The sequence below is a fragment of the Triturus cristatus genome, chromosome 1_1 (genome assembly GCF_964204655.1).
Source record: "Triturus cristatus chromosome 1_1, aTriCri1.1, whole genome shotgun sequence".
Lineage (NCBI taxonomy): Eukaryota > Metazoa > Chordata > Amphibia > Caudata > Salamandridae > Triturus > Triturus cristatus.
The window spans coordinates 347597093-347669181 of record NC_140579.1 but is presented as its reverse complement, the minus strand read 5'-3'; the positions used below and the strand labels follow the sequence as shown (position 1 = coordinate 347669181).

General features: G+C 47.5%; 1 protein-coding gene across 1 annotated transcript; it reads right to left on the bottom strand.

Annotated features, from left to right (window-relative positions):
- Positions 1 to 34965: 34965 nt before the first annotated feature.
- INKA2 (inka box actin regulator 2) lies at positions 34966 to 66822 on the bottom strand. The gene is made up of 2 exons (XM_085599653.1): positions 66784 to 66822; positions 34966 to 36192 (listed from the first exon to the last, which is right to left on the bottom strand). The coding sequence occupies exon 2, from the start codon at positions 36184 to 36186 to the stop codon at positions 35149 to 35151; it is 1038 nt and encodes a 345-aa protein (XP_085455779.1). The 5' UTR covers positions 36187 to 36192; positions 66784 to 66822; the 3' UTR covers positions 34966 to 35148.
- Between the last annotated feature and the right edge of the window lie 5267 nt (positions 66823 to 72089).

Sequence of the window (72089 nt, the reverse complement as noted above, 5' to 3'; positions counted from 1 at the left end):
AAACTATAAGCTCCAGAATGCAACATGTTATTGGCTAAAAAGCCAGAATTAGCTGACGGTGTCATTTATGGCATGGGAGACTCTGCAGCAGCTAGCGTATCACATTAGTTGTTGCAATTTACTGAAAATCAGACGGTGTGTCAAGTTGGAAACCAGTGGTCAAAATTCTTCTAGTTATAAATATGGCCTGTGATGTGCACAGCTCATTTCCATCCCCTGTAGACATGAAAGTGAAAGTATGTAAACCAGAGATGTCCCAAAACCCTGCTTAACTCACCACATAAAGGGATGCACCAGAACCCGCAGAACCAAAGTTAAGCACCCGAGAGATGTATGCCCCAGTTGAGCGACTGACAATGATAGAACGGTAGCTCCGTGGGTAATTGCACTTTCAACCCAGGCATGTGTGCAACTGAATCTTGCTGATTCGACTCTGCCTATTACTTTTGTATAGTTAAAAAGAAATATAGGCTGAGTTCATTAGTGCACATTTGTTGATAACAGCGCCAAGAGGCTGCACAATCGTGGTGGGGAGCGCTATACAAAAAGCCCATTTATATTACTAAAAACTAAGTCCAGACAGATTGTTGGCTCCTCACTGGGCGACAACATGGGACTCAGTAGGGCCAAGTGTCAAGCAGTCAGTTAACCATCGCACACATGCTGGACTTAGAGGTCAATGTATTTCTGTACAAAGCTGCGGTAAACGTTATGAGCTGTGCATTGGTGTCTAAATAGCTGTTGTTATTAGTAACTGTAGGAGAGTGGCATCGACTGCATAGTTGCCCCCAACTTTTTGCTGATATTTTGACTGTTTTATGACTCTAGCCAGGCTGTGGCCCTGTTATCCAGGACCCCAGCCTATCTGCTTCTTCTCTAAACTGATGTGAGTACCCTAGGTACAACCCAATTGGATACTGAGGATACCCTGTCAGCCCTTGTAGATGGTACCCTAGGTACCCAGGGCATGGGTCCCTCAGAGGCCTACCAGGGCTGCAGCACTTATTGTGCCACCCTGGGACAGCCATACCAAATGACACCACCAGACCACTACTGTAGTCTGGGTAAGGTGGTGCTTGCACCCCCTTACAGGGATACAGGTACCCTGTATCCCACCTATGTACAACACACGTATTCTCATTGGTCACCCATCAAGCAGGCCTTGCTAATCCTACAAGGCAGGGTGCTGAGATATTTGTGAGGGGGGACCCCAACCTGAGTAGGGCCCCTCTGCAACCCTCGTAAAAATCATTGCTGGGTTGTTTGTAGTGTAGCCATACCATATACTCTTAACCACATTATAAGTATATCGCGATAGCGTGATAACTTGAGAATGGCTACACAGAACCATATTGTGTTTGGTGTCAAACATGTAGGAATCATATCCCCAGTCCGGCCATGGGCATGAGGGCATGATTCCCCCCTGCTAGAGGGGCGATATGGGAAAAGCGGCAGAATTTAGACACCAATTTAAAAGTGCACACGTATCACAAAATGGATGCTACTCGCCACCCACACGACTCTGGCTGCCTGTTGCTGGGCAAAGCCCCAGCCTCGACAGCTGGACAATAGGGATCCTGTTGCAGGGAGGTGCCAGCACCTTCCCAGACATGCTATGTGGATTGGAACTGGGTGGGTGCACCATAGGATGCCTTTCAGAGTTGCACGTAGGCTGCTACAGCGCCTACATTCTGCATACACCGCCTGGAACCGGTTCAGGGGCATCCTGCCCCTCGCCCAGGCAGGAAACACACAAAGGGGAGAGGGTGTAGCTACCCTTTCCCGTTTCAACTCTCATTGGTGGGCTCTGATCTGGACCCTCCCCTAATCTCCTGGATAAAGGTGAATACTGTGTCCCCAGAGCCTCAGATTAATCTTGGACTTCACAGACCTGACCTTCGACGAGCTGCTACCCAGCTGACTGAAGAAATCTCCCTTGGGGTAAAGGAGTTACCCCCCTGCTTGGCAGGCACCTAAAACACTGCAAGTGACCCAGTTGGAATTTTGCTGCTCCTTCGGACATCGACAACTCCTCTCAACCTTGAGGTGGGTTTCCTAGCATCCCAGAAGCCAGTGAGCGTGCCCAGCAAGTCTGAGCAACCGTGGACCGCGTGGGTGCCGAGATCCCCAATACCGCAGGACACCGGCCACCTCTTGCGTAGCACACACCTCTCAGCAGCAACTGTGCCAAAGATCAGCGCCCTAGCCCACTCCTGTGGCCCGTGGGCACCCTTTTACGCACTCCAAATTGCTGCCTCCTGTGGTCCCTTTTCTCTCGACTTGTGGGCCCCAGCAGAGGTCAATCTTTACTTTTTAGAGTTCCCCTGTTTGCTCCAGGCCTGCTCTACAGTCTCCTCGAAGGAGACCTCGCTCAGACCTCGTGGGTCTGCACCAGTAGCTGATTTGTTTATCTTGCATGAGTTGCGGTTGCCATGGCTTAGTGGATCCAATCCGGACACTAACACCACAGCGAGCCTCATCCTTCGTTGGACAGTCGCCCTCCAGAAGCTGGCCTTCCTTGAAGCCTCCCGGAGCCCGTGGCTGCAGATCCAAGCTACACCTTTTCCACTTGAAGCACCCGACATTAAAGGGCTCTTTTTCTTGAGCTCCCTGGTCACTGTGCCGTGACCCAGACTCTGTCCCCTCTGCTTTCAGGTTCTCCTCTACAAGATCTACAACTTCATTCTTCACGGCATCATCAACACTTTTGGCTAGCAGCAGTTTTGTACATTTTCCCATTGAAAATCAGCCCGCGACCCGACATCGAAAACGACCTATGCACCCGGCTTCCCTGGGGCAGGTAACAGTGGTACCTCGGTACTCTCGTGGTAGTGGGCTCCTCAAAAGCTTAACTCTAAGTTTTTAACTTTGAACTCCTGCTAGAAGTGTCTTTAATCTGTTTAAATCAAACCGCGACATTCTCCATAGGCTTTAATAGAGATCCCGATAGCAGCTATTACCACTGCACGAGCCTCCCATGGGTCCCCTTCCTGATCACCTGGGGTGGATTCTCAAGGGGCCAGCGATCCTAAATGTCCTAGGAATTGTCTGTAGAATTGTCGTGGTTCTTATACCACTTTTTTAATATATGGTTTGGTCCACCCCTGGGGCCCTGTGATTCCAGTGCTATTTATTGTATCTATAAATGCTTGTTTGAATTGTAACTTTACCTCTAGCCTCATAAAGAGACTTGTGGGATTCTGTCTAGAATAAATACATATATTTTATATATATACCTGTGTGGACTACTCTTTCATTTGGTCTTTCAAGAGGTTATCTATGGTAAAACAATAAGCTTAACACTCCTTCAAGACTTAGCCTGAAGGCTGCTCTCCACAGCTACCACTAGGATAGCTTTCTTTAAAGGTTGTCTTTAACCTATCACCTTACGAGTCGAATTGGACTGGTGCAAGGTGGCCACTATAACTAGTGACCAGCATATGCCAGGCCAACTTCTCACATCGGTGTGCAGCGGTTGGATTCAAGCTTGCCATTGTTTTACCAGATAACAAATTGAATTTCTAAAGTGAAAGCCACTTGGTACTAAAGGTACATATAAATTCAAGCTTAGAATATAATAAGTTCTACTGAACTTAGGAGTTGTGTGTAGAGGCTTTAGCACACCTTGACTACAACTCAAGAAAGGGTTCAGTAGGCCACACCTAGTGTAGGTAGATACACCAGTACCACTACACTAGAAATGTCTTTAAGTTCAGGTGCCAATAAGGCTCTGGAAGCACCCCATAGGGTCCCAGTCGACAAATATGATAATCTCTCCTTTGCTGAGCTTAGGGAGATGTGCACCACTAGGCAACTTAAGACAAACAAAGGTGCCAATACTCAACGTCTCAGGGAAATCCTGCTCTAAGCAGACTTTAGTTTCTGATGGGGTAGACAGGTTGGGCCGGCAACCCCCAGAAGATGACACCCCAGGGTTGTACTCTGATGAGGACCAGGAAGAGGAAGATGAACTTGACCTGGATGAACAAAACCATTCACAACATGGAGATGATGGCCCCAGAGGCACTCTCTCCATCCGTAAATGGAGAATGGTGGATCCAAACAGAAGGAACAGATCCCCCCAGAGGGGTCCAACCATTCTGAGAGATCCAAAGGGACCTCTGCCTCTTCTCAGAGAAGAGAATCCTCCAGAGAGAGGAAATGCAGACTGATTCAGTTTGAGCAGGCTAAACTTCAGCTCAGGAGAGAACAGTTAGCATTGGATAGGGAGTCCCTGGATCTTCAGAAAGCTTCAAGAAAATGGGCTCTAGAGACCCCTGGTGGCAGTAATAATACCCCTAGAGTTAGAGAGAAAGCACCTGACAATAGGAACCTGCATAAGATTGTGCCCCCCTATCAGTCAGGGGATGATATCCATAAATGGGTCACTGCACTTGAGAGGGCCTGTAACGTTCAGAGGGTCCCAGTAGAGCAGTGGGCAGCAATCTTATGGCTCTCCTTGCAGACAAAGGTAGAGACAAGCTCCTCTCTGTTAGAGAAGAGGATGCAGATGATTATTATATCTTGAGAGATGCTTTGATAGATGGATTTGGCTTAACCACTGATCAGTACAGACTAAAGTTCAGAGACACCCAGAAAGCACAGAATCAAGATTGGGTAGAATTTGTAGATTGTGCTACTAAGGCACTGGAAGGTTGGTTAACTGGCAGTAAATGATTACCAAGGATTGTACAATCTCATAATGAGGGAGCAGATCCTTAATAATTGTCATAATCAGCTCTTACATCAGCACCTGGTGGACTCAGATCTGACCTCTCCCCAAGAATTGGGAAAGAAGGCAGACAAATGGGTCAGAACCAGGATTAAGCAGAAGGTCCATCCCTTGGGGGGTGCAACTAAAAAGGAAGATGCCAAGAACTCTGAGAAGGGTGAGGAAAAGGGAAAAGACCAGCAGTCCTCAACAGGCCCCCAAAAAGCAGCATCTGATAATACCCAGTCCAACAAGGCTAAGCAGCCAAGGAAGCCATGGTGTAAAGTCTGTAAACAGAAAACCCATTGGACTTCAGATTGTAATAAGGCCAAAGACTCCACAAGTACCACGCCTGCCCCTAAGGCACCTGTTCCCCCTAGTCCAGCTATAGGTGGTGGTACACAGAACAAGGGCATAGTAGGGTTGAACCTGGGATCTGGAGAGGATTCTGGCCTAGTCAGAAATTCTACTCAGGCTGTCTTAGTTTGTGATGGGGACCTGTCCCTATTTGTGAGTCCCAGTGGTCTGGGCAAATACAAGCAACTGCCTAAAATAAATGGAAGGGAGTCATTAGCTTACAGGGACACAGGAGCCAGTGTCCCCATGGTGACTAAGGACCTTGTGGACCCTAGCCAGATCATACTTGGGGAAACTTACCAAGTGACCAATGCAAGCAACGTTAGTACTAACCATGCTCTAGCAGTTGTGAACTTCTCTTGGGGAGGGGTAACTGGCCTAAAGAAGGTTGTGGTGAGTGCAGACCTACCTGTTGAATGTTTGCTAGGGAAGGATTTGGAGGCCTCAGCATGGGCTGAGGTGGAGCTAACTACCCATGCAGCAATGTTGGGTATACCAGCAGAAGTATTTGCCCTGACAAGGTCAAAAGCAAAGCTGACAGGAACTGAACAGGCCTTGGATCCTGGAAGAATGGACCAAGGACCTTCCAAGAGGAGGAGTAGCAGGGGTGAGGCAGAGCCTTCCCCCCAGGAACAGTCTGTAGAGACTCTTTTAGCAGAAGAGGATCTATCCCCTGAAGAAGGAACTGCCCCAGATGAACTGGAACCTGATCAGGTTGAGTTCTTGGGGGCAGGGGGACCTTCTAGGGCAGACTTGAGCCTGGAGCAGCAGAGCTGCCCCACTCTTGAACCCCTCAGATAGCAAACTGCTGCTGAGGCTGCAGGGAATGCCAGCGGGACACATAAAATATATTGGGATGATGGGCTCCTATATTCTGAGGGTCGAGATCCCAAGCCTGGTGCAGCCAGGAGGTTGGTCATACCTCAGAAGTTTAGGGGTTTCCTACTCACACTGGCCCATGATATTCCCTTAGCAGGACACCTAGGCCAAAACAAGACTTGGGACAGAATTGTCCCTCACTTTCATTGGCCACAGATGAGTGAGGACTGTAAGAGCTTTTGCAGCTCTTGCATTACCTGTCAAGCCAGTGGCAAGGCAGGCAAGTCCACAAAGGCCCCCCTGATACCATTGCTTGTGGTGGGGGTGCCCTTTGAACGGGTGGGGATTGATATAGTTGGTCCCCTGGACCCACCAACAGCATCTGGGCACAGATTCATTCTGGTGGTAGTGGATCATGCCACCAGATACCCAGAAGCTATTCCCCTTAGGACCATCGCAGCACCTGTGGTGGCAAGGGCCCTCCCGGGAATCTTTTCCAGGGTGGGTTTTCCTAAGGAGGTATTGTCTGACAGAGGTACAAACTTTATGAGTAGCTACCTCAAGGCAATGTGGAAGGAGTGTGGTGTAAACTATAGGTTCACCACCCCTTACCATCCTCAATGCAATGGTCTTGTTGAGAGATTCAACAAGACCTTAAAGGGAATGATTAAAGGGCTCCCAGAAAAGCTTAGGCGAAAATGGGATGTTCTTCTGCCCTGCCTACTCTTTGCATACAGGGAGGTGCAAAGAGTAGGCAAAAGGGGGTTGGTTATAGCCCCTTTGAACTTTTGTTTGGCCATCCTGTTAGAGGGCCACTCTGACTAGTGAAGGAGGGATGGGAGCAACCTCTCAAACCCCATAAACAGGATATTGTGGACTATGTACTTGGTCTCCGCTCCCGGATGGCTGAGTACATGAAGAAGGCAACTAAAAACCTGGAGGCAAGTCAGGAATTACAGAAAGCCTGGCATGACCAAAAGGCTGTGCTGGTGGTGTACCAGCCAGGACAGAAGGTATGGGTGCTGGAGCCAGTGGCCACAGCAGCTCTCCAAGATAAATGGAGTGGACCCCATACCATTTTGGGAAAGAAGGGAGAGGTCACCTATTTGGTGGACCTTGGCACTCCCAGAAGTCCCCACAGGGTACTTCATGTTAATAGACTGAAAGCATATGTGGACAGGACTGACATGGGCTTGCTCATGGCAACAGATGAGGGACAGGAGGAAGAGAGTGACCCTCTCCCAGACCTGCTCTCTCACAACCCTGACAATGTGTCAGTTGATGGAGTAGCCTTGACAGGCAGCCTCACTGACCAGCAGCAATCAGACTGTAGACAAGTTCTTCAGTCTTACAGACTACAGTCATGAAGTGGACACTGGGGACAGTCTTGCCTGTCAAGAATAAAATCTACAGGCAACCTGACCATGTCAGGGACTCCATAAGGACAGAAGTTCAAAAGATGTTGGAATTGCGAGTGATTGAGCCCTCAGAGAGCCCTTGGGCTAGACCAGAAGTCCTTTCTACCAAATCCTCACACCCAGGATGGTAAGAGAGAGATGAGGTTCTGTGTTGACTACAGGGGACTCAATGCAGTCACTAAGACTGATGCTCACCCAATTCCCAGAGCAGATGAGCTCATAGATAGATTGGCCTCAGCCAAGTATCTGAGCACATTTGATCTGACAGCTGGCTACTGGCAGATAAGGTTAGCTGAGTCTGCAAAAGCCAACACTGCATTTTCTCCCCCTGGTGGGCATTATCAATTTGTTGTAATGCCCTTTGGTTTGAAAAATGCACCTGCCACTTTTCAAAGGTTGGTGAACCAAGTCCTCTCAGGCCTGGAAGACTTTAGTGCAGCATATCTAGATGATATTGCTGTCTTCTGGATCACCTGATCCACCTGAGTAAAGTTTTAGAAGCCCTGCAAAAGGCAGGACTCACTATCAAGGCTACTAAGTGCCAGATAGGGCAGAGTCAGGTTGTGTACCTGGGTCACCTTGTAGGTGGAGGCCAGGTTCAACCACTTCAGAGCAAAATCCAGACCAACATGGACTGGGTTGCTCCAACCACTCAGACTCAGGTCCGAGCTTTCTTGGGCCTGACTGGTTATTATAGAAGGATTGTAAAGGGATATGGATCCATTGTGACCCCCTTGAATGACCTAACCTCTAAGAAGATGCCCAAGAAGGTTCAGTGGACTGTCAGCTGTCAGAAAGCTTTTGATGACCTAAAACAGGCTATGTGCTCTGCTCCAGTGCTCCAAAGCCCCAACTACTCCAAAGAATTCATAGTTCAAACTGATGCTTCTGAGGTGAGGGTAGGTGCTGTATTATCATAACTGAATGAAGAGGGCCAGGATCAACCAGTAGCTTTTATTAGCAGAAGGTTGACCCCCAGAGAAAAACGTTGGTCAGTTATAGAGAGGGAGGCCTTTGCTGTGGTCTGGGCCTTGAAGAAGCTGAGGCCATACTTGTTTGGCACTCACTTCATTGTTCAAACAGACCATAAGCCCCTCCTATGGCTAAAACAGATGAAGGGTGAAAACCCCAAATTACTCAGGTGGTCCATTTCCCTACAGGGGATGGACTTTACAGTGGAACATAGACCTGGGAGCAACCATGCCAATGCAGATGGCCTCTCCAGATATTTCCACTTAGAACATGAAGACTCAACTGGTCAAGGTTAGTTTAATGTCCCTGCGTTTGGGGGGGGGGGTGTTATGTAGGAGAGTGGCATCGACTGCATAGTTGCCCCCAATTTTTTGCTGATGTTTTGACTGTTTTATGACTCTAGCCAGGCTGTGGCCCTGCTATCCAGGACCCCAGCCTATCTGCTTCTTCTCTAAACTGATGTGAGTACCCTAGGTACAACCCAATTGGATACTGAGGATACCCTGTCAGCCCTTGTAGATGGTACCCTAGGTACCCAGGGCATGGGTCCCTCAGAGGCCTACTAGGGCTGCAGCACTTATTGTGCCACCCTGGGACAGCCATACCAAATGACACCACCAGACCACTACTGTAGTCTGGGTAAGGTGGTGCTTGCACCCCCTTACAGGGATACAGGTACCCTGTATCCCACCTATGTACAACACACGTATTCTCATTGGTCACCCCTCAAGCAGGCCTTGCCAATCCTACAAGGCAGGGTGCTGAGATATGTGTGAGGGGGGACCCCTACCTGAGTAGGGCCCCTCTGCAACCCTCGTAAAAATCATTGCTGGGTTGTTTGTAGTGTAGCCATACCACATACTCTTAACCACATTATAAGTATATCGCTATAGCGTGATAACTTGAGAATGGCTACACAGAACCGTATCGTGTTTGGTGTCAAACATGTAGGAATCATACCCCCAGCCCGGCCATGGGCATGAGGGCATGATTCCCCCCTGCCAGAGGGGCGATATGGGAAAAGCGGCAGAATTTAGACACCAATTTAAAAGTGCACACGTATCTCAAAATGGATGCTACTCGCCACCCACACGACTCTGGCTGCCTGTTGCTGGGCAAAGCCGCAGCCTCGGCAGCTGGACAATAGGGATCCTGTTGCAGGGAGGTGCCAGCACCTTCCCAGACAGGCTATGTGGATTGGAACTGGGTGGGTGCACCATAGGATGCCTTTCAGAGTTGCACGTAGGCTGCTACAGCGCCTACATTCTGCATACACCGCCTGGAACCGGTTCAGGGGCATCCTGCCCCTCGCCCAGGCAGGAAACACACAAAGGGGAGAGGGTGTAGCCACCCTTTCCCGCCTCAACTCTCATTGGTGGGCTCTGATCTGGCCCTCCCCTAATCTCCTGGATAAAGGTGAATACTGTCTCCCCAGGGCCTCAGATTAATCTTGGACTTCACAGACCTGACCTTCGACGAGCTGCTGCCCAGCTGACTGAAGAAATCTCCCTTGGGGTAAAGGAGTTACCCCCCTGCTTGGCTGGCACCTGAAACACTGTAAGTGACCCAGTTGGAACTTCACTGCTCCTTCGGACATCGACAACTCCTCTCAACCTTGAGGTGGGTTTCCTAGCATCCCAGAGGCCAGTGAGCGTGCCCAGCAAGTCTGAGCACGGTGGACCGCGTGGGTGCCGAGATCCCTAATCCCCCAGGTTTCCGGCCACCTCTTGCGTAGCACACGACCCTGACCAGTGGGGAAGTTGTGCTTTGGCCCAATATTGAGCCAACCTCTCAGCAGCAACTGTGCCTAAGATCAGCGCCCTAGCCCACTCCTGTGGCCCGTGGGCACCCTTTTATGCACTCTAAATTGCTGCCTCCCGTGGTCCCTTGTCTCTTGACTTGTGGGCCCCAGCGGAGGTCAATCTTTACTTTTAAGAGTTACTCTGGTTGCTCCAGGCCTGATCTACAGTCTCCTTGAAGGAGACCTCGCTCAGACCTCGTGGGTCTGCACCAGTAGCTGATTTGTTCATCTTGCGTGGGTTGCGGTTGCCAAGGCTTAGTGGATCCAATCCGGACACTAACACCGCAGCGACCCTCATCCTTTGTTGGACAGTCGTCCTCCAGAAGCTGGCCTTCCTTGAAGCCTCCCGGAGCCCGTGGCTGCAGATCCAAGCTACACCTTTTCCACTTGAAGCACCCGACATTGAAGGGCTCTTTTCCTTGAGCTCCCTGGTCACTGTGCCGTGACCCAGACTCTGTCCCCTCTGCTTTCAGGTTCTCCTCTACAAGATCTACAACTTCATTCTTCACGGCATCATCGACACTTTTGGCTAGCAGCAGTTTTGTACAATTTCCCATTGAAAATCAGCCCGCGACCCGACATCGAAAACGACCTATGCACCCAGCTTCCCCGCAACATTCTCCATAGGCTTTAATAGAGATCCCGATAGCAGCTATTACCACTGCACGCGCCTCCCGTGGGTCCCCTTCCTCATCACCTGGGGTGGATTCTCAAGGGGCCAGCGATCCTAAATGCCCTAGGCATTGTCTGTAGAATTGTCGTGGTTCTTATACCACTTTTTAATATATGGTTTGTTCCCCCCCTGGGGCCCTGTGATTCCAGTGCTATTTATTGTATCTATAAATGCTTGTTTGAATTGTAACTTTACCTCTAGCTTCATAAAGAGACTTGTGGGATTCTGTCTAGAATAAATACATATATTTTATATATATACCTGCGTGGACTACTCTTTCATTTGGTCATTCAAGAGGTTATCTATGGTAAAACACTCCTTCAAGAATTAGCCTGAAGGCTGCTCTCCACAGCTACCACTAGGATAGCTTTCTTTAAAGGTTGTCTTTAACCTATCACCTTAAGAGTCGAATTGGACTGGTGCAAGGTGGCCACTATAACTAGTGACCAGCATATGCCAGGCCAACTTCTCACAGTAACCAAGTACAGGAGCTCACAATCAGCCCCTCAGTACCTAGAATTATAAACCCCAGATAAACACAGATCCGTACAACCAGTGTATTAACCTACTGAGCTACCAAATCTGTGTAGCGCTATATCACCCACTGAGTGACCCAATCTGTACACAGTGTGGGGCAGAGTCCAGTGTCACAGCACCCAAGTATCACGATGTTTTGAATTTAACCTGGAATAATATATTGTGGAAAACTTCCTGGTAATCAGAGGCACAACTAGAGCCAAATTTCGAGGGCGGGGGCGGCTACTAAGGTTTCGGGGGAAGCTGATTCTTCTACCAAATGCAGAGTGGAGATACAGGGGCTCAAAGAAGGGGTGAAAACACAACAAAGCCTCGTTAGCAAGTAAATGGTCTTTTAAGGACCGGTGAAGTACTCGGGTGCAGCTGTGTGTGTGCTCGGGAAGCTGTCTCAGCCGGGCTGACACACAGGACAGAGAGGGGGAGGAGGGTGCTGAAGCCCTTTGAGCCCAATGGGCGTTGTGCGCCTGCTGGTAATCACGTGTTATTTTTTTACGCCATGTGTGGCGGGGGTACGATGGCTAGAGGTATTGGCATAACAAAAAAGCATTTTATTGTACATTTTGCAGCAAATTTGCTGCAAAAAAAATATGCAGGCTCCTGTGCTGGTTTTAAAACGGGTCTCCCGGTGGGCCAGTTCATCGTGGCATGCAGCGTTTTTATAAAACAAAATAGGAGGGAGGGCTCAAGGGGCACCACTCCAAAGGCTTACGTTCCCTGGGGACTACCACCTCCCTGGGGCTTATGAACATTATAATGGGGGAGCCTCGCAGACCCCCCCGGGATCACCACCTCCCCAGGGCAAATACTTTTTAAAAAGAGGGAGAGGGGCGGCACTGCCCCCCTCCTAGGCCATACACAGCCCCAGGGACCACCATCTACCCAGGGATGGCCCTTGAAAAGTAAAGGAGGTGGGCCGTGTGACCTTCCTCCTGGAGCCATTAATGGGGCCGGATCCTGCTATGTCCTGGGGCGCCCACTCCGGAGCATACCCATTTGCTTTTGCTTGGTGAGAGCTGACAGCTCCTGCTAAGCAAAAGCAAATACTCTGGTTCCAGGGGGCAGGAGCTGTCAAAGTGCTCCCGCCCACTGAAAGCAGAGGTTTCATTTCTTTCCCTGCCCACAGACATGCAAGCAGGGTAAGACATAAAACGATTGCCCTTGCGCACAGGGAGACGCATTTCCAGCAGCTCCCTGTGTGCAATAGCAATGACGGCTCTTGCAGGAGGCAGGCAACCAGCTGAGACCGAGGAGGCCTTGAGGCTCCCCCCGCGGTCCCCAAGATGCACACTGAGTGCCCTGGGTAGACTCCAGGACACCCAGGTAAACATGGCCGGGCCCCGAGGGATGTGGTCCATGGGGTCAAAATCGGCCTGGGGAGGGGAGCCGTGCAGCCCTCCTCCACCATTTGTTTGTGTCTGGGCAACGGTGGATGGGGAGTCCCGGGGCCAAAACTGGACCTTCTATTGAAATCATAGCTGACCAATGTCAGAGGAGAAAAAGGAAATATAGATGGCAGAAAAACAAGAAGAAAAAGCAAAACAGAGGGCAGGAAAGGCAAAACAGAGAACAGAGAAATCAACAGAAAATGCAAAGCAGAGGGTAGAAAAAATGAGCAGTAATAGCAAAACAGAGCAAAACAGGAGGCAGAAAAACTAGCAGAAAAGGCAAAAGAGAGGGCAGAAAAACAAGCAGAAAAGGCAAAACAGAGCAGAAGAGGGCAAAACAGAGAGCACCCAGAAACTCACACACCCATTCACAGACCCACTTAGAGACTTGTGCACTCACTCACAGACCCACTGAGAAACTCACGCACCCACTCATAGACCCACTCACAGACCCACCCAGAGACTCGCACCCACTAACGGACACACTCACACACCCACTGATACACTCAGCCCCTAATGTGCCTACTCACACACCCACTCCGAGACTCATGCCCCCACTCACAGACCCACTCACTCATGCAATCACTCCCAGACTGACTCACACACATAGAAGCACTCGCAAACCCACTCATACACTCTCACACCCACTCACAGACTCACTCAGACACTCATGCACCCACTTAGACACTCACATACCCAGTGAGACACTTATGCAGCCACTCCCAGACCCACTCAGACACTCAAACACCCATTGAGACACTCATGCACTTACTCACACACCACTGGGACACTCATGTCCTCATTCACACACAAATTCTCAAAGGTAACAATTAGGAAATAAAATTTCAAAATCCTTAGAAATTATAGTTAGGAAATACAATTTTAAAAAACATAGAAATTCACTGGAAACACCAAAGGTTACTGGAGCGTTATAGTTAGGAAATGGAATTCAAAAAACCATAGAAATTAACTGAAAAAAAGCAAAGGTTACAGGGACATTATAGTGATGCTCAGATGTCACTCGTACAAAGCTATAGAAATTCAGCAGTTCTAGTTACCTGAGCTAACTACAACTTACGCCCTTGCAATGCATTGCGTATGACCTCACATACTGCATCACTCATGACAAGGTCAGTGACATCACTGATGACATCTCAAATGACATCACTGATGACATCATCCACAAAACCGCTAACACACCCACTCACACACCATAGAACCTCTCATACACCAAATCCCACTTAACCTTTCGCATACCCATTCACAGACTCATACCAGTACTTACACAACCAATCATCCATAGAGCCACTCACACATCCACACGCTCATTCTGCCACTCACACACCCACTAATTCACCCTTACAGCCACTCGAGCACCCACTCACTCAACAATTCAACCACTCACACATCAAGTCATACAGACATAAAGATACTTACACATCCACTCATGTACTCACTCAATCACCCATACTGAAACTCACACATCCACTCACTCACCCATACAGGTATTCACACACCCACACACTCATTCATACAGCCTCTCACACTGTCACTCACTCACCAATACAGCTACTCACACTCCCACTTACTTTCCCATACAGCCACTGACACAGTCACTCACTCACCCATATAACCACTCACACACCCACTCACACACCAACACTACCACTTACATACTCATCCACACATTCATACAACCATGCACACACCCTGTCACTCACCCTTATAGCCACTCACACAGATATTCACTCTTCAATACAGCCATTCACACCCTCTCACTTACCTATACAATTACTCAAACAGCTACTCACTCACCCATATAGCCACTCACACACCCACTCCCTCACCCATACAGTCCCTCTGACAGCCACTCAGTTATCCATACAGCCAGTCACACACCTATGCAGTCATTCACACAGCAACTACCTCACCCATAGAGCCACTCACACACCCACTCACTCTCCAATACAGCCACCCACTCACCCATACAGTTTCTCACAATCCCACTAGCACATCCATACAGCCACTAACACACCCATACGTCCACTCAGACAGCCACTCTCACGCTGACACTTACTGCCACCCAGATGATATGATAGAAATAATATGACTAATTACTAGTACATAAAGAAGAAGAATTTAACTTATGTTGCAGCTTAATATATAGCTTTAAGTAAAAATCTTTACGAAACAAGTACACTCACAGGATGATGTCATCAGTGTCAGTGATGTTATTTGAGATGTCATCAGTGATGTCACTGACCATGTAATGAGTGATGTAATATGTGAGGTAATAAGCAGTATTTATAACTGCTGATTTTCTATGGTTTTGTAAGAATGAAATCTTAACCTAACTATAACATCCCAGTAACCTTGGGATTATTTACACATTCTTAGCGCATTTGAAAAACCTAATTTCATTTTGTTTGTTGTACCTGTGTTTGTAAAAGTTCTTGCATAAAATGCCCAAATCCTACAGGCCCCAAATAATCAAAATATTGCAAGCCAATAGCTGCTTCAATCACAGAATAGACTACTTGTAAGACAATTGTAGGTGGTGGATTTATTTTCAGGATTTACAGTCACGTGAAAGTTTATTTTTGAAAGTATCTGCTTTTATGTACATAACAAACCCACTCAACATAAAGTTTGCAAGAACTGTTCACAAAATAATATGTGAGATATTCAATCACAACTTCCAATCAACAGAGTGTGATACAAAAGGGTTGCAGTAAAAAAATAAAAAAAAGGTTTGTTAAGTGCATTACATCAGGCCTGCCCCCATCCATCGACCTTCTCTTTTTCACTTTTCTATAATAAGCATCTTGTACTCATCAGTGACAAAATCCTTTTGTTTGGACCACTTCATTGTCTTGTTTTCCCTATGAGCATTCCATAGCAATCTTTGATACAACAAAGTGCCTGATTGCATACATTCCAGGAGTTTGCATAGCACAATGATCCTTGACCCATATGAAATCATATTTTTATGACATGCAAAAATATCATTTTGTATATATAGGTCCAGGTTGGGTTTACTGTTGAACAGCAGTTGCATTGCTACATCCCACTGGTAAGCCGTGACAGCTTTTCCCATCTCCATAGAGTGGGAGACACTCCGGGGTTTGCAGGCCTCAATAAAGATGGCTGCCTGTGAGGTGGTTGTTATGGTTGGCTCCTCGACTCCTCCATAGTCGCGCGTTGTACTTCATTATGAGGTGAAAAGTCTGATCACCAGGTTTGGAACAGGCCAAAACCATGGGGGAATATAATTACAGATGCAAACGCAAAGATATAAAACAGTGAGGATGCTTCACGCACAAACAAGGCAAAGTGCATTAAGACCATTCTACGGCTCCTCGGAAGACTTATCAGGGTACACGTATAGCTCCTTGCGTTCTTTAGAGACAATGTCGCTTCCCTTAAGGTTAATGTGCACGTAACAAAGAACAGTAATGAAAAAAATGAGAGCAATGACCATAAGATCCCAAAACAGGCAAAGAACATAAAGCGTTGAAGCAAAGAAGGCATGGGGTACTTTCCAGTTATCAATATACTACATCAATTGTTTGAAACATTTGTATATACGGGTGATGGCTGGTTACCATTGCCTCTCACTGCCTCAGGACCTGCCTGGACGCTCTGCTGTTTGAAGGGGGAAGGCCGCTCTACTACTCTGCTGCGGGACTGCGAGGACCACGGTGCTCAGCGCACAGCTGATTAGACTCACCTGGTTCCTCTTCCCGTTCCTGCCTCCACCATCCATGCCACGCCTCGCGGCTCCCGCTTCGCGGGTGCCGCTCGCTGGGTCTCATTGTTTAAAAACTTGGTTGGTGCTCAATCCGATTGTGCCTCTCACTGCCTCAGGACCTGCCTGGACGCTCTGCTGTTTGAAGGGGGAAGGCTGCTCTACTACTCTGCTGCGGGACTGCGAGGACCACGGTGCTCAGCGCACAGCTGATTAGACTCACCTGGTTCCTCTTCCTCTTCCCGTTCCTGCCTCCACCATCCACGCCACGCCTCGCGCCTCCCGCTTCGCGGGTGCCGCTCGCTGGGTCTGATTGTTTAAAAACTTGGTTGGTGCTCAATCCGATTGTGCCTCTCACTGCCTCAGGACCTGCCTGGACGCTCTGCTGTTTGAAGGGGGAAGGCTGCTCTACTACTCTGCTGCGGGACTGCGAGGACCACGGTGCTCAGCGCACAGCTGATTAGACTCACCTGGTTCCTCTTCCCGACCCCGCCCCCTCTTGCCTTCCTGTTCTTCTGTTTGACCCCGCCTGAACGCACTAGCGGAACGCGCGCGGGACGTAGCACGGGGCGAAGACCGGGCTAAGAGCGGGCCGTTTGTGGCCGTTCGTGGACGGCCGAGGACGGGACAGGCTATCTTCCTTGAGTGTGACATTGTTAATGTGTCACATTCACTTGAGCCCCTGTGAGTACATATTACCCTGTTGATAGGTGGATTGCAATATCCAGCTGTGGCTGTGTAAATGTAGTATTTTAGCGTTTGTTTTTGATTGTGTTCCTAGGTGTATTATACTATAACCCGAGGTCTTTTAACTTTTACTGGTCATTTCCCAAACAGTCTGCTCTTTAATTATAAATATGACATCCCTAAGGTCTGGTAGGAAGGTTGCGCAGGCTAGCAAAGGGGGTCAAGTATCAGGGACTCTTGATAATTTTATTACAAGAGCGGCTCGCGTTCTTGAACAAGAGATCATCCTAACTGAAAAAAGACTGTCTTTAGAAATTTTAGCAAAAAGATCATCTCTTGGTAACATTATGACAGCCACTTCCCCACAAAGTAGATTGCCCCAAACTGTTCGTGATATACCACTTAGCACTACCCAAATGTCGTTGGATATAACTGCTCAGGGCTCGTTGGAAAATTTAAACGAGTCATTAATTATTACTGCACCCAATGGCTCACCCACAATTATTAGCCCCAACCATCCACAGTCTACCTCGGAGCAATTGCTTACTGATGCTTTGACTCTGGGTAACAAGTCCAAGCCTATTCTTGGCAAAAGAAAACGTATGGGAATACCTCCCAAGGGCAAACGTATAAAAATGTCCAAAGCCTCCAAACTGCCTAAATCAGACAAAAATTGTGATGCTCCTAATCCCGTCACATCTTGTAACGCTACCCCTGTTCCTGGAGGTTTGGGATTACCTTATACTCCTATTATCCTCCCCAGTCCAGACCCCTTACCCCCTGGTTTTCTCCAGCATGTAGAGAAACTATTTAAATCTCTTCTTCTTCCACTATATGAGAGAGTCAACCGACTCTCCACTTCGTTGGAGAAAATAGAGGGCATGGTGTCTACCAACACGTTTCTGTTGGAGAAGATTACATGGTCTCCCATCGGCCCCAAGTCTTCAACTATCCCTGAAATTGCTACTATAACTGGGTCTGATTCTACTGTCAACACTCTTATGACTAAAGCACCCTCTAATCTCCCTGCCTGTAATGATCATGATGTGGAGGCTCCCCGTCCTCCTACTAGCTTAAATGTGCCGACTGATCCAGGCTGTAACACTAATATCAATACTGCTACCAATAAGAGTAATTCCATCATTAGTAAGCCTAGTTTAGAGGGAGTTGATCTCTTTCAAAAACTCCCACGTATTAATCTCCCGCCTGAGTCAAAACCTTACACCGTTATAATGGTAGGTGTTCCTCGGCTCCCTCAGGCTAAGCCAGAGTCTCATAATGAGCTGAAGAACAAAGTTATACACTGGCTAAATGGAAATAGGCCACTACCTGCTAGATTAAGTGCTGAGATCTTGACCGTTCGTAGGGTGTGTTGGTTGGGAAACGGAGTTAAGAAAGTGGAGGGAGACTGTGTGATTATAAACTTCCGGGACCCAAGGGTGGTGAACCATATCTGTACCCATCCTAACATCTCGTGTGCTACTGGAATATCCACTCTGGACTTGTCATATTTTTACCCACATAACCCTTGTGTCTTATCATGTGACATGTCTACTACCTGGGAAAGGGTCAACAGGAGTTCCCATCGACAGACTGGACTTGACTTCCATCTCCCAATGTTTAATTTCTATGCCCCACTCAACTCTCTTGAGGGGGTTGACTGACTACCACCAATCTTAAAAAACTTGGGTAGTGTGTGTACGGCCTATCTTGGCCCAGATAACTCGGGGACAGTAGGGATGGGCGGGAAAAGGGGGGCATTATTGGGCTTGGGTTCATCGCCCCTCAAACTTACTCGGGCAATATCTAATAGGCCATCTCCCTTATATACTGAATTTTGTACTCTCGAGAGTGAGTGTAAGGGTTCTGGCAATACCCCACCCCAATCAGCTATATTGGGACCCGCTCCTGTTTCCCCGCTGATTATCTCTACCAGCATTTCTCCTCTAACTTTGGTCTCTTGGAATATTGCTGGTTTGTGTAGTAAAATAACCTTGGAAGACTGGTCTGGTTGGATAAATACCCACGATATCCTGGTTTTTCAGGAAACATGGGCTGTGGACCCTATTTATTTTTCTGGGTATGTAAATTTTTCCAAGGGGGCTTCACGTGGAACAAAGGGTCGTCCTTTTGGCGGCCTCTGTATATGGGTCAAGCAATCTCTCGGGTATACTCTTAGGGAATTGGATATTGATAGCCCCGACCTGTTGATTATCTCATTACAACTTAATGATGAACCTGAAATTATGATCATAAATGTCTATAATAGGGGCCTTCCAGGTGGGCATGGTACAAATACCTTTTTACAACTGGATGGGTTTTTGGACACTATTAATGTGCGTACTAAAGTCATAATAGTGGGTGACTTAAACTGTTGTTTTGAGCCCCTGCTTATTGCTTCTGATTCACTCACATGGGAGGTGGATGCGATCTTAAATATTCCATCTCTCGATCTTCCTCCTATAAAGAGGTGGACAGAATCAGCTACTCAGTGGATGAGCTTATGCTTGGAGCGGGGTTTTAGGGCTGCAAATGGACGGACCCCTGCTGATAAGGGCGGCAAGATGACCTTCTCTGATGGTCGACGCTGTAATAGTAGAATTGACTACGCCCTAATCAAAGTGGAATTTTGGTCCATACTATGTGACATGGCGGTTTGTGATCGTCCTGAGAGTGATCACAACCCACTGGTTCTGAGTCTTCTACTTTGTCCAGCCCATAGAACTAAACCCTGTTTAATAGCGACCGCTGACGCATTTTTAACTAACAACTTACGGCGAGTACGCTGGGTAAAGGTAGCTATTGACAGTGCACTTCTACTCGAGATTAGCCAAAAGGTTTCCTGTGCTCTGGAGGATTTACAGTCTCTTCAAGGCAATGAAGATGAAATTGGTGAGGCTACCCGTGTACATGAATATCTATTTTCTGGTCTGAAGTCCCTTTTTTCCAAACCTTGTAAGGCTAAGAAATTCACCCCTCCAAAACACAACTCCTGGTATAACAAAGCTTGCCGAGTTTCCCATAGCAAATTAAAACATGCTATTACTTCTAAAAATTTGGCTGTTATTAGACAAGCCAGAAAAGATTACAGTAAGGTTAAAATTATAGCCAAACGAGAGTGGGATAATGACCATTGGAATGATCTCTTGGCTGCCAGTAAACACAGGAATTTAACATTGTTCTGGCATATTGTTAAGTGGGGTAACTCTTCGAGTACCCAGGTTCCTACTAATCACGTTCCTCCGGACAACTGGGTGCTGCATTTTGAATCCCAGTTCTCGGATGGAAATCGGGCCGAGGGGTCTGTCCCCGAAGTTAGTAGGGATCTGTCCATTTCCCAGACATTTAAATTCGACTGCGCTGAGGTCGCAGCGGCATTGAGTAAGGTACTTAGTGGTACGGCACCGGGAATGGATTGTGTCCCTGCGGACCTTTTTAAATCTGACGTCGGCAATTGGGTGCCCTATATCGCACACTTTGCCAATGCCATAGTTAGAGGGGCCACCATTCCTGACTCCTGGAGGGGCGCTGAGATTCTGCCAATCTTTAAGAAAGGAGATCGCTCCTGCCCGGGGAACTACCGCCCGATTAGCCTAATTGATTCTGTCCAAAAGATTATCGAAAGAATGATCTTGGCAAGAATTCAGAATTGGATTGAGCAGGAGGATATCATCTCTCCCCTGCAAGCCGGTTTCAGACCTTGCACTAGTACCATCGACCAGGCATTCAAATTTCAATTGATTGTCTGGAAAACTGTATATTTGGGTGGTGGTACCTTATATGCTGCCTTTGTTGATCTTCGGTCAGCATTTGACTTAGTCAATAGGACTAAACTATGGGGTGCACTGGCTGAGCTAGGGATTCCGGGTGATCTCTTGAACATTATCATTAGGCTACATGATAATAACTTTGCCCAAGTTCGATGGGGGAATCAGGGGCAGGTCACCAAAAGATTTTTGGTCAATAGGGGTGTTAGGCAAGGGTGCGTCCTTGCGCCCACACTATTTCTGTTGTTCATTAATAGAGTGGTCCAGTACTTTTCTTCTACTCCTACGGACGCCCCCATGTTGGGTGGTACAAAAATTCCACTCCTCATGTTTGCCGATGACACCCTACTTCTCTCCCAGACTCTTTCTGGGTTGCAGGGGGCTTTGAATGTTTTTTCTAACTTTTGCACCGACTTTGATTTGTCAGTCAATGTTTTAAAAACTAAATATATGGTTTTCAACAAAGGGAGATTTGTGAAGGGTCAAGTTTCCATGAATGATGATCTGCTCGAACGAACCAATGTTATGACTTACTTGGGGGTAGTATTTGAAAATAAGTTGGATTGGAGGCCACAAATTGATGTTCTTACTCTCAAATTTGCCCAGCTTTCTGGTTGCCTTGTTAAAGAACAGAAGCAATCCCAGTCGAAAATGATAGGCCCCCCCATTAAAATTTTTAATGCAAGGATAAATTCGGCGATCCTTTATGGAGCCGAGCTTTGTGGTTTTGCCAATCTTTCTCCCCTGGTCAAGGCACAAAATAAATTTTTTAGAATGCTTACGGGCCTTCCCAGTTCTACCCCAGTGAAACCGCTACTGTTGGATCTCGGTTGCAATTCTTTTGATGACATTGCTAGGTTTAAGCCATTGGCCTTCTGGAGGAGACTCTGGACAGTTCCTGAACTAGGCCCTTACGCCAAGGCCTTCCTTGATGTCCGCTCCATTATGGGAGCTGGCAACATTTCTTGGTTCAGGCAGGTTAGACTACTCCTAAATTCTATGGGCTTGGGAATACTGTGGACTGACCCGGCCAACAACCCCTTCCCCTCAAAAAAAGTCTTTAAAGGCCTCTATTGGTCAATGGTGCTGCAAAAACACCTATCTTCAGTTGCAGTCGAATCTTTGACAGGCAGGTTTTTCGATCAAAAAAATATCCCACATTTGGAAGCCTATTGGGACACCATCACCAGGCCTAGAGACAGGAAACTCTACCACCAGTTTAGAGTCGGTACACTACCTATAAACTCATTCACAAAAAAATGGAAGGGTGTTTCTTGTGATTCTTGTGACTGGTGTACTGACTGTGTTGATTCTGTGGGACATGTTTTCTTTGTTTGCCCAGCTTATGCTGCCCCTCGGGCCAAATGGCTTAAACCTCTATGTCGCACCCTGGGAACAAGACAAGGGCTAGAAGCACTCAATATCCTGCGTTTTGATACTAGCGAATATGTCGTAGTTGCAGTGGCTACATTTTTAGCCTGGGTCTGGGTTATTAGAAGCAGAAGGTATTAGGAAAATGAATTCTGGTTTCTTCTGATCTTATGTTATTATGATTTGTTAAAGCAGTCTTAATTTGTATCTTGTTGTATTTTTATTTTGTAACTGTCTTTTATGATGAAACTGTCGATAATAAAGACTAATGTAATGTAATGTAATGGTTACCATTTTTGTTTGTGTGACAGGTTTGATTTGATTGTTTCGGATTCTAAATATATTACACAGTTTCTTCCTTTTACTTTAATTTGATTACTCACTTGCTACAAGATTTACATATGTGTGGATAAATCAACATTCCAGTTGATTGACGTATCATCCATAGATTGGTACAATCAAAGGGTAGGAAGCAAATTCACTGACCTTATACACAACATGCACAATTCAAAAAGAGGCAAACACTTCAGAAGACCTTTTTGGGATGGTGATAGAGGTGTGCCCAGCCATGCTATCTCTTTTATCACTCACTCCTTTGGGCACCTATGTATTGTGGCACAATGCCATGGCAGCGTACGCTAACTTTCCTTCTTAGAAGTCTTTGAGGTAAAAAAGTACTTTCTCAGGTGGGTTATAGGTAGTTGTATTGTAGGCCTTGGTGAGTGACTTGTAGGTGGTCTGTGTGAGGCCTCCCTGAAACATGCAGAAGTAGTGAAGCAACAGCATCGCTCGGATCACGTCAGCGCTCCGAGGGGTGCTTTATACAGTTCTAATAGAAACATTGTCTGGGATACCTTCAAGGCCGCCTTAAGGGTTGAAACAATTAGCTTTGTAGCTGGGGTCAGGAAGACTCAGCATATCAAGCGGGAGGAACTGTCAGGTAAACTTGCCGAAGCTGAGCGTGAATATATGCGACTAATAAAGCTGGGACTCGGGGTAGCTGAGATACAACAGCACATCCTTATTCTCAAAACCGAAATCAATGGCTGGTTCGCTCAGCTCGCCGCCGAAATGTACCATACCCAGGGTGGTAGTCTATATGAGAATGGGGAAGCAGTGGGAAAGAAATTGGCCCTACTGACCCCTGAGAAAGCTTCCTTAAACTCTATTAAGGAGATCAGACTGAGCGGGCCGTGTTAGACCTGGCACTATTGGCGTGGGTCACCCTTCCATTTTTGTCTGTGCCTCAATGTGTTTTTGTGTTGGTGTTAGCTGCTCGGGGCACTGTGCCACTGCTATCCAGTGCCACAGTGCAAGTGCTCCCTATGGTAAAATGTATTATGTGAATTGACTTCCACGTTTGGTTTATTTGGTTTACTATCAGTCCCTAGTAGAGTGCACCAGGGGTGCCAAGGGCTCGTATATCCAAATGCTGCTAGTGGGCTTGCAGCACTGGTTGTGCCACCCACCGAAGCAGCGGGGTAAAATGTGTCTAGGGTCTGCCACTGCAGAACCTGCGCGCGGTCTGGTACCGTCGCGCTGACTGAGCAAGTGTCCCCACTTACCAGTCCCTAAACCTTCCCTTAACTACATGTTAGTCACCCCTCTGGTAGGTCTGAGCGCAGGGTGCATTGTAGGTGTAAGGTAGGACATGCCCTGATGTGTGTGGCATGTCTTAATAGTGAATTACAGCCATTTTCGTTTTTCACTATTGAAGGCTACCTGCTCTCCATAGGCCAGAATGGGCTGCTGGGATCGCTACACGCTGTGACCCCAGTGGACTCAGAGAGCATGGTAGAAAGTCATGTTTAGTATGCCTGAACTCAGGATAATAAAATACGTCTTTTAGTAAAGGTTATTTTGATATCCTGGGTTTGCAAATGCTACTTTTAGAAAGTTAGCCTTTGCGTGCCTAACCATCTCAGTCTGCCTCTGCTGTGTGTGTGTGTTCTGCCTAGCAACAGTACAGGAGCAGGGCTGGGGGATTCCAGGAGACAGGTTGGCTGCCAGGTGGTGGGTAGGGAGATTACCCCAGGATGGGTGGGAGGAGTGCACCCTGACTCTTGAATAGACCTGTGCTCTGCCACCACAAAGCCGGCGCCGCCCCCTGTGGAGCGGCTGATGTCTCTGCCCTGCTGCTGAAAGGAACAAGCCGAGTCACCACAACAGAGTGCTCCAAAACTGGACTGAGCCAGGCCCAGGCCCCCTGGCGCTAAAGAATAAAAGAATCCCTGTATAAAAGTAGGAGCCTGGCTCCTAAGAAATCAGATCCAGATTGAACCACGAAGGAACTCTGCCCGACTAGAAGGACCTGGAAGAAGCTGAAGGAGGAGTAACTTTCCCTGACCTGAGGGACTGGCCTGCAGTAGGTGCCTTGCTAAGGAAGGAGAGGAAAAAGACTGAAAGAGACTTTTGCACTTTGTTCTTCAACTATCTCCAAGGGCTTGGAAGAAGAGCTTGCCCCCTGAACTGAACCCCAGGACCAGTGGGTTCACCGTGTCTCCGCTCGTCTGAGAATTCGAGCCGTGTGCTTTCTCCCGCCGGAGTGCCCTGCGCACCTTCGCATCCCTCCTAGGGCCGTGACACCCAGAAGCCTGGCCGCCTCCACTCGCCGAGAGCCCCGCTCTACCTGAGTCGCTCTGGACCCATCGAGTCTGGCCGTCCCGCTTCCCTGTCACCTGCCTGCTACTGGAGCGCGCTTGGTGCCCTTTCGCCCTCCCGCCGGATTTCTAGTGGGGAAGTGAAATCCAGCCTCGGACGGCCGCCCGTACGTCGTAACGTATCCGGCCGCCCCGCTTCACCTCCCAGCCTGAGTCTGACCGTGCCGCCCTCCGCAGTGACCTCCCGCACAGTCCGTGTCGGAGGCCCTGGGCCGCACCTGTCTACCGAAAGCCGCCCGCTGAATTCTTGATTCGGAAGACCCACGAGGTGCAGAACCTGCATCTCTCCTGAAGACTCGTCCAAGCACATCGCCCGTTCCCAGGTACAGTGAACTCTCTATCGGACTCGGGGTCCGCAACGTTCTGATTTCCCCGTATCACTGTACCCTGGGTGCACTGCGCATCGTCGTGACTGGACCGACTCAACCGAGCCCTGTGAAGCGCTCGTGATCGAATAAGTTACCAAAGACAAGAACAGTGCCTAATTATCATCTTGTGGCTTCCATTTCGTAACCGTTATTGATGGTCTTGTACATGCCTGCGTAACCAAGAATCTTTTATATAAAGCATCCGTATTTTTGATACAACTTACGCCTGGTGTCCGTTTGTGGGGGATCATTGTGGTTTACTGTGTGTGATCATAAATGCTTAACTGACTAGCGCCCTGAAGTTTAGCCCTGACTGCTCGCGCCACACTACCTATAGGGTGAGCAGGGGTTGTTCTGAAGGGGTAATTCCCTCGCCCTGAATAGAAGAAGGGACCGCTGCTTGTCACAAGTACCTACCTGTGCCAACCAGAGGTTCCCCATTCTAACATTGGTGGCAGCGGTGGGATTTCGAATTTGCATTTATGATTTACATACAGTGAATTATTGATCACCACGTAGAGCAGACCTATAACGCAGCCACAGATTGAGTGACAGTTGTTGCTAAAGAAAAATCTCCACCTTAAGAAACCATGCCTAGCTCAGTCAACGGAGGCGGAGCGCCCTCTGTATTCTCTGGAGTAGATGACATCGATTGGGAGCCCGAGGCACTGAGGAAGTGCACAAATGATGTCCTGAAGGGATATCTCTCCAAGTACAGAATCAAGCAAAGTGGACTAAGCAACAAGGATCAGTACGTGACAGCACTGAGAGCCTGGCACGAATCAAAGTTCCCAGAGAATGCCCGGGAGGTGATACCCCCCGAAGGTGTGTTTGAGCCTAGCAGAGGCCTGTCGCCAGAGGAGTTGGCCGACAGGAGTGCCGCCCGAGCACACGAGGTGGAGATGGCAAAACTGCAAATGGAGCGAGAAAGGCAGAAACTGGCCATGGAGCATGAGGTAAAAATGAGGGAGTTGGATCTCAAGGCCAGGAGTTTAGACAACTCACCCTCTGGTGGCAGCAATTCAACAGAGTCAAGGGTGCACATTCCTAAAGATGTAGTCAAAGAATATTATAAGCAGGATGATATTGGGCAGTGGTTTAGGGCCTATGAAGTAGCCATGTCCTCCCACCGGGTCCCTGAGAAGGATTGGGGAGCGGGGTTGTGGGGAAGGTTCCTGAGTGAGGGGCGGGACACACTGCTAGACCTCCCCTCTGATGTCCACACATCCTATCCACACATGAAGGAGGCTCTTATGACAAGGTATGGGTTGACTCCTGAATTGTACAGACAAAGATTTAGGGATTGCACCAAGAAACCTGGTACCACTTATGTAGAATATGTGACCTTTTTTTGCAGAGCGCTGGATGGTTGGGTGAAGGGTAGCAAGGTGAATGATTACCAAGGGCTGTTTGATTTAATCGCATGGGAGCACTTGTCGGATAATTGTTTTCCTGAGCTACGCCAACACCTGATCGATAGCAAGCTGTCCAACCCGAGGAAGCTTGCTGAGGAGGCGGACCGCTGGATCAGCACCAGGGTCCACAAGGGTCCCGTGGGAGGCCCCGCCAAAGGTGTTCAGGGTCCCCAGCAGAAGAGTGGGGGGGACAAGGGTAAACAGAGGGAGTTCTACAAAGGGCCCCAAAGTAATTCCCAAGGGAACCAAGGGAAAGGTTCTCAGCCACCCCCACCCCCGAAGCAGACCGGGGCCCCGACAGGTAACCCTGTTCAAAGAGGGCCCCTCAGATGTTACAAGTGTAACAACCTGGGGCACATTTCCGTGGATCCCAAGTGCCCCCTGTATGGTAAACCAGCACCCTCTGGTGCCCCACCCCCCAAGCAGGTGAATAGTGTAGCCTTGGGGAGGGAGATAGACGTCCAAGGGGCGGGGGATCCCGTACAGATGACCCTAGTCTCATTAGGAGACAGTGAGATGGTCGCTGAGGCCCAGCTGCCCCCCAATACTCAAAAGTATGGGCAGTGGGTGACCATAAATGGCAAGAGGGTGGGGGCTCTTAGAGATACTGGAGCCAGTGTGACTGCTGTCAAGCAACACCTAGTGTCTCAAGAGCAGGTTGTCCCGCACGCATTCTGCCGTGTTGTCAACGCTGACAACACAGAGAGTCAGTGTCCAATGGCTCAGGTTCCCTTTGAGTGGGGGGGGGTCTCTGGTACTCTGCAAGTGGCTGTGAGAGAGGCCATGCCTGTTGATTGTCTCCTAGGTAACGATTTGGAGAGCTCCCCTTGGGAAAAGGTGGAGAAGACGACTCACCTGCGGATGGTGGGCTTGCCTGATTGGGCGTGTGTGACCACCCGGTCGATGGCAGCCAGTAGGGGTGTTGAAGGAACCCTGGAGCCTGAGGGAGAGGCCCAGGAACCGGCCTTAGAGAGAGGGCAAGGGAGGCACGGGAATCCGGCTCCTGACGTTCCCACGGCCCAGGAGGAAGCAGACCTTGAGGGGGATGCCCTGGAGCCTACCGGGGAACAGATAGCCGAACTGGGGGACCTGCCTGAGCTGACCCATTGGCAGCAAGAAGGAGGCCCCACCAGGGAGAAATTCTGCAGGGAGCAGAAAGAGTGCCCCTCTCTAGAGGGTATGCGGCAGCAGGCTGCAGCCCAGGCCAATGGTGATCAGTCCGGAACTCACTTGATCTACTGGGAGAACGACCTCCTATACTCCGAGCCTAAGGTTGCTGAACCTGGGTCAGCCCGTGCGCTGGTGGTACCCCAGAAGTTCAGAGCCTTCCTACTGGGGCTGGCTCACGACGTACCGTTAGCAGGACATTTGGGGCAGGACAAGACCTTTGAAAGGCTTGTCACCCACTTTTATTGGCCCCAAATGCGCAGGAGTTCTGACACTCACTGCAGGACATGCCAGACTTGCCAGGCAAGTGGCAAGAGTGGAAGGAAGCTGAGAGCTCCACTCCAACCTTTCTCTGTGGTCAGTACCCCATTCCAGCGGGTGGGGATTGACATTGTGGGGCCACTGGACCCCAAGACAGCCATGGGCAACAGGTTTATCCTGGTCTTGGTGGACCATGCCACCCGGTACCCTGAAGCCATCCCTCTGAGGACAGTGACGGCCCCCGTGGTGGGACGGGCACTGATGGGAATTTTCTCACGAGTAGGATTCCCTCTAGAGGTGGTGTCTGACAGGGGGACCAACTTCATATCGAAATATATGAAGTCCCTTTGGCAAGAGTGTGGTGTAACCTACAAGTTCACCACACCTTACCATCCCCAAGGAAACGGGTTGGTTGAGCGCTTCAACCGAACCCTGAAGGGCATGATTATGGGTCTCGAGGAACCCATGAGGCGTAAGTGGGACGTCCTCTTACCATGCCTTCTCTTTGCGTACCGCGAGGTGCCACAAAAGTCTCTAGGGTTCAGTCCCTTTGAGCTTTTGTACGGCCACCCAGTACGAGGACCTCTTAGTCTGGTCAAGGAAGGCTGGGAGCAATCTCCCAGGAAACCTCCCCAGAATGTATACAGTTACATGCTGGCTTTCCGGAACCAGACTAGGCGTTTCAGGCAACTTGCTGAGGCAAACCTGGAAGCCAGCCAGGAGGAAATGAAGCGGTGGTACGACCAGAATGCCACTCTGGTTGAGCTTCAACCTGGCCAAAAAGTGTGGGTGCTGGCCCCTGTGGAGCCTTGTGCACTCCAGGACAAGTGGACAGGACCCTTTGAGATTGTGGAGCGCAAGAGTTCTGTCACCTACTTGGTGGACTTGCGGTCTCCTAGGAACCCCTTAAGGGTCCTACATGTCAATCGACTGAAGCCCCACTTGGAGAGGTCCGAAGTGGGCATGCTCTTGGCCACCGATGACGGAATGGAAGAGGAGTCCGAGCCTCTTCCTGACCTCTTGGTCGCCTCAGAGCGCGACGGGTCAGTGGATGGAGTTAACCTCTCACCCACCCTGACCCCTGAGCAACAGGGTGACTGTCGCCAGCTGCTGGGGCAGTTCCCCGACCTGTTCTCCCTGGTTCCTGGTATCACAACTTGGTGCATCCATGATGTGGATACGGGAGACAGCTTACCTGTGAAGCACAAGGCCTACCGGGTAACTGACAGGGTCAGGGCCTGCATCAAAGAGGAGGTCTCGAAGATGCTGGCTCTAGGGGTGGTTGAGTCCTCCGGCAGTCCTTGGGCCAGCCCAGTGGTCTTGGTCCCAAAGGCTGCAGCGCCGGGTGCCACGCCCGAACTCCGGTTCTGTGTGGACTATCGAGGACTCAACTCAGTCACGAAGACTGACGCGCACCCCATCCCCAGAGCTGATGAGCTCATCGATCGGTTAGGGGCTGCCCGGTACCTCAGCACGTTTGACTTAACGTCTGGGTACTGGCAGATCGCCTTGACTGATGGGGCCAAAGAGAGGTCCGCATTCTCTACGCCAGATGGGCATTACCAGTTCCGGGTGATGCCCTTTGGGATGAAGAATGCCCCTGCCACCTTCCAGAGGTTGGTCAACCAGGTGTTGGCTGGGCTGGCCGAGTTCAGCGCCGCCTACCTGGATGACATCGCAGTGTTCAGCGGCACATGGGAAGGACACCTGCAACATCTCTGGGAAGTGTTGATGGCGCTGCGCAAAGCAGGCCTCACGATCAAGGCAAGCAAGTGTCAGATCGGGCAGGGTTCAGTGGTGTACTTGGGACACCAAGTGGGGAGCGGCCAGGTGGCGCCCCTCCAACCCAAAGTTGAAACCATCCTGGCTTGGGAGCCCCCAAAGACCCAGACGGAGGTGAGGGCCTTCTTAGGACTCACCGGGTACTACAGGAGGTTTGTCAAGGGGTATGGCAGCATCGTTGCCCCCTTGACAGAGCTGACTTCGAAGAAGCAGCCCAGAAAAGTGATCTGGACTGACACCTGTCAGAAAGCCTTCGACACCCTGAAAACTGCCATGTGCACGGCGCCCGTGCTCTTGGCTCCTGACTTCTCCAAAGAGTTCCTGGTGCAGACGGATGCATCAGAGCATGGTGTAGGGGCTGTTCTCTCACAGATCACTGAGGAGGGCTTTGACCAACCCGTAGCCTTTATTAGCAGGAGGCTACTTCCCCGGGAACAAAGGTGGAGTGCGATAGAACGAGAAGCATTTGCTGTGGTCTGGGCGCTGAAGAAGCTAAGACCCTACTTGTTTGGGTCTCACTTCCGGGTTCAGACCGACCACAGGCCCCTCAGATGGTTGATGCAAATGAGGGGTGAGAACCCAAAACTGTTGAGGTGGTCCATCTCCCTACAGGGTATGGACTTTACGGTGGAGCATCGCCCTGGCACAGATCACGCCAATGCTGACGGTCTGTCCAGGTTTTTCCGCCTTAGTGATGCAGAACTCCCTGGGGTAGGGTAGTTCTCCCCACTTTTCAGCTGGAGGGGACACGTGTTAGACCTGGCACTATTGGCGTGGGTCACCCTTCCATTTTTGTCTGTGCCTCAATGTGTTTTTGTGTTGGTGTTAGCTGCTCGGGGCACTGTGCCACTGCTATCCAGTGCCACAGTGCAAGTGCTCCCTATGGTAAAATGTATTATGTGAATTGACTTCCACGTTTGGTTTATTTGGTTTACTATCAGTCCCTAGTAGAGTGCACCAGGGGTGCCAAGGGCTCGTATATCCAAATGCTGCTAGTGGGCTTGCAGCACTGGTTGTGCCACCCACCGAAGCAGCGGGGTAAAATGTGTCTAGGGTCTGCCACTGCAGAACCTGCGCGCGGTCTGGTACCGTCGCGCTGACTGAGCAAGTGTCCCCACTTACCAGTCCCTAAACCTTCCCTTAACTACATGTTAGTCACCCCTCTGGTAGGTCTGAGCGCAGGGTGCATTGTAGGTGTAAGGTAGGACATGCCCTGATGTGTGTGGCATGTCTTAATAGTGAATTACAGCCATTTTCGTTTTTCACTATTGAAGGCTACCTGCTCTCCATAGGCCAGAATGGGCTGCTGGGATCGCTACACGCTGTGACCCCAGTGGACTCAGAGAGCATGGTAGAAAGTCATGTTTAGTATGCCTGAACTCAGGATAATAAAATACGTCTTTTAGTAAAGGTTATTTTGATATCCTGGGTTTGCAAATGCTACTTTTAGAAAGTTAGCCTTTGCGTGCCTAACCATCTCAGTCTGCCTCTGCTGTGTGTGTGTGTTCTGCCTAGCAACAGTACAGGAGCAGGGCTGGGGGATTCCAGGAGACAGGTTGGCTGCCAGGTGGTGGGTAGGGAGATTACCCCAGGATGGGTGGGAGGAGTGCACCCTGACTCTTGAATAGACCTGTGCTCTGCCACCACAAAGCCGGCGCCGCCCCCTGTGGAGCGGCTGATGTCTCTGCCCTGCTGCTGAAAGGAACAAGCCGAGTCACCACAACAGAGTGCTCCAAAACTGGACTGAGCCAGGCCCAGGCCCCCTGGCGCTAAAGAATAAAAGAATCCCTGTATAAAAGTAGGAGCCTGGCTCCTAAGAAATCAGATCCAGATTGAACCACGAAGGAACTCTGCCCGACTAGAAGGACCTGGAAGAAGCTGAAGGAGGAGTAACTTTCCCTGACCTGAGGGACTGGCCTGCAGTAGGTGCCTTGCTAAGGAAGGAGAGGAAAAAGACTGAAAGAGACTTTTGCACTTTGTTCTTCAACTATCTCCAAGGGCTTGGAAGAAGAGCTTGCCCCCTGAACTGAACCCCAGGACCAGTGGGTTCACCGTGTCTCCGCTCGTCTGAGAATTCGAGCCGTGTGCTTTCTCCCGCCGGAGTGCCCTGCGCACCTTCGCATCCCTCCTAGGGCCGTGACACCCAGAAGCCTGGCCGCCTCCACTCGCCGAGAGCCCCGCTCTACCTGAGTCGCTCTGGACCCATCGAGTCTGGCCGTCCCGCTTCCCTGTCACCTGCCTGCTACTGGAGCGCGCTTGGTGCCCTTTCGCCCTCCCGCCGGATTTCTAGTGGGGAAGTGAAATCCAGCCTCGGACGGCCGCCCATACGTCGTAACGTATCCGGTCGCCCCGCTTCACCTCCCAGCCTGAGTCTGACCGTGCCGCCCTCCGCAGTGACCTCCCGCACAGTCCGTGTCGGAGGCCCTGGGCCGCACCTGTCTACCGAAAGCCGCCCGCTGAATTCTTGATCCGGAAGACCCACGAGGTGCAGAACCTGCATCTCTCCTGAAGACTCGTCCAAGCACATCGCCCGTTCCCAGGTACAGTGAACTCTCTATCGGACTCGGGGTCCGCAACGTTCTGATTTCCCCGTATCACTGTACCCTGGGTGCACTGCGCATCGTCGTGACTGGACCGACTCAACCGAGCCCTGTGAAGCGCTCGTGATCGAATAAGTTACCAAAGACAAGAACAGTGCCTAATTATCATCTTGTGGCTTCCATTTCGTAACCGTTATTGATGGTCTTGTACATGCCTGCGTAACCAAGAATCTTTTATATAAAGCATCCGTATTTTTGATACAACTTACGCCTGGTGTCCGTTTGTGGGGGATCATTGTGGTTTACTGTGTGTGATCATAAATGCTTAACTGACTAGCGCCCTGAAGTTTAGCCCTGACTGCTCGCGCCACACTACCTATAGGGTGAGCAGGGGTTGTTCTGAAGGGGTAATTCCCTCGCCCTGAATAGAAGAAGGGACCGCTGCTTGTCACAAGTACCTACCTGTGCCAACCAGAGGTTCCCCATTCTAACAGGCAGATACATACCGACACCAACAGTATAGTTAGAGAATTCCAGAAATTTTATCAGAATCTATATGATCAGGGTCCGAGCAATCTCAGTGAAACAGAGAAGATCCAGGAATTTAGGCATTATCTTCAAAAGCAGATCTTGTCCGCAAATTGTATTCGGAGAGTAGTAACCTACTCGAAGAAGAAATCACCCTAGAAGAAGTGGAGCAGGCACTTTTTGACCTGCCCCCTAGAAAAGCACCTGGACCGGATCGGCTCCCACTAGAGCTTTATAAATTACTCAGTCAGGCTATTAACCCACTGCTACTGGATCTCTTTTTAGAAATCCAGTACTAGGGAGCTCCTCCAGAGTCCTGGAAAGAAACGGATATAGTAGTCTTCCCCAAGAAAGGAAAACAGAAAGATGCCCTGTCCTCATACAGACCCATAACCCTAATCAATTCTGATAGTAAAATGTATTCGAAAATCATCGAATGTTCTGGGGGGCAATTAATTAGACAACCATTTTTCTTGAACATATTATGATCGGTCTATTGTTTATGATTGTACGAGTCTCTTTGACTCCACCTTATCCCACCGAAGGACAAAATCTAGAAATGTACCTGAGAACAGTGTAGTCTAATTGATTGTGAATGCGCAGAATGTGGGGAGAAACAAATAAACCTTCAGCAATCTCAGCAATAACCAGCAAAGAACTTGTTCCCTAATATTGTGTTCTACAGGGATTAACACTGTCAATATCTACTGCCCTCCAGTGGCAGGGAATCAATCCTTTGTAAAAAATAAACTGTTTATAAAAAACTATCACACATGCCCTGGTGCTTAGCAACACAACGATTAGTTTTCAGAACACTGCAGATTCTAAAGAAAAATGACCTCAATCTCTGACTGCTTTTGTTTGGACCCCTGCTCTTCATGTTAGAAGGAACAGTGGCGAAACGCAATATGATGGGGGCCCCCTGGCAGAACAAAACGAGGGGCCCCTGAATATCCCATATCGCACAGGTATCCATTGACTGTGGGCTGAATGGGCCCCCCTGAAGGGTTGGGCGCCCCCCTGCGCCTCAGGGGCTGCAAGGGCTTGCGTTACGCCCCTGAGAAGGAAGTCTAGCGGCTGAATGACTATCATACTGACATGCCATGCTGGAAGATTCCACCACAGATCTGCAAGTGCTAGGTGCACATCAATGGCAGGCAATAAATCCATGATTAGTGCTTATATATAGTAATCTGTCAGTTACAAAAGTGTGTATGTCCATTCCGGAAGTACAAAATGTTACCCAAGGAAGGTCAGAAGGAAACTCAAGCCAAGACTATAATGAAATGCAGGAGATCCATTCGGCACCTATACCCAATATTTACTACTTCTCCGCCCATTCCAGCACTGTGTTGCCCATGGATTTATGGAGCACAAATAATTAGAAAACTTCTCTTATGAATTATTTTACCTAAAGATACATCAACAATTTTCACATGAGTGGGGTGTGGTCTAGGGCATTTTGCCAGACCCTTGAGTACTGTGTGATCAATGACTTATTCAACTTGCCACATAGCAGTTGCAAGTGGGGCAAAATCTTTGACAGCAATGCTCTGTATTTTCATCTTTTCCTGAACAAAAATGATAATATATTTTTATTTAAAGAAGCTAGAAATAATTTTGTTCTTGTTTTGTGAGATCAAGATAATTTGTACTGATCACTTCACTCTGATCGATGCCTGGTGACGCATTACCCCTGTTTCGAAGGCCTGGTCAGGATGGAAACATCACCCTGTTTTTGCCAGTTATATTAGACCATCTTCACCCAGCATTTTATAACATGAATGTCATGGTGTCACTGCCATTAGATAGGAGCAAAGAGAATGAGGACAGAAATCATATATCCGACATGAACATGGTGGCTTTTTTTGACAATGACAGTTTTAATAAACAAAAGGGCAGTATTGTGTGGTTGAGGGTTCCTAGTTATCCTATTCCCATTTTATGTCTTCATTCTGGATGCTTTATAGTGCTTGTAACCATAACAAGTTCCGCTCACTGAGGACATTTTAGCACAGTACATGAAGGTACAGTCCATGTATGCAGGGCGTGACATCACATGCCAGCACCCAGCATTCAAGAGGGTAATAGAGCAAAGGTTGACGGGAGCAGTTGCTGCTAACCAGAGCATTGCAACTTTCTTCTGAAAGATGAGCAGATAATTGAACAATAAATACAGATTTATACCCAAACGACAGTGTTGAAGTCAAACCCGTTTCGTGCATGGTCTGTAGGAGGATTTACTCTCTTGGTGCAAACCCTGGCCTTTTCCTTGCTATACTCCTTGTTTATGCGTTTTTCTGCTATGCTGCAAGCGTTGCGCATATTATGAAATGAAAAATAAAATGTCCCTTTTTGCTTACTGATCTTTTTCGAGCGCTTGGGAATGTCAGTTCCTTTGTCGCTGGCTGGAAGCCAGCCTGGTTTCTCCTTCAGCAGTTTCAACTTGTCCGGCCTCACACTCCGCAAGAACTTTTTAAAGATGTTTGCTGTCAAGGAGAACTTCCTGCAGACCTCTTGGGATCTGCTGATAGGCAACGAGGGGTCTGCCATCTCTCCCTTTTTGTCTACTTCTGGTAGATCCAACCAGTTCTCCACCAGATCTGCAAAAATGTTGTCCCCCAGGACAAGTGGTTGGCGATTCCTACTCTGAGACATGAGGGAAGAAGTCCAGTCTTCTGTGTTGTCACAGACGCTGCCTTCTTGGGAACCTCGGTCATAGCCAGCAGGTACTTCGCGAGTGTGGAATGCGCCTGTGTGAGGTATGCTTTCATATTCAGAACTCACTGACTGACAGGTCCCAGGAGTCCAGCATTCCATGGCAGGCAGAGTGGATGACGTGGACACAGTCTCCGATGGATCCCTGTCACTATACGTAGTTCTGAAGGGCAGGAACATGTGTCTGTGGCCACTGCCCAGTGATGAGTCTGTGCTGAACACATTGGTGGAGCTTGAGGAGAAGTATGAGTGGCGCTCTTCTGAATACCTCTCAGCGATGGGTGCAGGCTCTTGCGGAGGTCTACACTCGCTCCTTCCACTCAGTGCCTTGTGGCTCTCCCAGCAGCACTGGCATTGGGCGCCACTTGAAGTCTGGTTCGAAGGACCCCCTGAAATCTCCATCCGCTCTAGCTCCATCTGGACCTGGAGGAGCTTCAGTTCCTGCAGGGCCCCCATCATGCAGTTCATCTGCTCATGCAGCCCGTCTCCTACTTCCTTCATGGACACCTGCATCAGACAAACACAACAACACCAAGTCAGAAACGACATAACACAACAGGATCCCACCACCTTGAAAAGATAGTAACTGTTTCTAGAATAACCATGCCTTTACAGTAAATAATACAAGACATAATTTGCACTTTTATTACATACTTATGACAATGCATAGCCTGTTCAAACACACATAACAAACCAATGAATTAGTTAGCTATTTGGGGGGTATTGGCTATTATGCCTCCTCTCTGTGTAGCTGGAAGTTCACAAGTTACTACTTTCACACGGAAATTACCAAGAAATGGGGAATACCATGCACAAATGGTGAATGTGACCCATTTTAACCCATAGCAACTCCATTTTGACACTGTGTTACCCATAGACATTCCCAAAGACATTACATAGATGGAACTGCACATGCAAATCCCATGTCCACGCACAATTTACACATATTTCCTGATTTCAAATCCTGTACAAACACTGTTTGCACCATATTTGAAATTTATCACAGCGTTAATGAGGCCGACAGCTAGGAAATTGTACGATCAGGTATTTCAAGGGATACCGAACAGTCAAATATGATTACAAGTTAGATATAAAGAAGTTACTTTTATTGGAAGTACATACTGCATGACTGCATACATTGACATGGTTTTCACTCTCTGTATCTCTTTTTAGCCCTCAGTGACAGCCAGTCAAGCAAGCCACCAGAGCATGGCAGCTTGCCATCCCTCCTGGACGTGGGCACAGTAGAATTTACAACCTGAGAAGCCTTTTGCACACCATAGTTACTTTTTTCGTTCACTGGCAATATATGTGCAGAGTTTCTATGTGAATTTCTTGAAAAAATGAAGTCAATCATTTTTCCCCAAAAGCATTCTTGAGAAAATGCGTGACAGGGACTTCCACCCAGATTTTACTTTATTCCTTTTAACTATGTATGTTACGCCATCTTTTCCCGGTGCTTAATATTTGAATGGAAATATAAGGGTTTCCCATTTTACTCCCAGGAGCCACTGGTTTTTTTCGTTTACTGTTTTTTCGTTTACTGTTTTCCTCTGCCTTCCCCCAAAGCCAAGGTCAGGAGGAAAAAAAACATTTTGCACTGTCTTATGTTATTTACCATTTAGGGGGGAGAACAGACTATTCAGAAATTCAATTTTCTTGGCAACAATTATGTTTTACACGTTTTTACTTAGCATAAATTAACCCATGTGCTCTATCTCACCAATTATATTCTACCATTAACATTATAGTAGAACACATTCTCATCAAAATAGATATATGTGTGTGAGCTAAAACTGAAAATAAAGTTGCTCTTTTCTACTTCAGTATTTGGAAGGGTTACTTTACTCCACCGGTTAAAAGCAGAACCACTTCCAGAGTCACGATGTTTGGAAACTTCATGATGATAAAAGAAACAATACCTTCATTCACTGCATAGATATGGTCACTGCATGGATTTATAAAAGGAGTTATGGAAAACAAACCAGCTTTGAAGCAAAGCCACCCGTATTTTTATTTGGCCAGATGTAAGCAAAAAACTGGCAAATTCTATATTATGGCTTTTTGTGTATGAAATTAACTCATTTTGAAAGAAAGCCAAAATGCAAAATAATGTCATAACATAAACTGTATTTGTAAAGCTGAGAGGACCAAGCAGGATTCGAACCTGTGACCCTGAGGTCAAACACGTGCCCCTACAGTGAACTATTGGTCCACTAAGCCACCAGACCCGTCTCATTAAACTTGCTAATTGAAATGAAAGCTGGCACTAAATGTTGGGGCAGCATGCAGTTCGAAATGTGATTGAAGACGGGCTAAAGATTAAATAGATATCTGGGGAAATTTTCCAGTCACACAATCAATCGATCAATAAAGCACAGCTAATCACCTGATAGGGTTTCCAGGAGGTATGTTTGAACGAATACTTTCATTAGCATAACTGAAACAGCGTTCGCCTTCTGACCTTTAATAGTAGGGACTGGAGAGGAGGCCTCGAGCGCATGTCTGTGAAGAAGCGCAGGCCCCTACAGTGCCTTTCACTCCGCATGATTGTAACCATCAGCGCGCGCTGCCTGCTCAGACAGTCACATTCCAGGCGGATGACTCACCCCATAGCTCCTTCTGCATATGGCCTTCATGAAACAACCGCATAGCACTGCGGCCAGCTGCTGGGGCAAGGTGCGTGCGAAGGAAAGCTTCTGATGTGACGCCAGCCTTCGCTGATCTGTTCCTAATTGTGTATCTGCTGCAGCTTTCCGAACCACAAACGTCACCTTTGATGGCCTGACTGCAATGTATGTACGTACCTAGGTCATCCTAGTGACCGCCTTTGTTTGTCCCGACCAACATCAAGAGAGGAAACAGTGTGGTGTTGTCTTCCTTGCCAGTCCACCCTGCTTTCCATTGTGGTTAATAATCTCATGATTTGTCTCCCATGGTTGGGACTTAAAGCAAAGGTCCTAGAAAACATATTATTGGCAATTTATTGGGGCAGATACATTAGAAATGCTGTTCCTTGGTCGAGCACTTGGCCATTTCCTTTGGGAAAACTTCCTTGCTTCGATCCTAAAACGGACAAAACGGAACTATGTTTTACGCAGCCCCTTAAGGCCTGACAAGCAGAGCTTTCTAATTGTTGTGATGTTAAAGAGTACATATTACACACCTCTCATTCAACTCACATACTTACTAAGTACTCATTAACAGTACAATAGTGACAAGGGCCCATATAGCACATGTAATTTACAAGCCACACTGCTATGGCAAGTCACCAAAAAAGGATATGGGAACAAGAGTATTTCCATAACGGGTTGTGCTAGAAATTGGAGTATGGCACCAAGACGAAAAATAGGAGTATGGGACAGAAGCATCATGAGGAAGTGACATCCATCATTACCCTCAACATCAACTTAGATAGCCCTCTGATATGTTATGAGAATGCTGATGATGAAGATAATGAGATCCTTTATAAATCACACTATACGCTAACCTTTCCAGGCACTTATTGTCTGCAACAGTGATGGGGCGCAACTAGTTGAACAATGCAGATTTAGCAAGGTTCTTAACTTGGTTATGACGATTTCATATTTATCTCTCCCGAGAGTTTTCCAGCAGTGAACAGGAACTGGTAAAATGATTACCTCCTCTACTACCTAACCAGAAATACAACTGCCTCAGCATAACAGTCTCAGAAGATCTTAAAGATTTAGTATTTAAGGAGAACAAGATCATGTCCTTCAGGTGCTCCCTGTAGCACCTTGGTTGCACTCTGCTGATTATAAACAAAGAAATGTCAAAGTTCCTTCATCCAGCAGTCCGATGGGCACAAGGGCATTATCGAGACAAAGTGAAGGCCTACTGTATCATTTAGGACACATAAATACTTTACTGACTTCCCTATTCCAAACACATTACACAAGACCTGAAAGTCCTCCAAAGGCTACATATTAACCAATAAATATTATTTCACACAGAAAGCAACGCATGGTTCTAATCTCCATAAGTCAATCACACAAGGCAACGATTTTTAATACAACCTTTGATCAAAGTACGGCTCTAGTCTTGTTATACTGAGAACTTTGGAGATGTTTCAATGCTGGCAAACCCCCTTAGCAAAGTCCAGTCATCTGCACAACTGACCCCCTTAGCAAAGTCCAGTCACCCGCTTAACTGTCACAATCCTTCTGCAGTTCTATAGGAAAATGAAAAGTGACCTCTTCCTCCAGGCCTGCAATGTACAATGAAAAGTTATGCATTATTATATTGTTAAGTGCCCCCTGTATATTATGGGTGTACCACACCTATTCACTGCCAAGGAACTGCAGAGTAAAATGGAGTCCTTTCAAAAGTTATCACTGATCATGTGCTCTTCATGCCAGACATCGGGACACATTACCCACTGGCTACATTGTGTCCACGCAAGGTCGAGGCCCACCTGTATTTTCTATTAGACAATTAATTTATGTCGCCAAAGGCAGCATCTTATATTCCTTACTGTACATGGACTATGGGAAATATTTTATTGCCCATTATGAACTGTTTGAAAAGAGGCCGCAGACCAATTGTAAATTGAGACCTCAGAACCTGCAACTGTAACTGTTCTCCCTGCTGCTCTGTTTAATTAAACAAACTGTTCCTGATTTGCCAAATGACACTTGTCTTGTTTTTTCAAGGTATTTCATGTTTAAGCAACAGTTTTTTTATTTCTGTATTAAAATGATATTGTGGGTGCAGCTAAAATCATGAGTATGTACTAAAACAACTGAATAATACAATAATAAAAAGTTTTTCAAGAAAATCAATTTCTCCCTCATCATTAGACAAATCTTTTTACTGCTTATTTAGCTATTACTTTAGAATGAAGGTGGGTCATCTACTTCTTAGCACTATGTTTGATCAACAGTTTCATAAGAGGATAAGAGGATAAGACATTGCTCAGCTTAACAAGCAGAATATTTTGCTGGTTCCTTGCACTCTTCAGGTTAGATGAAAAGGATGAAGTGTTCAAGAGATGGAGGGAAGGATGACAAGATGTCTATCAATGTTGATGAAGGAACAGCTAGTGTTGGTCAGTTCTTAGATTTAATGATCAAACCAAGTTGAATAATAACTTAAACTTCACAGATGCAAAGAGGAGATAGTGGGCAGACTTGAAATTTTATATCTATGCATAAATACACCGGTAAAAAGATAGTGAAACAACAATGAAGAAACATAAATAACAAATGTAAAGTAACAAAAATACAATGAAAATAAATTTGGATAAGTCTAAATCAATTTCTCTCAAATTAATTTGACACTTTCTTTACACAGTGTTTTCCCTAATGGGCTGGGGTGGGAGAAGCGGGTAAATTTACACCTGCATTGCCAAACCCTGTAGGTTAGAAATGTTTGTGTCGTTCATATCTGGAGTGCACACGCTGCAAGAATGTTAATCCTACTTTACTAAAACACAGACAAATGCATTTGAAAAAGGGTGCTACAGAAAAAAGAACTGTTTTCTTTTCTGCAGCATCATTTGTTTTGTATATTTTGGTCAGTGTTGTAAAGTGAAACAACGATGTGATTAAGCATTTACTAAAGACATTAATTCCCCTCTTATAGATCATGTTTTCTCTGTTATGTTGACCGAAGTTCGGACTCCATTTTGTATTGTCATGCTTCCACGTGTTCCCCACGAGAAGAGTCCAACCTCTGTGTTAGTTGCTCTTGTAATCTGCCTAGTAACAGTCTATAAATAGCTCCTTTGTCCATCTTGCACATGCCCAGACTTGACCACATCTGTTATCAGTTAGCCTTGCTTGACCATGTTTTCGCGGGCTCAAGGAGTGAGTTAGATCCGCCCACATATTGATTTAGTATCGAAACTGACCATATATGGTAATGTTCTTCAGCCTCATGTTGTATCCACCCACTTATGAGCCCCTCTGTTGTGTATAAAAGGGGACTGTGTACGCAAGTTCTTTGTGCTACTCTATGCAATACTGAAGAGTGTTGTGTGGATTGTAGGACCACCTTTAAGGGTTAATAAATGCTGTCTTTGTACTTTGCAGTTTCCGTGCCAACTTCCTTATAGATTCCATTACAGGAGAGCGAACCCTTGTGTCCTGCGGGCCTAGCTGGGGCCTGTATTCATCAATTGGCGCCCGTCACGTGGGGCTCATCGGCGACTCGGATGCCCGAAGGACTGGTCGCGACGAAGGTGAGGAATTTGACCGGGGACGTGATCACTGCCCGCGGCGTCTTAGCCCTGGCATCCCGAGGTTTTTCTTCCTTCCCTTCCGAGCTGACCGTCTGGGTGGCGCCGGTCCTCGACTGAGACCTCTTCTGTCGGTCTTGCCGTGAAAGCCGTTTGGGCGATTGTGGAGCTTGGCAGTTGGAATCTGGACTCTTGATTGGTAAGAACCGGTGTACGGTACTTGCTCCGAGTTTTTGAAGCCTGATCTGGCTATTTGAGTTTGATTTGTGATGACTAGTCATATTTTGAATTTGTCTTTGTGAATATATATGCGTTGCAACACATATAGGCAGGTAATGTGGAGAGATTTCTCCGGAGCTGTGTAACTTTGAACGGCGCAACGATTAAGTGCCATTTTTCTATAATATTGCATATTTTGCATTATTTCTGAGCATGCCTGCTTTCAGCGCACTCCGTAAGTTGTGCTGCTGTTTCGGAAACCGGTTGAACCTCGAGGAATCTGCTCCAGCTCCCCCAGAGGGGACTCCTAATAGGGATATGTATGTGAAGCATGGTCTTTCTTCCATAATGTACAGCACAGTATGGAGGAAATATACAAAAAAGGATCCTGAGTTACGATGGCCTTTGTATGGATCGTTTGATATACGTAAGATTGAGTATGTGGAACAGTGTATGTGTAAGCGGCGTGCTCGTCAGGATATGTTTGAGTGTGTGCGGTTGTGGGTAAAGGAGGTGCGTGAGCGAGAGAAGCGTGAGAAAGCGCTGTTTGATAAAGAACAACGGAAGAATGATCATGTGCGAGCACAGGAAGCGAAGCGTCGGGAGGACAGAGAGCAGACGGACAGGCAAGAGAAGGAGCGTAGGCTACAAGTTTCGGGTCAATACGCTGTTCGGCAGCCACTTTATCCTGTCCTTAATAATCTTGATGATGATTTTTATTTACTAGATCGCTCTCCGCCCCCTTATGTTGGCGCATCTGCTCCGAGGCCACAAGATTCTGTCCCGGGTACGGGTAAGGTAGATACGCGGTCCATGTTATCAGCCGAGCAAATGGCTCAGCTTCGGCAAATTTCCTTCCGTGCACTTAACGGCAAGATATCCATAGAGGAATTATTCCATACTTGGGGGCCGTGGCAGGAGAGAGATAAATTGTATTTTCTGGGTCATTTTGCGGAGGAAGTGATTGATGCTTTCCGGAAACGTTCTGGTGTTTTTGAGCCCGACGAAGTGTCATCGGATGCTAAAGCATTGCGTAATGGTGTTTTCTCTTTTTCTAAGGCTCCAGATATGGCTCGGCGGCTGTTCGCCTTGTGGGACGAGGTGCTGGTCTTTAAAGAGAAAGCGCGCCAGCGAGCAGGGGAGGAGAAGCAATCGGAATCGTGTACAACAGAGGGCCACTCATCCACCTCTCAATCAGATAAGAGCGATCTAGTGCATGTTAAACCAATGCGAGAGGCGGCGCCTTTGTATGTTCCTCCTAAAGGAGCGGGGACTAGCTCGGACATTACCTCCGCCGATGCTAAGGGATATTTTGTGTATAATTGGGTTTACACTCCATGGCATAGGGCTGATGTTATGGCATTGAAGAATGCGCTGCCCGACCCCCGCAAGAATCCAGCGGCCTTCTATGAAGAAGTCGAGGGGGCCTTGAATTCTTGCGTCATGACTTTAGCAGACATAGATTTGTTCTTTGGTCTTATTCTACCACCAGACATGTGGCGATCTGTGCGGAAGGTAGATGATGTTGCCACTTTTAAGGCTCGATGGTCTGAATTGGAAGATGAGGATAGGGAGAGGAAGCCCGCGCAGAAACCGCCCCAGAATATTTTAGATCTCCCTGCTGCTATTGTGACTAAGTTGAAGACAATTATCCCCCCTAAAAAGATTGACTGGAATATGTTAGCTGCATGTAAACAGAAAGTTGACGAGTCAGTTGCGGACTTTTTTACGCGCTTTGAGGAGACGTTTCATGATTTTAGTGGCCAGTCGCTTACTGACGATACGGGTCGCCACCTTTTTGCGGATAAATATGTGGCTAATCTGCTGCCGGCAGTTGCGGCCCGTCTAAAAGCGAGTGAAAGTTCTTGGTCCTCCGCTACACCGACGGCCCTCCTGACTATCGCCCAGTATTATGAGCGTCAGGAGCAAGAAGCAAAGGGCCAGGAGGAAAAGAAATCGAAAGATTTGAAAACAAAGGTGATGTTGGCACAAGTCTATGGCCCGCCCCGACGGGGTAGTAATAGAGGTAGGGGAGGATCTTATGGTCCTCCCTTGGGCCGATCTGATTTAAATAGGAACCAATGTGCGTATTGTAAGCAATCGGGTCATTGGGCTAGGGACTGCCCGGTGTTGCATGCATCGCGTCAGGGGCATACCTCTGGTGGCCCGCGAGGTAGAGGGAGTTTCTCGAACTTTCGAGGGAATTCTAACGAACAGGCTCGTTTTGACTCTGCTGGGCAGCACCGAGATAGATCAAATGTTTTCGATCGCCAGCATCAGTATCAAGCATCAGGAATTGACCGGTCGGGGTACCATGACTCTCAGCATGCATAGGATTGCGTTGGATGGGGGTTAGAATCAGTTGAGGTGCCGGTCGATCAGAAGGGCCCTTATGTATCGGCTGAGGTTTTGGGCTCTACTGATCAGTTCCTAGTGGATACAGGAGCGACACGTAGTGCGCTATCTAAGCAATTGGTTCCGGGGGCTCCCCCATCCGGCTTAATGGTCACATCGGTAGGGTTCGATGGTACACTCTCCCGAAGCCCTCTTTCACAGCCCCTCATGTTTAAGGTTGATTCTTTTTCTGCACCCTGTCCGTTTCTGCTTGCCCCGTACACACCGGACAACATTATGGGTCTTGATATGTTAAAGCATTTTAGGGCTACGATCCGTTGCTCCCCTGCTGGTGTACGGGTAATACTGAATGACAACTACCCCCGATCAGAACGAATGTGTACGATGTCAGAGGATGCGCTGTTAGCTACCCTCCCTCGTGCTTTGTGGGCAACTTCGGATACTGATGTAGGACAAATGGTGATTCCATCGGTCCACATCAGCGTCCAGGAGGGGGCGGTGTTACCTCGCCTCCCACAGTACCGTATTTCCCAGGAGGGTGAGGAGGCTCTCATACAGATAGTGCAGGATTTGATAACGGTTGGGGTAGTCGAGGAAGTCCCCTACAACATTTGTAACAGTCCGATTCTTCCTATACTGAAAAAGGATACGGATGCCAGAGTTTATCGGTTCATAATTGATTTGAGAGAAGTGAACAAGATCGTGATACCTCAATACCCAGTGGTTTCCGATATCACGACGTTGCTTACCTTGGTCCCGCCTACGGCGACCATGTTCTCAGTGATTGATTTGAAGAATGCCTTCTTTTCCATTCCCATTCACCCTGATAGCCGATATCTTTTTGGGTTTACATTGAATAATAGATCTTATCGTTTCTGTAGGATTCCCCAGGGCTATACAGAAAGCCCTAGCATTTACAGTCAGGCTTTGAAACGACAATTGGATTCTTTTGCTCTGCTCGAGGGGGTCGCCCTCATTCAATATGTCGATGACATCTTGCTGGCGGCTGACACCCTGGAGTTGTGTGAAAAAAGTACGTTATCCTTACTTTCCTTTTTAGCGTCCCACAATCATAAGGTATCTAGGAAGAAATTGCAATTCTGTAGACCAAAGGTGACTTATTTGGGTCACCTTTTGTCTAAGGAGGGACGTGCACTCACACCGGATCGTATCCAAGTAATTTTGGATACACCGAGACCATCCACACAGAAGGATGTGCGTGCATTTTTGGGCCTCGTTTCTTTTTGCAGACAGTGGATATTGGGGTTTTCGCACATAGCTAAGCCATTGTTAGCCCTTTTGACAAAGGACACGCCTATCCCAATCCCTTGGTCAGATGAGTGTGATACTGCTTTTCAGCAACTACGACAGGCCCTTTGTTCAGCACCAGTGTTAGGAACCCCTGATTATGCAAAACCCTTTTCGTTGTATGTGCATGAGAAAGATGGATGTGCATTGTCAGTTTTAGTGCAGATGCACGGCGATAAGCAGCGCCCATGTGCATATTTTTCGGCTGTACTTGATCCTGTTGCCCGAGCATTACCAGGGTGTTTTCGCTCGGTTGCGGCGACGGCTGTGTCAATACGCCAAAGTGAGGGAATTGTGTTATCTCATAAGTTGTTGGTATTAGTCCCCCATGCTGTCGATGCCCTACTCAATGAAACGAAGACGCAGCATTTGACCAGCGCCCGTTTAACAGGATATGAGTTGACGCTTTTGGCTCCTCATATTACGTTAAAAAGGTGCGTAACGTTAAACCCGGCAACATTGTTGCCATACCCCGAAACCCAGCCTGAGGCGCGGAAAGCGCATGATTGTATTCTCGTGACTGAGGAACAAACAAAGGGTCGTATTGATCTCCAGGATACGCCCTTTCCAGATGTAGATGGGGAACTGTGGGTGGATGGATCCTGTCTGAAGCTACCAGATGGTACGGCTTCAGCAGCATATGCAATTACCACATTACAAACGATAGTGGAGACAGCACGCATACCACAGAAATCAGCCCAAGCAGCGGAACTGATAGCATTAACACGAGCATGTGAGCTCAGTACAGGACTATGTGTGAATGTTTATACAGATAGCCGCTATGCCTTCGGAGTAGCGCATGACTTCGGCCTACTCTGGAAGGAGAGAGGGTTTTTAACGTCACATGGAGTACAGATAATGCATGGAGAGTTAGTTCACAATCTTTTAACCGCATTGACATACCCAAAGAAAATTGCTATCGTTAAGTGTAGCGCCCATAGGAAAGTAGTTGACAAAGTTGGAGAAGGGAATGCGTTGGCAGATCGAGTAGCACGGGAAACTGCGATGCAGCCCGGTACTACTGCCGTGTATGTAGTGAAGTCACAGGTGGAAAGATGGCATGATGCGAAGGAGGAAGTGCGAGAAATGCAAAGGACCGCTTCTGACAAAGAGCGGGAACAATGGGCTACTGAGGGAGAATTGGATGATGAGGGTTGCTGGAGAAATAAGCAGATGGATAGATGGAAATTACCTACGGCTTTTGTACAGCCTATGGTTCAGATGGCACATGGGCTAGCACATGTTGGAGCTTCCGCAATTGTGAAATTGCTTACCCAAGTCTGGGAGCATCCAGAGATTGCTAGCACAGCGAAGAGGGTGGTGCAGACCTGTATGATCTGCCTGAGGTACAACCCAGGAAAGGGTACTCGAACTCCAGCAGGAGGATTTGTGACACCCACTGCACCCTTTGAGGTTCTGCAGATGGATTACATCCAGCTTGAGCGCTGTAATAATCTGAAGTATGTTCTAGTAGTGGACTGCGCTTTCAGCAAATGGGTTGAAGCGTACCCTACGAAAGACAATACTGCGATGACTACTGCGAAGCTGCTGCTGAAGGAGTTTTTCCCCCGATATGGTGTTTGTAGACTTCTGTGGAGCGATAATGGCCCTCACTTTGTAGCGGACGTTATAAAGTATGTCTTGAAGGGTCTAGGCATCACTCAGAAGTTCCACGCCGTGTTTCACCCTCAGTCTGCAGGCCTAGTTGAGAAGTATAATGGTACACTGAAGCTTAAGATCGCCAAAATTCAAGCTTCGACGTCTTTGACTTGGCCAGACGCTCTGCCACTGGCGTTATTGTCAATTAGATCGGTACCACACTCTCGAACTGGCCTTACACCTTACGAAATTGTTTTTGGACGCCCAATGAATATTTGGGGTCCACCAAAACCTAAGGCTGTGTATGATGTACCTTGTGTAATGATGAACGATTATCTGGCACAGTTAACGGATAACTTGGTTTCTATTCATCAACAGGTCCGAGAGGCACTCCCTGATCGGTCTACCGGTGAAGGACATGGTCTCCCGCCTGGTGACCATGTCATGGTGAAAGTTTTCGACAGGACGAACAGCTTGGAACCGAGATGGGTGGGCCCTGAGCAGGTCCTCCTCGCAACGAGGACGGCTGTGCGAGTTTCCAACCGAAAGAATTGGATCCACTCTCTGCACTGTAGGACGGTGCCGCCCGGATTGGTGGAACCTGCCGTGCTGACCGATCAACGAGAAATTTTGGCTGCAGAGACAGGCCGTGCTGCGGAGCCCAACGCCACTGAGGAGCTCTTTCCGGACCACGCGACTCCTGGAGGAAGGCGATATCATCTTCGACCAAGGAAGTGAGTTTTCCAGTACCGGGACATACTGTCAGAACGGCCCTTGGGTTAGTGAAACGGAGAGCCGATGAGGCAAGGGGGGGGGATCAGCCCTGCATTAGTGTAGTGACACCCGTCTTGGCCCGCTGGTGAAGAAATCAACCGCTGCCCAAGGGGAAGAGTTCTGACAGACTTCTAGTTTCAGGAAGATATTGGGTTTTCTTTAGCTTTGATATGGAGAAAAAGAAAATACTTTGCGCATTAGGGTTCATGTTGACAGTAGCCATTGTTGGGATAACCACATGGTTCGTGGAGGATGTAACTCCCGCTCGGAAGATTCTTGTGTTGACAACTCCGGTGCCTGAGGAGCACTACTTTTATACATTACCGTATCAAGAATTGAAGCATCGACAATCTTACTTGAATAACACTTTCATCCAGATGCTGCATCATACCCACGTTGCTACGAATGCTACGAACTGTTGGATATGTGGGATGATGCCAGCTCATCAGAAGAAAGGAGGAACGCCATTTATACCACTTCCTTTCTCTCATAATGGCTCTTGTAGAGCATGGTATACCTTGCTTTTTGCTACTCGGAAACCAACAGTGGGACGATTGCTCTTCAGACTCAATAAAGAATGCCATCAAGACAAAAATGGGTATCCACAAGCGAATGGGACAATTTGGGAGTGGGAAGAGTACCGACCAGACAATGAATCCATTCCCTACATCTTTACGAACACAAGAGACACTGTGGGAAGGGACAAGTTTGTAATTCAAGTAGCACAAGCTCAAGCGGACCTGTGTGTCCAGAGTGTGGGTTTTATTCCTGTTGGTGTTAGTGATTGCATTACTGTTTTAAATATTGATGGGTTGAACAATAGTACCTTCTTAGCCTCCCATAATACGTACTTTGTGTGTGGAAATAAAGGTTATTACCGTCTGCCGGCTGGGTGGTCTGGGGTATGCTATGTATCATTTCTATTACCTCCAGTATTCTTAGCTCCCGCATCTTATCATAAGGATTTGAAATTATTAAATAATGTGACTGTAAATAGGTATAAACGTACTTTATCAATTGATGATGTAGATCAGACTGACACCAGTCTGCAACAGTATATTGATTTTAACTTGGGACTGTTTTTCTTTGTTGGAGCTGCCCTGAACAGTAGGAAGATCCGAAGATTAACAAGAGTGGTAGAAGCTGTGACCAATCAGACTGCTGCTGCTTTTGGGAATCTTACGGAGGAATTACAGATCACTAGAATTGTTGCATTGCAGAATCGTATGGTATTAGATGTTATGCTAGCTGACAGAGGAGGAGCATGTAAAATTATTGGAAGTAGCTGTTGTGTGTTTATTCCTGATCATACGCCATCAGTTTATAATGCCATCAATAAACTGCATAAGATTGCAGCTGAGATCCATACGGAAAACGGCACTTGGTCCTTTTCTGGATGGTTTTGGGCGTTAATTACTGCCTGGGGATGGAAGGTTCTAACTGGTCTCTGCATTATTGTAGCGGTTCTGTTTTCATGCTGTATCTGCGTTCAGTGTGGTCCTTTACTCTGCTCATTATGTGTATCATTTTGTATCCCCGATAAGAAAGCTATTGCCAATGTCACTTATCAGAAACGTTTAGCTAAGGAAGTAGAAGAGATGATGATAATTGATATATATGATGATTATTCTAACAAGCCGGATGTCTTCAGTAAATGCTGAAAGGGTCGTCTGTTGTAAAGTGAAACAACGATGTGATTAAGCATTTACTAAAGACATTAATTCCCCTCTTATAGATCATGTTTTCTCTGTTATGTTGACCGAAGTTCGGACTCCATTTTGTATTGTCATGCTTCCACGTGTTCCCCACGAGAAGAGTCCAACCTCTGTGTTAGTTGCTCTTGTAATCTGCCTAGTAACAGTCTATAAATAGCTCCTTTGTCCATCTGGCACATGCCCAGACTTGACCACATTTGTTATCAGTTAGCCTTGCTTGACCATGTTTTCGCGGGCTCAAGGAGTGTGTTAGCTCCGCCCACATATTGATTTAGTATCGAAAATGACCATATATGGTAATGTTCTTCAGCCTCATGTTGTATCCACCCACTTATGAGCCCCTCTGTTGTGTATAAAAGGGGACTGTGTACGCAAGTTCTTTGTGCTACTCTATGCAATACTGAAGAGTGTTGTGTGGATTGTAGGACCACCTTTAAGGGTTAATAAATGCTGTCTTTGTACTTTGCAGTTTCCGTGCCAACTTCCTTATAGATTCCATTACAGGAGAGCGAACCCTTGTGTCCTGCGGGCCTAGCTGGGGCCTGTATTCATCAGTCAGCGTTCTCTCAGTCGGCCACTCGCTAACTGATTTCACATGTACAGTAGTCATTCTTGCACTCCTATGGCAGCGGAAGGAAACATCTAAAAATCCATAGAAAAAGAGTAAGGATAAAATACTCCAATGGGCTGATCCAAGGTGTGATCAACAATGTCTCAAGACGGTGCTTAAATGTTCTGGAGTCAAAAAAAATGTTTTAAAAGAGCCAGTGGCTGAAGGAGGTTGACCCGAAGCCCATTAAAGTAAGTAGAAAATATAATTCTTTCACCATGATGACACAGCTGATAGCCCAGGTGTCATGCACATAAGACCTAAAAAGTGATTGGTCAGAAGAAGGCCTGCAGAATGTGCCGTAAACAAACAAAATATATTGAAAAGGAATGGGTCAGGAGAGGGCAGACAGAGAGGCAGGAAACGGTAGAAAATCTGTAAGAAGCTCTTTGTTATATCCTACTTAATTGAATAACTTGTAGTCTAGCCCTGCTGCCACTAGCTGCTCAGCCAGAGCGTGAGATGGTCATAGAATGTTGGTGTGCCTGTGATGCATGGAATGCCTGGGTGTCTGAGTGGATGAGTGTTGGCAGTTGAAGATGGGCTGAGCAGCTAGGCAGGCTGCTCCTGGTGGGGCTGGTACCACACTAGGCTGGCTGGAGTAGAGACAGATGTAACCTGAACTGGAGACTGAATAAAGATGGCTTAAGAATACCTCCTGGCTCCAGGTGTCTTTCTACAGAGATCACAACATTTATTTTGGCGACGAGCGGACTTGAACCCTAGAGACTCTTGGTGAACCACTGAAACAAAGGAACTACAAAGGAAACAAGGAGAAACCAAGAGATCCTACAAGCTACTACATATATAAAGAAAGATTTCCCAGGAAAGCCAGCGCCAGCCCCACCAGTGTCCTTTCCAATGGACAGCCCACAGAGAAGTGTCATCAATAAAGACATTACAGCCTGGGAATACTACAAACATCTAAAGGACTACAGTGAGTTGGAGGAGTAGCTAAGCTACAGCCGCATCTGGTGTTCCAGCCACAACATTTGTCACTTAAAGGACTACAGTGTGTTGAAAGAGTAGTTTCAGCCACAACGCTTTCTGCTACAACGTTTTCAGCTGAAAGGATTTCGTGAGTTGGAGGGGAAGTGTTCACTTCAACCAGTTGTTGGTGTTCCAGCCACATCGCTCCACAGAGTATACAGTCTTACCAAAAAAAAAAAGGAAAAATCTTGGATTTATTGTAATTAAGATGTTTGATCAAACAGTTTGAAGTGGCTGCACATTTGGTGAAGTTTGGTGCTTAATTGACATTCGCAGCGATCTATAGTGCCTCCAAGACAACTATGTCTTCATAATGCTACATGTGTGTTTTCCTGCCACATCACGGAATGGATGATCAGTAACCACAGCACTTCAAAGCAGTCTCCATGCTTTCTTCAGAGGTGTACATTTATCGGCACAAGGAACAAGTAGGATGGGCCCCTGCGGTATGTGTCTGCACAGAGGAACAAGGTACTGGTGTTTACGTTGTTTGATGGCAGGTAGGCTCTCTGCGAGTCTTGCAGAGACACACAGGATCCTCTGGGCACTGTGGGACACACAGGATTCTCTGAGCAATGTGCAAGTTGTGGTTTTGGGCAACCTAGCCGGCTGTTTTCTGTGCCCACCCAGGAGATGTTGGTCACGTTTTGTCTTTTATTGTTTCAGTCCGCTGAGACATCTTGTCTGCGGGCGTCAGTAACTGCCGTGTGAAGTTCAAAATACTGGGCGCGAGTCTCATACAGCGCGCGCAAACTTACTTGGAGTTTCCTCGTGGGATCCTGCGTGATGCGTTCATGTTCGAGGGATCTTCGATGACGGCTGTGCTTCACAGAGGACGCTTTGGAGCATCTGCGCGCCTGGAGCCACCCGGCGCAACGTCCAAAGCGTACCGCCATCTTAGGGTTGGTAGTGGCACATGGTATGTCAAGGCGATCTTCTTTCCTTGTGCCAACCACGCTGCTCAGAGCATGTCTCAATAAAGTTGAATGACAACAAGTACGAGGTCAATGCTGCGCTTGCGATTCCAGAACATTTTGAAGCAATGTCGTTTTGGGTTTTCTCCTGGAGAACCTCCGTTTCAAGTATGTTGGGGGTAGTGCTCTTTCTGCATGCTTATTGCTATGTCCAGCATGTCGTGGTGAGCCATGGTGACTTTTCAGTTATGTAAAGAGGGTGTTTGCGCTCCCAGGATCTTGTTGATTTGTTTGGTGCACAGATGTGTTCTCTAACGAAGAAGAGGATCTTTCATTATTTTCAAATTCTGGCAGTGCACTTTGTTTTGATGCTTGACACTGGACTGTGTTGAGCTGTCACTGGATTGTGTTGAGCTGTCACTGGACTGTGTTTTGAGCCCCTCTTACCAAATGTGTGAGTTTTGTTTTCACACCAGAACGTTTTTTTTTCTAATTTTGTTCTACAGTTTGGTGTAAAACGTATGACATAGGGTTGGCATTGCTTATCTTTGTAATCGTTTATGGAACTTGGGTGAAAGTGTGCAGTAACCTTCGTACCCTTTTACGCAAGGGTAGTCTTTGTTCAGGAAAATTCGGGTGAGGAGTCGCTCACCGGTGGTTGTATGGTGGCATCTTTGTTTGTTTTCGAGGGGCATGTTTAGATGTTTTGTCTATAGTGGGTATTCAAAAGCACTATAGTTCACATTTCTTGGAGTATCAGTTAATATGTGTGTCTTCTACAGCACATTTGATGTCGTGATGCCACAGGTTTACAGTTTGAGGATGGGTTCCTGTGGGTGGTCATCACATTGTTCCCATACTCAAGGGAAGGTTGTGGGTAACAGCCCTTTGCTCAGTTATTTTGGTTACTCCTTCATGGGGGTATGTAACCTCTTCAAGGGGTTTGGAGTACCTAGGTTAACCCACACACTGGGTTGGGTTATGGTTTTGTCCATAGATAGTTGCGCGCAGTACTAATGTACATTTTTTATGGTTAACCCTCACACAGGGTTGAGTTATTGTTGCACACAGGGTTGAGTTAGTGTTGCACAGAGGGTTGAGTTTTAGTTGCGCGCAGTACTTATGTATGTCCCTTCATGGGAGTTTCTATGGGTGACGACCCATATACATGTTTGGTTCCCTTTCTTTTGGGATTGTTGTAGTAGAGTATGCTATCTTTAGTGCTACTCTAGGTTAGTACTTTGGGCATTGGTTGAGTGGGGTCTTTTACCCTTTGAGTTGTAGTGCATTATGTCACAGTGTTTAATGCAAAATGCTTCAAATGTATTTCGGGTAATGTTATTCTTGCTTCATAATGTTTTTATCTTTAATGAAGGGATGGGAGATATTGTTTTTCAAATGTATTTATCTTATCCGTTCTTTGTATAATGGTTCTTTCTCCTGCGATGTTATTTTATGTTTGCATCCGTGGGACATGTACCTTTATTCATTTTTCTTGTGGATAGTTCTTCCTTGATGTTTTATCACTTGCATGTTTGTTTTCGTTGAAGAAAAAGGGATAATGTTATATCCTACTTAATTGAATAACTTGTAGTCCAGCCCTGCTGCCACTAGCTGCTCAGCCAGAGCGTGAGATGGTCATAGAATGTTGGTGTGCCTGTGATGCATGGAATGCCTGGGTGTCTGAGTGGATGAGTGTTGGCAGTTAAAGATGGGCTGAGCAGCTAGGCAGGCTGCTCCTGGTGGGGCTGGTACCACACTAGGCTGGCTGGAGTAGAGACAGATGTAACCTGAACTGGAGACTGAATAAAGATGGCTTAAGAATACCTCCTGGCTCCAGGTGTCTTTCTACAGAGATCACAACACTCTTTGTTACACAGGCCTGCAAAGACACTTTTTCTATGGGGTACTCCCCGCCTGCTTTTAATATGCACTGTGGGTTGGGGAAGGCAGGCATTCTCGCTCCGGCGGTGAGGGCTAAAGCGTTGGGTACCGATGCTTTGGCAGAAGCAAAGCGAATTGTGTCTCAGTTTAATGCGGGGCCTAAGGAACAAATTGTTGAAGGGCCAGCTGCACCATTACCTATCATTTCAGGGGTAGTACCGGCACACTGGAGTGCAAGGGATCGTCAGTTCCCGGTGCGGCAGCAGGAATCAACAGGATGCACCTGGGACTACCGCAGCAGGTAAGCTTCCAACATTGCTAATGTTGGACGTTGGTGAGTCCCGCTCTGAGTGTGAATTCTTAGGCAGGCATGTTTCTCTGGAGTTGAAGAATAGAATTTGGGCTGGGGAATATATTAACATGTTTTCATTGCTGATCTGCGAAAGGGAAAGAGAGGAGGCAAGGAAGAACAAAGATTATATGCTTCCCAGGGAATGGGCTAGTCAGATGTTGACGTACAGGGTGGAAGAAAACTTACCCAACTGGATCAGAGCCTTTTCCATATTTATGGCAGTCACAGCTGAACGTTTCCCAAATTTGCAGGCGCAGATGGCTTGCTACCAAAACAGGATAGTTCTGGCCCATGATACATTTGCAGGTGGTGGGTGGTTAGAATATGATAAGAATTTCAGGGTGGCTAAGGCATTCGACCCATCACTGTCATGGGACCGAATCAACACAATATCATGGTTGGGTCTTTTTGAGGGCGAGGGATATAGTAACACAAAGAGCCAGTCCCCTCAGTCCTCTCAGCCCTTTCAGCTCTTTCGGTCACAGGGTAACACAAGTTACACCAATAATTCGAACGGCACTGGGGGGAGGAAAGGGATGTGCTGTAAATTCAACAGACGGACTTGCACCAGACCACAGGGTCAGTGCAGGTTCAAGCATGCATGTTCCATTTGTGCCAACCCATCCCACCCCGAATCCAGATGCCTCAAAAAATCAAAGGATAAGGGTAGGGAAAAGCAGGAGTGAGGTGGTGACACCGCGCAAAGCACGGTCCCCCATTGATGTAATGGCACTGACACCATGGCTCAACAAATACCCCTGCCACCTTACTGCAAGAACTCTGTTGGAGGGTTTCAGGGACGGTTTTAGGATACCAGCTCCAAACTATGTGGGATCACCTGAGTCCCAGAACCAACTCTCTGATCGGGCCAATCCAGGTATAGTCTCCACAAAAATTGCCAAGGAACTGCGCCTGGGTAGAGTAGCGGGCCCATTTGAGTCTGTACCTGTGGAGAATTTTGTCTGCTCCCCATTGGGGGTAGTGTCCAAAAAGGTAGAGGGAGAATTCAGACTAATACACAACTTGTCAGCCCCCAAGGGAAATTCACTGAATGATGCAATTGATGATGAGTTTTGCAGTGTAAAATACGCTTCCTTTGATCAAGCGGTGGAGATTCTCAGGGGTTTGGGCCCTGGAGCATTGATGGCAAAATCTGACATAGAATCTGCCTTTCGGTTACTCCCAGTACATCCGGACGATTACCATCTACTTGGTTTTAAATTTCAGGGAAGTTTTTATATGGATATGTGTATGCCAATGGGCTGCTCTGAGTCATGCACATATTTTGAAAGATTCAGTTCATTCTTGGAATGGGTTTTCAGTAGGGGTGGGTGGAATTTGCGAAAGTGACTTTCGCAAATTATCGCGAAAATGTTAAAAATCTCCGCAAACACGCAGAAATATCGCGAAGATGCGGAAGTTTTTTTCCCGCCCGTTCGCGGTATTTTCTGCGTGGTCGCGGCTCGCCAACTTACCCATGCGGTTGTTCGCGGACGCGGCTATCTTGTTTTCACTCTTCTCGCGGTGCATGATCGCGAGAAGAAAGACGTGATTGCGTTGACATTACTGAGGGCACGAACTGTCGCGAGACAGCGCAAATGGCTACCAACAATCCAACATCTCGTGGAGAACGCGACTGGATCGGGAAAACTTGTCGGCGAACGTGGGGATTCAGGTAAGGCGATCGCGCGCGCGATCGCGAGAATGTATTATTTTACAGCGCGAGCAAGAAACAAATTATCGCTAAGCTGCGAAATGCGGAAATTTTGACATTTTCGTGCTCTCCGCGGAACGCGAAAATGTCAAATTATCGCAATTTCCGCGAGCGGAACGGAAATTTAGCCCAGGCCTAGTTTTCAGACAAAAGACAGGGCATCAGCGGGTCATGCATTACCTAGATGACTTTCTTATCTTGGGGGCACAGGGCTCACCGGAGACAGTTGGGCCAGCATCAATGAAAGAGTTCCTGGGCATTGAGTTGGATTCCATTCAGAGATTATATAGGTTACCCATGGACAAAGTCACCAAGTTCAGAGCTGCTTTGCAGCTATGTTTGAGCAAAGAGAAGGTCACACTTCACCAGCTGCAGCAGACAGTAGGGCAACTGAATTTTGCTTTAAGGGTTATCGCGATGGCTAGACCTTTCTCCAGATCCATCTCCCAGGCCATGGCTGGGCTCAGGGAGAAGCATCACCACACAAGGCTGTCAGCTGAGGTTCGGCAGGACATGCGAATTTGGATGGCATTCCTGCAGGACTTCAATGGCAGAGTGGTTTGGCCCGGTCCGCACACTGCCTCCGCGGAGTTGGGTTTAATGACTGACGCCGCGGGCTGTGAGGATTTGGTGCCATACTCGGTACTGAGTGGGTGGCACAACGGTGGCCTGCATGGTGGGTGGAGAACGGTTTGACGGGTAACATCGGTTTCCTCGAGCTTTTTCCCATCTGGGTGGCTTTGACTGTATGGCCAGAAAAATTGTGTAATCAGTCAGTGGTTTTCTGGTCAGACAACATGACCGTCGTCGAATCAACCACCCGGCAGCCCGGTGTAAGATGATTCTCCGCCTTTTGAAGGAGATTGTTCTCTGATGCATGAAGCTGAATATACAATTTAGAGCCAAACATGTGCCTGGTGTCCTTAATCATGCTGCTGATGCACTTCCTCACTTTAAGATGCAAGTTTTCAGGGTGCACCTCCCAGCAGCGGCAGCCCATGCCACCCCCTTCCCAGAACGACTCTGGCAGATGGGTGCCCCCACCTACCGGACCTCGTGGCAGCTAGCCTAGCACCCAGGACCAGGAAAGCATACGAAGGGGCGTTTTGGCAATATTGTTCATTCTTGGGAATGGGGTGGGCTGAGAGGTGGCACGACACTGGGGCGCTCCTTCAGTACCTGGGTTTTTTACAGAGCGATGGGCGTTCTGCTGCAGCAGCTAAGCGGCATGTGGCGGCGATCTCCTTCTTTGCCCAGATCAGCGACAAAGGGGATCCCACTAACAGTTTTACGGTGAGGAAGGCTCTAAAAGGTTGGCAACGCCTCCAAGGGTCGGCCCCAGACACAAGGCAGCCAATTGGGGTGGAGCTCCTGACGTCATTACTAGCGACCCTCCCCGCAATTTGCAGTACATCAGGGGAAGTACGGTTGTTCATGGCAGCATTTTCATTGGCCTTTTACGGAGCTTTCAGGATTGGGGAATTAGTGGCCCAAAACAAACTTGATATACACAGCGGCCTACAGTTTGACCGCATTAGGGTGAAGGGTGACACATTACTAATATCAATTAGGAAGTCCAAGACTGATCAGGAGGCTCGGGTGATGGGGTAGTACTACACCGGGCACAAGGTAACCCATGCTGTCCTCTTTCACATGTGGAGAGCTACCTGCATGTGTCAAAGGGGGGCCTTTGCTGATACATGCGGATGGGGTCCCACTGACATGCTTTCAATTCAAAAGACTGTTGGACATGGCAATCCAAAAGGCAGGTCTGAATCCAGACAGTTTTGGAACCCACTCCTTTAGGATAGGTGCTGCCACTGAAGCAACAGCCAGGGGTCTGCCAAACAGCAATGTACAGAGGATCGGGAGATGGGCTTCCAACTTTAATAAACTATATGTGCGATTACATATGCTGTGAGTGTGATAGTTCACAAAACGCTGATGCATGTGTCTTTCTCTGCTTTCATTACAGTTTCTCAAACCTGTCACGCAGGGGGGAAACTGAGGACACCACAACAGCAACATTGGGCAACGCAAGGACCATCAATACCAAAGGAAAGACCACAGACAGTTTGGATTGTTGGCCATTCATATGTAAGGCGTCTGTCTAATTTTTTCTCTACAGGAAATTATAGGGACAGAGCACGGCAGGCGGGTTTTGAAATAGCATGTCATGGGAAAGGGGGGCTCTGTTTCAGTCAGTTCAGGGGTATCATACTGGACTTATTAAGGAAGGGTGGGGCTCCTCCCAATATAATCATACTGCACTTGGGGGGGAACGATCTAGCAAAGCTGGGGAGAAGAGGGTTGGTAGAAACTATAGTCACAGAAATAGGCTGGTTAGCCAAGACTTGCCAGGGTTGCATTATCGGGTAGTCTCAGATGATACCCCGATTCCAATGGAGGGGAGGGGAATCTGTAAAGGCTTTGAATCACTCCGCGAGGAGAATAAATAATAAGATTGAGAGACTTTTCAGGGCTCCCCACTTACAGACCATTTCCCATGGATGTATTGAGGTGAACCGTGCTTCCTAAAAGACGGCGTTCACCTGTCCAAAGTAGGCAATGAGGTGTTCCTAGAGAATATTTTGGCGTGGTTGGGGGCCTTAGTCGCATGGTATGACCTTCTAGTGAGTGCAGGGGGGCTAGATAGTCGGTCAACTATGCTAGCCTGTGGCGGTAAGGTCATGATTGGTGAGCAGTAAATTTAAGGTCCTTAGAGGGCGGCGCCATTCCTGAATGGGGTCGCCCAAGTTGGAGGGACAAGTGGTCTCTCCTAGAACTCCAGGGGCAGTTGGGTGCGGGGGAGGAGGGAGTCACGCTTTCTCTAGGCTGGTTGGCCATCCCGCACGTGCCCAACGGTGCCAGTAAATGGCACACAGCTGCAAGGGCCCCTTTATGGAGAGCAGGTACAGAGCGTACGGGGGTAACCGGGGGGAAGTACCCTCACGGTGAACGGGCCATCTGCGCATGCGCACTCCGGCTGGAGGGCGTGGTTCAAAATTGATAAGAATCTGACACCAGTTAGTGACCTTGCCGTAGGCTCTTATTAGGTACGCAGAAAATAAAGATTGTAATGATTATTAAAGATATGGTAGATATGGATAGGAAACCTTTGTATTAGAGTTATGTTAAGGTTAGCCATCTGACATCTGTATCAATTGTAATCAATGTAAAGTATATTTTCTGCTACATTATGTAAATATTGTAATTTTGATAAATGTTTATTAATCTTTGTTTAATAAATACGGCCGGGGGGTGTTACGCCCCCCGCATCCAAAACTTCTCTCCTGTCAATGGTCTTGAGTGGGGAGGAGGGGGTGTAGGTAGTACCTTGCCATATCCTTCTCAGCTGCAGCGGAAGGGAAAGGCCACTCAGCCATGCCGGAAAGCTGTCCAACTTTCCCTGCTGGACGCCGTTGCCTACTTGCCTTCATCCCGTCAGTTTAGCGCCCTGCTCCCCGTCCTCCACCAGCCATGGCGGGACTTTACAAACGAACGAGGCGTGTGGTGAGTATGGTTGTGTGCACGAATCTCAGAAAGGAAACACCGGATGGCGAGCCTCACGGATCACTCAAACTGTGTGGCCATACTGGCCACCGTGAGATTTATGTCACCGGGCGCGCCTGTTTAAGGACACTGTAATCTGGTACCGTAGTCCATGTCAGTGACCCAAGGTTGCAACTCAAGAATGCAGTGAGCTGCCAAGTGAACGCTCAGGGCTGTAAGTGAGGGTCAGATTCTACAACCGTTTAGCCCCTCACCAATGTAGCGGACATCGTTTCAAAGCCCGACGGTGCAATAGCATCACAGAAGTTGCACTCCCATGCTCTGCCTGAGCCTCCGTGCATAGCATGCTACAGGCTCATGTCGCTGCTCCCTGTTGCAGCAGCTCCTTCGAGCCACATGGACTTTGTGGGTGGGGTTTGCTGATATCAGCAGGCCCCCGCTCCATACCCAGATCGCCCACAGGTGCAGCATTAACATGTACTGTGCATGTCAGGGCTTGCATGTACATTGCCATCTATAAGGGTTGTAATGCAAGTCTGTATTCCAACACTTGGCATTTCATGGGAGGTTAACAGGGTCTGCAATGCACACAGGGCACAATATTTGTCGCCTACACTCATTTTACTCACATGTGGCAGCCCTACGTCACAATTGCTGTATAGAAAGTAAGGGTGGGCGGAATTTGCAAAATTGACTTTCGCAAATTATCGCAAAATTGCACAAAATCTCCGCGAGCATGCAAAACTTTCGCGAAGATGCGGAGATTGCTTTTCCCGCCCGTTCGCGATATGTTTTTGGGTGCTCGCGGGGAAATATATCTCCAACTTGCCCATGCGGTCGCTAATGGGCGCGGCCATCTTGCTCGCGATGCTTATTTCCTGTTCGCGATCGCAATGACGTGTTCGTGATCGCAAACTCTCGCAGGATAGCGCGACCGGCTACCAACAATCCAACATCTTGTGGCGCGCGCAAAGGGATAGGAAAACTCGTTGGCGAACGCAGGGACCCAGTAAGTCGCGACCGCGCGCGCGAGAATGCATTTTTAAAGCGCGAACAAGAAAAGTACTTCTGTTTCGCGGCAGGTTGCTAAAGTTTTGACATTTTCACGCTCTCCGCGGAACGCGAAAATGTCAAAATATCGCTAATTCCGCGAACGGAACGAAATTTACCGCCCAGGCCTAATAGAAAGTGAGATGCACCGGTGGCCGTCTCATAATCAGGTTTGTGTGCTGTGCCGGCGCAGAAGGATGTATGAGCCTTTCTTTTTCGCACCTTCCGCACATGCATTAACACAAAAAATCTCCCAGTTAGTGCATGGAATTCAGACGGCAGAGGTCAAAAGCAGATGAAAATAATCACCGAACTTTGCTGTTACAAAACCTACACTAAATTTGAGTTTAATGGATGCACTAAAGACGCGAAAAAGGAATACGCAGGGCACTCTACGCATGTGCAGCGCAGAAGGGATCAGGATATGGCCACATGATTGCACACAATGAAAATGTGCCCTATTGTTATAAATGCGCTTACCCCAGGGCAGCCCCGAACACATGGTGCCCTGGGGGCAGCACCTTCGTGTGAAATACGGAGCGGCTGCTTTAAAGTCGCTCCCTGTTTTACAGGGCAAGGGGCACCTGCCTGCCCTTTCAAAGGGGATTAGAGATCCCCTTGCAGGCGGGTGCAGTCATTGACTGCACCCGCCAGCAAGGGGAAGTCTGGAGGGTCTATGGGACCCCCTTTCCCTCCTCCAGAGCGCTGCTCTCAGGTGGTGCACTGTCATTGCGCCTTACGAAGGCTTCTTTGCCTCCTCGCCCATGTCGGTAATAAGGCACGAGCGCAGAGGCAAAGAGATTCCCTCATTTGCATGGGGCATGCCTCCATGCAAATGAGGAAACGCCCGCTTGAAGATAGGGTTGGCGCTTTATGTGCGCCAGTGCTATCCATACTACAGAAGGGCACAAGGGTCAGCGGCCCCTTCTGTAATACCAAAGTGCCCTGGAGATGTGCAAAGCGGACTTAAACGCCCGTTGTGCCCCCGGGGCACTTTATGTAATACGGCCCCTGTATGTAAGTGTACGGGACATGCACTGGGATCTATGTCTATCACCCCCATGGCATGCAGACAAGTATAAAATTCGCACAGTTCAAGATAAATGTGCACTAGCCAATTTGTGCAGATGCATCACAGTCTGCCCACGTGCTAATTCTCTTTGTGAATTTGCAGAAGACAAAATGTGCCAGATCTGCGCTAACAAGGTTTGGGATATACTTTTTTTCTAATGAAGCCCAAGGAGCGCTTGAAACATGGAGTCACTTGTTAACCCTGCATACTGTTTTAATGCAGAGAGGACAACAAACAACGATGTACATACTCTAATATTGCACAATGGGCCAAAGCTTGGTAAAGAATGATTTGGTAAATTGCATTAGCTTGCAAGTAATGAGAATGTGTTGAAGACGTTTTGCCAAAGACGTTAAATGCTAATATGCTTGTGAGGATGTAAAAAAAAAATCCATTATTTCCATTATTTAGTTGGTAAATGGCAGTGTGGCAAAACCGTTTGACAGTATTTTTAGAAAAAAACAACAAATTCATGGATTAGCAGAATGTCCCATAACACTCAAGGGGCCCTATACATAAAGTGCCCAGGGGGCGCAACGGGCATTTGCTCCCACTTTGCGCACCCCAGGGGCACTTTGGTATTACAGAAGGGGCTGCAGATGCTTGTGTGGCCACTTCTGTAATACCGATAGCGCTGGCACACATAAAGCACCAGCTATATTTGCAGGGGGCATCCAACCATGCAAATGAGGGAATACCTTTGCCTCTGCCCTACGCCATATTACAGACATGAGCGCAGAGGCGAAGAAGCCCTCGGGAGGCACACTGAGAGTGCACCATCTAAAAGGTTGCACACTGTCAGTGCGCTCCCTGATGGCAGCCCTCTGGAAGGGGTAAAGGGGTTCCATAGATCCTCCCCGACATCCTGGTCACTGACCGCCTGAAAGGGGATCTCTAATCCCCTTTAAAAGTGCAGGCGGGTTGCCGGCTGCACTGTGAGAACACAGGGCGGCTATAAAGCAGCCGCTCTGTTTTTCACATGAATGTGCTGCCCTGGGGGCAGCACAAGTTCGCGGCTGCACTGGGGGCCGCAAAGTCATGGTAATAGGGCACATTGCCACTGTTTGTGAACAATAAAAATGATGCGCATTTACGATAATACGGCCACAGAATGGAACATGAAATGCGGTCACATTGTAAGACTTTTCTGGGATTCCTCCTCCGCACCATGATAAAATCACCTGTGTGAATGTGTATGATCAGTACAACTCTTTCTGCTCTTGCTTTGTGCATGCTGGGGTTCTGAGATTACCTGATTAGTTTGAATGTCTCAAGGTCATTAAGTGAAGGGTGGAAGGAAACCATGCGGAACGTGGTGCATTCCATGCTGAGGAGAGGAGCAGAATCCTTGGGGATTCCATCCAGTCATCCTACAATTAGAACACATTAATTCAAAGAAAACAAGCATAGGCAAAAGCCAATTGGTCTCGCGTATGCAAGAGCTGTTGGCTTTACCAATATGCTTTAGCCATGTTGTAAATTTACGTGGCCGCTGTTCAGCATGGCTAAACATTAGTGGGGTAAAGGAGAGTGATGTGAAGTGTTGCAAAGTGGAGTAGAGTGGAGTGTTATGGAGTGGCGTTAAGTAAAGTAGAGTGTCATGGAGTGGCGTGGACTGGTGTGGAGTGTCATGGAGGAAGTAGAGTGGAAGGGCGTAGAGTGTCATAGAATGGAGTGGCCCAGAGTGTCATGGAGTGGTGTAAAGCAGAGAGGAAAAGTTTAGAGCAGAGGAAGTGGTGTAGAGGGTGTTGCATCAAGTGTTGTGTGGTAGAGTGGTGCAGAGCGGAGTAGATTGTCAGAGTGGATTGGCATCGAATGGAGCAGTCTAGGAGAGTGGAATGGCATAGAATGGAGCAGAGTGTTGTAAAATTTAGTGGCACAGTGTCAGAGTGGATTAGCACAGAGTGGACTGGTGTGGAGTCTAATAGTGTGTTGTAGAATAGAATGACGTAAAGTGGCATGGAGTGGCATAGAGGGAGTTGTGTAGAGTGCTGTAGAGTGGAGTAGTGTTGCAGAGTGGCATAAAGTGGAGCAGAGTGTTGTAGAGTGGAGAGGCATAGAGTGAAGTAGAGAGTCACAGAGTAGAGTAGAGTTTAATTGAGTAGAGCGACATAGAGTGGAGTATCATAGAGTGTGGGTCGTAGAGTGGCCTAGAGTGAATTGGCGTAAAGTTAAGCGGTGCAAAGTAGATTGGCGTATGGTGCAGTAGCATAGAGTGGATTGGTTTTGAGTAAAGTGGTGTTGAGTGCATTAGCGTAGAGTGTAGTGGTTTAGAGTAGAGTGGCGTAGAGTAGGGTGCGTAGAGTGCAGTGGCATAGAGTAGATTGTTTCAGAGTAGAGTGAAGTGGCATAAAGTGGAGTGGTTCAAGTAGAGTGCAGTGGTGTAGGGTAGAGTGCAGAGGTGTAGAGTAGAGTGGCGTAGAGTGGTGTAGAGTGCAGTGGCATAGGTTAGTGCTGGTGTGGAGTACAGTGGTGCATACCAGATTAGAGTGGTATGGAGTGATGCACAGTATAGTGGCATAGAGTGCCATAGGGTGGTATAGAGTTGAGTGGTGCAGAGTACAGAGCAGTGGCGGAGAGTGCAGTGGCAGAAAGTGCAGATGTGCAGAGTACAGTGGTGCTGACATGAGTGGCGCAGAGTACACAAGAGTGGCTTAGCATGCAGTGGCATAACATGTAGTGGCCTAGAGTGCAGTGGGGTAGAATGTTGCAAAGTCGGGTATAGTGGCGTAGAGGTTAGTGGTGCAGAGTAGTTGGCGTAAAGTGCTTGGCATAGAATGCATTTTTTTTTTAGTAAAGTGGTGGTTAGTGTATTGGCGTAGAGTGTAGTGGTTTAGAGCAGAGTGGCGTAGAGTAGAGTGGTGCAGAGTAGGTGGCATAGAGTGCATTGGATTGGAGTAAAGTGGTGTTTAGTGCATTGGCGAAGAGTGCAGTGGTTTAGAGCAGAGTGGCGTAGAGTAGAGTTATGCAGAGTAGATGGGGTAGAGTGCATTGGATTGGAGTACAGTGATGTTTAGTGCATTGGCATAGAGTGCAGTGGTTTAGGAGTAGAGTGGTGTGGAGAGCACTGGCATAGAGTAGAGTGATGCAAAGTGGAGTGGTGCAGCTCCGAGTTCAGTAGCAGACACTGCAAGGTTGCAAAGTAGACTACCATAGGGTGCAGGGGTGTATAGTAGAGTGGAATTGAATGCATTGGCATGGAGTGCAGTGGCGTAGAGTGGTGCAGAGCACAGTGGTATAGAAAGCAGTGGCATAGGGTACAGTGGTGCAGAGTAAAATAGAGCTGCATAGAGTGCAGTGATGTAGAGTACAATCGCGTATAGTTCAGTGGTGCATAGTGTTGCAGAGTAGAGCATAGCAGCGTAGAGTGCAGTGGAGCAGAGTAGATTGGCATAGAGTGCAGTGGCGTACAATGCATTGGTTCTTAGTAAAGTGGTGTAGAGTGAAGTAGCGTAGAGTAGAGCGGAGTGGCATTGAGTGGAGTGGCGCCGAGTGCAGCGGTGATGAGTGCAGTGGCAAAGGGTAGATTGTTTCCGAGTGGAGTGGTGCATGGCAGAGTACAGTTGTGTAGAGTTCGGGGTAGATTAGAGTGGCATAGAGTGGATTAGCATAGAGTGCACTGGCATGGAGTGGTACAGAGTAGAATGAATGCATTGGTGTAGAGTTCAGTGACAGAGTGCAGAATTGCTGAGTAGAGTGGGATAGAATGGAGTGGCACAAAGTGGATTGGCAAAGAGTGCTGTGGCAAACAGAGTAATAGTGCACAGAGGAGTTGTGTGGGGTAGGGTGCATTGGAATAGAGTGGTGTAGAGTAGAGAGGCATAGAACCAAGTGGCATAGTGTGGAGTGATGCAGAGTAGTGTGCAGTGACGCTTTGTGGAGTAGCATGGTGCAGAGCAGAGTGGAGTGGCATAGAGTGGATTATGCATGGTGTGGTAGAACACTGCCATTACAGACAATACATCTTCAAATGAAATGATCATTACATTTGAACAGACATACAGTTTTACTGATAAAAGTATACTGCGCACAAACAATAATGTGTGGAAACGTCATTACCTACTGTATTGATTTGTGTTGATCGTATTAAAATATTTGTTTCCACCACACTTCAGAATGACCCACATATGTGCTTCCTTTGTGCTTTTGTAATTCTGAAATATTCTGCAGGTCATTTACAGACATTTACATTTCGTAGTGTGCTAGAAAAAAAATAACATTGAATAGCCTTCCTCGAGCACTCCCCCAGTAGCTAGCAGGATTGTAACATCAATCCTCTCGCTTTGAAGTCAGGGAAAGAAAAGTAAACACCAAGCTCCTTGGAAGACAGAGCCTGACAGTTGCCCTCTGTCTTTGAATGCACAGCAAATGTGATAAGAAAAGACAAGGTTTTAAAGGCCTGTTCACAGAAATCCAGTACTAGTGGAAGAAGTCAGTAAATAGAGTTTGGGCAAGGGAAGGGACGAACTGAAGCTGGACAGCGTAAAACAAATAGAGACAGCAAACTGAAAGCAAGCTAAAGAAATTTACAAACCACGAAGTCAATGGTAAGCAATGGGCAGAGTGCATTCCCAGGGACGTTTTCCGAGTGTCCCCAAGTTATTGTTAGCAAACCAGACAGCTGCACTGTAGACTTCAGCCTAAAAAGCAGGGCTAGGTGAGAAACTCGTCCCTATCACGGCCCAGGGCGGCAGCATACGATATTGGGAGCCCTTTAAAATATGATTTCATATCCCACATTTTCCCAAAATGAGGCATGATGCAGATTGGAAACTAAAAATAACACTCTCCAAAGTAAATTATTAGTTTGACAATTATCATTTGCTTTACCTTTTCTGTAATGTCTGCTAGAGTGTCTTTCCTATCACTCACGCGTGCACGCTGGCAAAAAGCTGCCTCCTGATTGGTCGCTGAGGTTGTAAGAACCTAAAAGTGCAACAACACATTAATTCAGTATTTATGGATGACCAATCTCCTCCCACTTAGAGACAAAGGAAGGGTAACTAGTGAGTTTACCATTGATCACCGGAACGCACAGTCGGTATGTCAGATCCAGTTTGAGATTCCTTAGGTTAAAGGCTTCTGTTTGCATTCCATACAATCTTCACTAACACCCTCCTGGACTGTTCGACTGCTAGAAGTGGAAAATGTTACAGTTTTGATCATTAACTCTGTGCGCCATTGTTTCCCATGACCCGTTCCATTCTAGAAGCGTGCTGGAGGAGGCAATAATCAAAAGTAAACCCGAATGCCTAGGAGCCATCTGCCATTTTAATTTCAGGCTCACGTTCCAATCGCTTTGATCCAAGAGTACGTACCAGCTGCCAGCCGGAGCTTTTACATGATGAAGAAACTCATGTTACAGACATAAAACGCAAGAACATATGTCTAAGCTACGGACCGAGCTAGCCCCTTACCTCTCCGTACTCTCAGTAATGCGGTTTGCCCTATCCGTGCCTGCGTTTTCCCCTCCGCCTCGCACATCGCAAAGCTGGATTTATACCCGGTCCGGGCTCCCATTGGAGGAGCGACGTCAAATCTCTTGCAGACAAAGGGTGTAATTAGGCGGCGGCGAGTGACACGGGCCGAGCGCTAATGGCCAGGCGATCAGAAAGTGGGCATATGTCGGAATGACCGCGGTGTTCACTTCGCCAACTCCATTTATCTCTTGCTTTGACGAGCAGCATCACCGCGATGAAGGCCCCATGTGGCAAGGGTTGATTGCCTTTATTATTTCACACACAGACTTATTTGTGTCTGTGTTGGTTAATTCCACCCCAGAAACCTTTGTTTATACCACAAATAATGTTTTCCTGAAACAGATGTAAGACTATTGTAATTGCCGTATTTATATAGCGCTTGCTACCCCTGACGAGGCGTCGAACCACTTTTCAGCAAGTAGCACGCTTTCCCAGAACCCAAAAGGATTAGTGGTGGATTATTATATGGAAATATGTGTTAATTTGAGCGGTGGACATAATGGAGGGATAGAAGAGGGAAGAGTCTAGAAACCATTTATTGGGAGATCATAGTACGAGAAGGTTTGGGATGAGTCAAAGGAGCGATAGAGGAGGGAAGATTCTCTAGAACGGGATTAGGGAAATCAAAGTAGTAAAATGAGGTTTCGGGTGAGCCAAGGAAGGCTAGTGGGGGGGGAAGAGTCTAGAAAGGTTTATTTTGGAGTTCATAGTAGTAGAATGAGGTTTGGGATGAGTCAGAGAGTGGAGGCAGAGTATATATTGAGAGAGTAGTTACATTGGAGAGAGTCAAAGGTGTTTTTTTCTTCTTCCACAGTTCGAGTAAAGTAATAAATATATAAATACATAACTACATAGAAAGTGTATGGATGTATATTATTTTTTTTTCTTCTACATTAGGAGTGAAGGGATAAATGTTTAGAGACATAACTATTATAAAAATAAGAAAATCTGAGCTAATCTATTCTTTCTTCCAACTTCCCTCTACTTTTTGTTAATGGGTGGTCATTCCTTTAACAATAAGGGTTCAAACTGAGGTAGCATGGTGTGCAAAATAACATGGACTGGAATGTGACCCACGTAATTACCAGTGGCTGAGATTAAGTGAAGCATTCCATCAATCACTTGTTTGTAGTTTAGCAATACTTTAAGAGGGGCTCTGACGAACAATCCATTCCACTTTCCACATCATATTTAGGTGTGTCTTTTCAAGTGTTTGACATTGACATACCAGGAAGTATATACAAACGTAAGTAGTTGGCATCGCCCTGACTATTATGGTCATTCATTCTGCCTTCCCCACCTGCACACATTTACATATCTAACTGAACCCAGAGGCCAGGTTTTCTGGTTCTATAAAAGATAATTTTGATGAGTCTTTGTCCTGCTCATGAAGTCCGTCAATGAGCAGGTTTTCTACTGCTTATGTCATATATCAGAAGAGAATGCAACAACGCAAAATGTCTATTAACCTGCCCCCCAGGGTACTGAGGATAATTCAAAGCTCAGAGGGCAAAGGGACAGAGGGTTCCAGGCTAGTTTTGTGTACTATAGGCGCCATAAAAAAATGTGTACATCGTACATTTTAGAAGTGAATACTGTTTTAGGATTTTTTTCAGATCTAGCCATATCTCTTTCATACACAGCTGAATACATGGGTCTATGTCCAAAGATTGTTCCAAGACTCTCTCCCAGAATGGCGAGAGCTGACCGAATGGAGGGCACCATGGGGCCGGATAGAGCAAGATGGCGGGCCAACAGGCAGTGCCCTTGTTGGCCCTGGCCCACCACCTTTCCTCATGATACCTGGCGTCATACTTGGTATAACATGACTGTTGAGGAAGTGGCAACGGCAGAGGATCATCCACTGCCTTTAAGGGGCTTGGGGAGCTAGGATCCAGACTCTTTGTTTATGCCATCATCACGATGACACCAACTCCAGTTGCCGTGATCCCTCAGCGATGCACAACAAAGCCACTGTGGGTTTGGGATTCTTTTTTTCCCCACCCACCCATCCCATGTTTGCAGAACTCCCAGGGCATATAGTTGAATTTATTATGTTCCGTTCTTATGGTTTTCTTTGCAGTTAATATGTTTGATGTTATGTTTTTATGCCTTTTGTTGTATTAGGGAGGGCTGAAATCATGATTGGTAAGGACCCTACTTGTCACTTTGGCATCTCACAGGAAATAAGACACAGAGAATACCAGTTTCTTGTGGACCTCTAAGAGGATGTTTCCAGAATTTCTTTTAAAAAACTGTTCTTTTGCTGGGGGTTGGGTCAGTCTCCTACGCATCCCTAATTAGCCTTCCAAGCATGCTCCTTGTTTCAATGGTCAATGACCCTCTGGGGTGATGGAGAATGTGGTCTATGCCAGGAGACCAATTTATGGCCCAGGTAGGCTCTCCAGCGGGTGTTGAGGGTACCCCAGGGGAATTGCTCTGTATTAGAGGCCTCTAGCATAAGTGGATGGAGCTTGAGTTCACATTACAGTAGGCATCGTTGACTCAGAGGTACGGCACGCAGTGTGCCCAGAAGGCTTGGTGTTCCCGGGGGACCAGGTGGAAGGTGAAATCATGAGTTTACAAAAATGATTGATGCACATGGAGGGATTTGGTTTTAGGCGACTCGATGTTCAGGAAATTTATTTACGGTAACAAGATCCTGTAAATAATTGTGTTGTGTGGTGTTAAGAGTCTGCTGAGTTATGTTTATGATAAATAATACAGCCTGAGATGTGAATCTCTAACCAAAGCTCAACAAGTTGGGGTCTCAGGCTGCCATTAGTTGACAATGGTGTCAAGAAGTAGTGGCAAGTGGCAAGTGTCCTGTGTCTGAGGTCATCAATGTGTTTCCTTCAGAAGAAGGTGGAGTTATTTATAAAACTGGTTGCTGCGATGCCCATCTGGTGGTTTTCATAGCTGTGACTTAATGCCAGTCTCACAAACACCATACAGTCAGCTGTCTTAAAGCAAGACAGCTGGAAGACCAAGTTGCCATCACTGTCTTCATTGCTGGAGGGTGGCAACAACTCAATAATTCAGGATCACCTTCTCATATTCTGCTTTGCTTCCTGTTGTGCTTTGGCATGGTTCTCCTACTGGCAGGATAGATGCAAGTTCTTTTGAGGCTCGAGGATGTGATAACAGACGTTTTGCCTCTTCACTTTCAAATCAGCTCGTGGGCAATATCTGTTGCCTCACAGGGGTAATACGGTGCCTAAAATTTGCTTCTGACAACCTCAAAGGCTGCTAGTTCCTGCCCTGAACAGGAAACTCTACTTGCGGCATCAAATTAAGAGGTCTAACCGTTTATTGGTTCTCACATAGGCTGCCTCTTCGAGAAATGCTGTATCTAGGATATGGGCTTCGAAAAAAAGCCATCTTTTTCATTGGTTTCTCTTGCTGTCCTTTAGAAATGCTGGTTTTTCATTGGTGAATACACTTAGTAGTCCATCCTCTTGGAATTTTTTATCCTCCCTGCCCCTGTTACATGTGTTCTTACTCACCAGGTTATTTATACCTTGAGAGCACTCTTTTTTTAGTTGGCCTGCCTCTTTGCATTGCAAATGCTTGTCTATTATATGATTATTACATTTTTAGTACCACGGTGTCCTCTTCTAAACTTTTAAGTGTAGGTGCCGGCCAATGGCCGACACCTGCCCTACCACCCCAGTGCGTGTGTCGGCCACTGGCCGACACTGGGGTGGTATGTAAAAGCCCCTCTGGTCCCCTGATTTGCAGTGCAGTGCCTTCATTTATTCTCCCTTTGCCATCTCCTCCCACCCCCCACGCACAACACTGCTTGCCCGCCCCTGCTCCGAGATCGCTGCATTGATTTCTTATTATTATTTTAAATGAGTAGCTTTCATTTATAAAGCGCAGCTATCCAGGCACTCGGGGAAATTAATGGATCATCCCATAATCACAGAAGGTTGAGCCAACACCATACTAAAACACGGATCCACAGCTCTCCAGTCTGCAGCTCCCACCACTGCGCCATATCCTTTCCCTATCCATGTTGCAGGGTGCAGTAACTTATGTGGCCAAAAGAGGTCCCTAGGGACAGCTAGTGACAAAACAACAAATGTATAAGAGGGTCATAAGGGACTTGGTTTAAGGACTGAAACACCTCCAATCCCAGCTAGTGACAGCCTGTGGCACTGCACCCTCACAACACTGCTTGCCCGCCCTAGCTCCGAGATTTCTGCAATGATTTTTTGCATTATTTTAACTTAGTAGCTTTCATTTATATAGCCCAGGTATCCAGGCGCTCAGGGGAAGTGAAAGGATCCGCCCATAATCACAGGATGCTGAGTTGACACCAGACTCGAACACAGATCCACAGCTCCCCAGATGGCAGCTCTGGCCGTTGTGCCATATTCTTTCTCTAACCATGTTGCCAGGTGCAGTATCTTATGTGGCGAAAAGAGGTACCAAGGGACACCTAGTGACAGCATGTGGTACTGCACCCTTTCACTGCTTCATGCACAGTAGAACAGTTGTTGCTGTACCCACAATAATGTGCTACATAGCTAAATACTTATAAGGTCCCAAAGGTGAGACTGATTGCATTGGAAATGCTTGTCTATTATATGATTGTTACATTTTTTAGTACCAAGGTGTCCTCTTCTAAACTTTTAAGTGTAGGTGCCGACC

What these genes read in the sequence shown, in the direction of transcription:
- INKA2 (XM_085599653.1), bottom strand. Translation starts at nt 36,186, where the DNA reads ATGAAGGAAGTAGGAGACGGGCTGCATGAGCAGATGAACTGCATGATG.